At 43.5% G+C, this 72089-nt stretch overlaps 3 long non-coding RNA genes across 3 annotated transcripts; all 3 read right to left on the bottom strand.

The window, feature by feature from the left end:
* Positions 1-1160: 1160 nt before the first annotated feature.
* LOC116231468 (uncharacterized) lies at positions 1161-2089 on the bottom strand. The gene is made up of 3 exons (XR_004167466.2): positions 1977-2089; positions 1524-1862; positions 1161-1245 (listed from the first exon to the last, which is right to left on the bottom strand). It is a non-coding gene; the product is annotated as an uncharacterized LOC116231468 (long non-coding RNA).
* Positions 2090-20559: 18470 nt separating this feature from the next.
* LOC149917139 (uncharacterized) lies at positions 20560-31911 on the bottom strand. Its single transcript, XR_016468606.1, has 3 exons — positions 31616-31911; positions 31329-31394; positions 20560-20848 (listed from the first exon to the last, which is right to left on the bottom strand). It is a non-coding gene; the product is annotated as an uncharacterized LOC149917139 (long non-coding RNA).
* Positions 31912-38355: 6444 nt separating this feature from the next.
* LOC149917138 (uncharacterized) lies at positions 38356-51982 on the bottom strand. The gene is made up of 3 exons (XR_016468605.1): positions 51805-51982; positions 51494-51651; positions 38356-38597 (listed from the first exon to the last, which is right to left on the bottom strand). It is a non-coding gene; the product is annotated as an uncharacterized LOC149917138 (long non-coding RNA).
* Positions 51983-72089: the final 20107 nt, after the last annotated feature.

Below are 72089 nucleotides of genomic sequence, written 5' to 3'. Positions count from 1 at the left end.
ATCCACAAAAGAACAACTAAAACAGACATCCTATTATATTGAAAATATATAACTTATGTAAAATGCCTGTTTATCCATTAGCCAATACTCAATTTCTCAGCCCTATATAATCCAATTTGTCACCATGCCCCATCCACATGGTGAAGCTTCTCTCCCGTGAACTGTTTTCCTGTCTCCATAGTAACAAATAAGCTCTGAAAGGGGAGGAAGGAATAGGGCAATGTAAAAAAAGAAGGGCAATAACATCATAAAAATCAGAATCAAAAGCTGGAACCACCCCAAATGCTTTGTTTCAGCCCTGCAAGGTTTGTGCCCAGGAGCATCCTTGTCTCACAGCAGCAGGAAGCTCCAGGATCTTCCCACTCTTCTCTCCTGGGCTAATCAAGTACTTCTCCTGCTCTTAGCACCACAGTATCAAGACATCATATTGGATTAAGAAATTAAATCGTTGCTGCTAATGAGGTCTACATCCACAGCCTTCAAATTTCTGTGCCCGTTGGGTAAACAGCACAAATTTGGCAGCGGAATTCATTACAGGCACCACATGCGGCTCAAAATACATCATTGATCTTAATGCATAATAAAGCCAAAGTGGGAAAAACACTTCCACAAAACATGAGAAGAAATTCCATCTGTCCAGAAAAAATAGAATTAAGGAAGCGTTACCGTAAAGGTTGAACACACCTGAGATGAAGCTGGAGAGCTCCCCAGCACGGCACAGCACTGGGAGACCTTTCAGCCTTCCCAACCAGCAACCCAGAGACTCGTGCCCATGTCACTCCAGGTGAAGATGCAGTGGGGCCAGAGCTGCTCCTGGGCTCCCACTGCATGGAGTGAGGGCTTCCAGTCTGAAAAGAGCTCTAGAAAGCATGGCAGGTGTTGCACTGACAGCAGGACATCTGAAGACATGAATCTCATTTGCCAAGCGTAATAGCTGGATAGCTGGCAGCCATGATCTGCAAGTGCCTGTAAATAACTCACCAGCCATGCACCAAGCCAGAACACCAAAAGAGATTTCAGCCAAGGAGAAATCAGGATTCTCCATATTTCACCCCACTGAGCACTGTAGTTCTGTATAACAAAAACAGAAGTTAAATTCAAACCAGCCTTTAGGCTGAAGAGTAATTGCCGCTATCACACAAACTTTGTCATTCAGGAAATACACTTTAATCTCGCCTGTCTCTTTGAAAAGACGCTTTCCCACTCTGGCTTGACTGAAGTTGGTCTCTAAGTATCTGTTCAAGGCTAGAAAAGAAACCAATATTTTACATTTATTGAACTTGTCATTGCAAGAATCGCTCGCTCTTTGGTTTCTGACAGAGAACAATCCCCACGCAAACCCAGGCAGCATTTAAAGAGAAAAGGATCCCAGCAGCTCTGCACTCTCTCAGCTCCCCAAACAGGAGCATACAAACCTCAGCCCAACTCCCCAGGCCTTCCCCAGCCACTTGCTGCTCCCCATGGGGACAATCTGTGCTCTGCTGGAGGCTCTCCTTTCTGGTAGGGGACAGACAGCCACTTACCCGCTTGTAATCATCCATGCTGTAGATGCCTCTCTCCTATTTGACCACCATGAAATTGTATGAGCTGACTTGATTTAAAAGTTGAACTGCGCTGTATCTCATGAATGAAAATGCTCAGGAAGAGTGTTTATTTTCTCCACCACATTTGCAGTTTCTATTCTTCTCCATATCGCTACTTTTCTCTTCAAAGGAGCCACTTCTCGAGAGTTCCTGTGTTGTGCCTTTCATACAGACTTGCTGTGCAGAAGACAAAGTTGACGTGGTTTAACCCAGCAGCAGCTCAGCACCACACTCACTCCCATGCCAATGGGGCTGGAGAGGGCTCAAAAGTGCAGGAACCTGGGGGTTGGGATAAGGACAGTTTCATAAGAAAGGGGAAAAAAAAAGATAAAAAAATAACAGTGACATCAAGAAAAATACACAAAATGAGTGATGCCCAACACAATTACTCACCATCCAGCAACCCATGCCCAGCCAGTGCCCAGGCAGCATCTGCCTCCAGCCAACTCCCTCCATTTTGCAGTTCCATATGATGTCACATGGTGTGGGATCACAGAATCACAGGTCCCAGGGCCCCATCCAACCCGGCCTTGAACACCTCCAGGGATGGACGGGGCATCCACAGCCTCTCTGGGCAGCTGTTCCAGCACCTCACCACTCTCATAGGAGAGAACTTCCCCCTGACATCCAACCTGAATCTTCCCTCCCTCAACTTAAAATTATTTTCCCTTGTTCTACCACCATCTATCCTTTCAAAGAGCTGAGTCCAAAGGACATCCCTTTGGCCAGTTTATGTCAGCTATCCTATTGGCAGTGTAGATTTCCATCTGAAACTACAACCAAGCAGTGATGTTGTTCTTAAAAATAGTGGACGTGAGGACTCTTCACAGACATTCCTGAAGTATAAGAATGTGAACCTCATTCAAATTAAACAGAATTTTGGAAATGCAATTCATTGCACAGTTGATGAGAACTGTTTTTCAACAGAATGAGTGACAGAGATTTCTGGATCATTTTGCGTCTTTGTACTTCCTAGCTGATACACTCTGCCAATGATCCAAAAAGCTCAGGAACACATTTGCTATATTCTCAAAGGCAACTGAAAAAAGATGACATCTTCAAGCAATGCAAGCTAGCTTTGCTAAACCTAGTGGAACTTCCCTGATCTGCACTGGCTTAATATATTGCTGTTTTACTTTGGGAATTTCATCAGAACTTACAGTTTTCAGAAACTGATGGTGGTTTTCAGCATTCTAATCCCTGTCAGACAGCAAGACCCTTCGGCTTCCTTCCACAACAGAGACACCCAGCAAAACTATTGTCAAAACCAGAGACCAATTTCTTACAGAAGTGCTGGTGTTAGCGAAAATTGATCGTAAACTACTTATTGAATTGCAAAAAGATGCCTAGCTAATCCTTTCAAACTTCATAAATATATTTCTCACTGAAGAGCGAATCTTTCTGTCATTGGCAAATTGGACTATCAAGGCAGGAGAGATTTACTGGCTGCAGATGTTCTCCCTGGAGGAGCAGAGCTGTGTGTGCTGCAGTGGAGATGGTCGGTGGGGACCTGGGGTGAGGGCAGCCCCAACCAGCCCAGCACTATTTCCCCCTGGTTCCTCTCCAAACTATTGCTGTGAAGCCACTTCCCAACGAAAGAAAAGTTTCTTGCTGTAAAAATAAGTTTCATAGAATTGTAGAAAGGCCTGGGTTGAAAAGGACCACAATGACCATCTAGCTTCAACCCGCCTGCTATATGCAGGGTCGCCAACCACCAGACCAGTGGTGGTTAGAGCAGCAGACATTCCAGAATGTGAGGCTGCCCCCTTTGGGCACAGCAGGAAAATGGTCCTGGGCACACTGCCCCACGGTGTGGGGTTGCAGTGCTTCAAAAGAAGCACCACTGGGCTGGAAGTCGTCTTCTGCAACAGGAATCTCCATTGAGTGCTTGTGGACACAGTCATTACGCTGGAGGAAAGGGCAGGAAGCCAAGCAAATTGGGTTTTCTTACTTGGGAAATGTCAGAACCTGCAATCACCCAATCTTCACTTGAATGTGGAGCGGTCGCAGGAAACCTTCCTTCCCTCGGTTTGGAGGCCAGGATTAAACCACCTCTGTACGCACTTGTGGATGATTCTCCCTGAACACTTTCAGGCTCCCATCAGCATTGCAAACTGAACTTCAGGCACCAGAAAGGGAGCACTACCTCCTTTGAATACAAAAATCCAGTGAGGTTTTTCGTTTGCAATCCATACGTTTCTCTGGGTCTTTTGAAGTTCAGCTTTAGTCTGAGTTCAAGTGAGCACCGTATTTCTGCCTCCTCCAGCACTTTTACTCTGGGGCCCGCAGTTGCTTTGTTTGCTTGAGGAGGAGGATGAAAAACAAAGAGTGAACAGAACTCATTCTTCATACCAAAGTTTGATGTGCCAGCCACTTGCCAAGAAATTATTTTATTTGTTAAAGATGGAAAAACCTTTGCACATCTGCACTCGTATTTAAGCTGGGTAACTGCAGCCTCCATTTGCCTGACAGCTTTAAAGACACTCTTGTTCACAAAACTAGTAACAATACAGATATCTCTCACACTGGGTACCTGGCTGTTTCATCACACAGTTTGTTTTTATGCTGCATTGTTCCACCCAAAAATCAACAAAGCTTGAGGCAGACAGAGGGTGATGGGAGACAAGTGCAATGCTGACCAACACCATCCCATCTACGTGGCTGAAGTGCTGCACTGCCTTCATTGCCCTTTCCTAGGGACTTTCTTTATGCTAGTATAAACACACATTTATTGGTTTACAGCATCATTGTATCATTAAATACATTCTCTTATGGAAATCCTACTCCTGCAATGGTTTTTCACTAGTTTTGGATTAGGAAATTCCAATTTTAAATGATTTTTTTTTCCCCCATTTAACTGCACAATTCCCATTGACCTCAACATGAGAGGTTTGGTGTTAGTGTGCAACTGAGTTTGCCAGAGGTGTTCACTGGAACAGGTTGCCCAAGGAGGCTGTGGATGCCCCATCCCTGCAGGCATTCAAGGCCAGGCTGCATGTGGCTCTGGGCAGCCTGGGCTGCTGGTTTTCACATAGCGGGGGGTTGGAACTGGGTGAGCTTTGTGGTCCTTTGCAACCCAGGTCCCCACCCTCTGGCTGAAAAACTTCCTCCTAATATCCAACCCCTGTCTCAGTTTAAAACCATTCCCCCTTGTCCTATCACTATCCACCCTTGTAAACAAGAGGCACCGCTGCCTCCTCACAGAGCAAAAGAAAATGATATTACTGCACGAGTGAAGCACTATCAGGAACAAGCTGTAACAATTTAATACATTCATTGAAAGTTATATTTTCCATATTTTCAGCGAGTTCTCATGCCCTTTGGGATGCACTGTGTAGCTCAAACAACCCGCTACTGTCCCCTCCAGCAATAAAACATTAATAGACTGAAACTTTTCAATTACATTACTATGAATGGGATGCAATTTAATTTTATAAGGGGCCATCAATAATACAAAAAAAAAAACACCAAAAACATTGTAAAACACAGCATGATGACTTTAATTCCTAGGAGCGTGTCTGGAAGAACAGCAGTTGAAGCACGACACTGAGCAGGTGCCAAACACAATCATTTACTCCTGCTAAACTTCACGTGCCCAAAGCTGGTCAGACAAGGCTGTGCAAACACCTCACTCCCCCAGCCACCTCCCTTCAGTCATGTTAATTAAATTGTAGTCCTATAAGACTACTTCTGCCCAACAAACAACACGAGACTCTGGTTTGGAAGGTTAATTGACTGTGCAGGAAGTGGCTTGCAAAAAATGTTACTTTCCAGCAGCACAGTTTCTGCTAAGACAGATGCTGTTGCTTGACAAAGAGGATGTATTGTTATTATCCATACAGGCTCTGATCTCTGGCCTTGCGACATAATGAGAACACATTGTGGACTTGTCATGGGGACAGCCATGAGAAGAAAGTATAAAGGGAAAGAGTTTTTTAATGACGTTTTCACCTTTGCAAGGGTCTGATCGTCAGTGACACAAGTGGGACAGCAGAGACCCACAGTCAGCACTGCTCTGAAAAAGCATCCTGAATAAATGCTGCACTAATTATTTGCATGCCCATCATTCCCAGGAGTGAAATTAGACTTCTTCATTTGACCAGATTGATGAGCCAGACCCCAGGTTGCATCACCCAGATGTGAGGGAGCAGGTGGCACTTCCTTGGCCACTGCCCTCTGCAGCAACCCTGCACCATTCCCCTCTCCCTTCTTGGGGCTGTGTTACTGTCATAAAATCACAGAATGGCCCGAGTTGGAAGGGACCTCAAGGATCATGAAGCTCCAACCCCCTGCTGCAGGCAGGGCTGCCAACCTTCATATTTAATAGACCAGGTTGCCCAGGGCTCCATCCAACCTGGCCTTCAACACCTTCAGGGATGGAGCAATCCTGCCTGACCTGTCATCTAGGTCTGGCAGGGAAAGTACACTGATAATACAATGTAATGGAAAGACAATGAGAGGAGGAGAACTATAACCAGCACAGAATTTCATTGCAAGATTGATTTGTTAGAAAGATCACACGAAAGCAGAATTTAGCTCTCCCATTCATGCTTTTATGTCCACAGAGTAGCAGGATGCCCACTGAGTGTTCTAACTAACTAACTGTAATTGCAATTAACATTTAAATAAGAAGAAAAATAATGGGGAATTCATCTAGTATGTGTAAACACACCTTGCTTAGAACCGTTCATTTAGCATCTGTAAGGACTCAAATCCCAGTGGCAGCACAAACCTGTGCCCTCATTCTCATACAACTTCTTTTATTTCATGCAGTGTGAATGTATACCGTAAGGTTAATACAACCCAAGGAGAGAGAAGAGCTTTATCACTAAACAGCAGAACTCAAGCAACCGCCGAGCCTCGATGACACTGCAGCCTTCCAGTACTATCAGGGGAAGACCTTCCCATGGAGACAAAGCCAACACATCCCCCAGCTGTACACAGCAGCAGTGGGATGCTCCCAGAAAGGCTCACTGCTCTCACTACATCAGCATTTTTCTCCAGCAGAAAGCTCCCCACGTGCCTATCTACTGAAGCAGCAGGCAGTGCAGCTCAGAGAGGAGCTCGAGGGCAGCTCTCAGGCATGGCAGCAGCCCCCCTGTGCTGAGAGGGCTGAGTTCACCCACACTGAAGACACAATCTACTTCTAGTTGCTTTTGCTCAAACAAATAAATAATGTAATAGCCAACAAACTGACAAAAACCCAATAGAAATGCCTACATGCTTGCACCCCACAGTTATTTTCATGGTGCATGTCCCACAGGCGTAAACACGGCTGCTGTATGGGACTCTGTGCTGGGACAGGGCCAGCACAGAAGGAAATCACAGCAGCCAAAGAAGAACTCAAAGATATCAAACATTATCCATGTACTCAGCACAGACTTACATGCTGCAGGTGTGCACACGCCATGCATGTATTCATCTAGGATAGCTTTTAGAAGATGTATCTGGCCTGAAATATTCTGTGGGAAGTGGATCCAAAAATAAAAGCTCTCCTCGTAAGCTTGTTCTTCAAATCACTCTTGTGAAGACCAAGCTGGCAGATTTGTGGCTGATGTGTTGGACTGTGACATCTAAAGTCAGATTGTAACGTGACATGAGAGATCCAATCTGACAGGATGCATCAGCTCAGGAGGCAGCAACTGAAGTCTTAAAAATACAGTTTTCTCTTTGCTCTGCAGTTTTGAAAGAAGTTCCACTTACAAAAGCTGCCTATCGGGTACTCACTGCCTCGGCCCTTGGATGGCTTATCTGCAGGCTTTGTTCACAGGAGCCTGCACCATTCTTTGTAAAGAAACACAGTGCATTTTTTGACATTTCACAATGGGTGGTCCTACTTCAAAACTCCATTTCAGCATTTTTCTTGAGAAAGATAAATTCAAATCAAAACAACACCTGATAATGGGACAAATTAAATGGCTTGGAGTATGACACCTCAATGCTGTCCTCCTCTTTCACACTGCTTTGCATTACTTCGCACAGAAAGAGAAAAGGCAGCTGAACAGAACATCACTGACGTTGGCAAAGGGTGAGGGTGAAAGAAATCATTCGTTCACTGGTGACCAAATAATCTGAGCCAACTATCGGTCATAACAAAATTCGAGACCTCACCTCTGATTTAACTCTGCAGAGGAAGCATTGGTGGGTCGCAGGATGGAGCGTGTTTGAGCGTGACCACAGAAAAACAGCTCTGTCCTGGATGAGACACGTGGAGCTGGAGGCAGTGTGTGTCCTGATCAACCAAATGGCGCTGAAGTCAATCATGTCAACATCCTGGAATTGAAGGCAGAGAATATCCTTAGTTAAACACTGCATGGAACAGTCTCATCAAATTCGATTTTCCTGCCTATGAAGACCACAGCATTTATGTTGATTCATTTATGTCTTCAAAGGCACAAGAGGAGGTGACAGACAAAAGCAAAAATGAGAACAGCAAAACTACTGTTGATGTTTGGCACTGGTGGCATCTGTCTTATTTCCTTACCAGACTCTCCAAAACACATATTGTAGCTTTAACCTCAGTGTCCAAACAAGATGATCTGCTATGAGAATCCTCACCATGTACCAAGAAGCCTGCGCATCAGCTTTGCATTTTAGAGTAATGCCATCAGCTTATGCAAACACTCACTGCTTCCTTAAAGTCTGTCCTTACCTGCGGAGTTCAGAGTCAGCAGGGACAGAGCAGAGGAAACACACTGCATTAACAGCACTTCAGCATTGTGCAAGGAGCACAGACCCATCAGACCACTCATTTTTGCCCTTTTTCCCAAGGGAAGAATTCAATCTGAATGAAGCCAACACAAGTTCAAAGAGCAGAGAGCTGAGAAGACGAGCAGAGCCTCAAGCTCTGTTAGCCCAGGCATGGTGTTGTTCTGTTTTACAGTGCAATTGCCAAAATGTTAAAGAAAACATGCATTTCTCATTCAGACAAGGGAGGACTACCTCATTTTTTAAAGAATATCTAGAAAACCGGATACTTCTGCAATAAAAATGAGCTCTGTGAATATCAACTAGCTGAGTCCCTGAAGATCTGCAGCTTCCCAAGGAAACCTCTACGCATTCTGCCAGGCGTGCATCATGAATAATTCCTACAACAATTACCCGAGAAGTTCAGTGGCATTGCACCAAGGCTCTGTGTGTCCCACAGGGATGTGGGCAGTAAGGTCCCCAGCAGCCCCTGCACCCTGAGCGACGGCTGCCCATCTGACTGCATTACACAGAGTGATGTGGGAACATAAAGAGGACGTCGAGACGTGCTCCAAATCCACATGAGAGCTTACACACCATTTGATGCTATAGACAGCTGTGGGTGCTCTTTGTGACCCTGAAAAGGGACGAAGCAGTGGCTTCTCTGCATGAGCCCAGGAGGAAGAGGGGATGCAAGGAGCATTCATTTGAAGTTCAGATTCCAATTTCCTCCATCCATCAGAATAAGTTTTCTGTTCACTCCTTGCCCTTTTTGTGAGCTTCGCAGCACCTTTCTAACAGCACTGACAACCACCGCTGAGCCTCACGGCACCTCGCAGGTGTTATATCTCACTTCCTTCACTGTTACAAGATCAGCATCCATAAAAATAAATAAATAAATAAATAAAAGCAATGCCTCATTTATAACATTTGCCAAATCATTATAAGGCCATGGCTTCCACAAGGCAATGACTGTGCTAGGGCACTTCCAGCAGCCTTGTTAGCCCCGAGCACGGGGACGAGCTACAGGGACAGCAATACCAGCACACACACCTGTCCAAACTGCAGGCATCACGTGAAGGCTCAGGATTACTTTGTGCCACTAGATCCAATTTATCACAGAGCGTCTGCAACAAACACCATTTAAGAGATTAACTCTAATCATGGAGGATAAAATTAAGAGAGGGTATAATGAACACTTCAATAAAGCAAGATGTCACTAATCATAGAATGGCCTGGGTTGAAAAGGAGCACAATGCTCATCCAGTTCCAACTCCCTGCTATGTACAAGGATGCCAGCCAGCAGACCTGGCTGCCCAGAGCCACACCAGCCTGGCCTTGAATGCCTGCAGGGATGGGGCATCCACAGCCTCCTTGGGCAACCTGTTCCAGTGCCTCACCACCCTGAATGAAAAGGGAAATACCCTTATTTTTCAGTAGTCCACTGCCCAAGTCAAGAGTTCACAATACTCCACCCAAATGCTTCATCCTTCCACACCTCATTATTCTCAGCCTTTTACACATTCAGAAATAAAACACAAAAAAAACACCTCTTCTATGCTACCATTATTGGGACATCGTTAAAGTGAACAGCTCATTAGACTACAGAGTTTCATGTCTGTAACAAAGCTATTAGACAGAAATTGCTATTGCCACAACTGATCCATGCCAGCATCCTCAAAAGAGCAGTAGGAAGCTCATTTCTCCTTAGGGAGAAGGGAAGTTGTCTCCTCTATGGGATTTCTTCTCAGCTCTGTGCGAGGAACAGCAACACGGTAGGGACTGAGATTTGTAATATCACAATCTCTGACTCACTGATACACAATTGCTTCTAGGAAACATAGAAGATCCACAAGATTTCAAAATCCAGGGCAAGAAAATGCAATTTTCTGAAAAAACTTGTTGAAAAAACAAGTAACATTTTACACAGCAGAACTTCAGAGAGCTAAGGGTGCTAAACATTTTCCATGCTCACGTGTCATTTTTTCCAACTTCAGTGAATTGCATTTTAATAGCAGAACAGACACCCACATATTTTTGACCTCCGCCATTACAAAGAATAGCAACTGTTCAGCTGACGTTGGTGCTGAGTTTCTGGGCTCAAAATGCTGAAGTCAGAGTGCAGGTGGGAGCTGTGGATTGCAGAGTTCTTCACAAGGACAAGAAATGAAACCCTAAGTCTGTTTAATTGCTGTATTGGTTCCCATATTGTGTTCATTGAATCTGCTTTCAGACTAATTGAACAGATTTCACACAAGTGTGACCAAAAGGAAGTAGATAATAGATGTGAGAGGCTCATAATGAATACATAGAGAAAAGGAAGCGATGGCCAAGGACTATTTGTGACCAGAAAATGCTTTCTAACTAAATTCCAGGTAATCTAATTACAAGAGCACATTTTCTCAGCTAAAAATAGGTTGCAGATTTGTCATTTCTTGCATTATTTCCCTATGCACGAGGACCTCTGTAGGATGCAGATGAAACATTCACATTTTCAAGGGTTTCCACAGTAACAATGGTTGACATTTTTCTACTGTACAGCAATGGTCACCTTACCATGATTATCATGATTCTGTGATGTGATTCTTACAGCTCTCTTCTTGGCTGTCCCAGCAGCTGGTCAGGCACAGGGAGCAGTGGGCAGCAAAGCCCTCCATCCCACAGTGCTATTTGGAGTGTTCTGCTGTAAGAAAACAATCAAAGATTGAAATGGTCCCATCTGAGTTACTTGCATCTTTATTTATTTACTGCTTCCTAGCTCCTTGGAAAAAGCAATCTGTGCCACATCCAGCAGCTCCCCCAGAGTACCACTAATGGAGTGGGAGCTCCCTGCAGCCAAGAGCACCTGCTGCCAGCTGCAGCTCCGTGGGCTCACTCAGCAGGGCTGACCTCCTCTGCTGCCCATTGCTTCTTCATAATGGTAACTTTTTATTATTACTATATTTATTCCTGGAAATCAGATTTTTAAAGCACAACTCACTGAATGCCAGTCAATAACTTTGGGATGCTTCTCAGGCAAGGCATAGATGAACAAGGAGAAATCCAACTCTGTATCTCCTGAAGACGACTGTATTTTCAATAAATGTCCTAGAAACTATACTGCATGCCCTATTGACATATAGACTCCCTAGAAAGAAGAAAATCTATTTTTCAAGGGCGCAAAGTACCCAGCAGTCTCATTCCACCACTGCCACAGGCAGTGAGTCCCCATGGGCAGTGACCCAGCATTGTTTTGTAAGCTCACTGCAGCCACATATGTCTGCATAGCTGAAGGTGTGACTCATTTTCGGCAATAATGATTAAAAAAAGCTCTGCCACTTTAGTCAATTAGCTTCTGGTGCTGAAAGCTCGTTCCCAGAAGGACGATATTTATGGTGAATTCCTCCTGGCTTTCAGCAGTGTGTCTAGCAGGAGCCAGTTCACTGATGGAGGCATCAGCCTGACATGTGCAAGTGAAATCTCTGCAGACAGCAGCCCTCAGCACTCACTGAGACTGCCTTGGAAGCTGAGCTGGGAGAAGATAGGTTGCATTGCAGGCCATGGGAGAGCTGCTGCTCTTGGATGGAAATGAGAACACAGAGTGCCTGGAGGCTCTCAGAGCAGCTGGGGCATGGAGCAGGCGCTCTCCACAAGCTGCATTCATCGGCCACGCATTCCCAAACACACTGAGCTCCTCTTCCTTTTGCACTAAGAAGGCCAAGGACTTTATAAACAAGCAGGGTTCTGTTAAGGAAATCCCAACAATTAGTGCCACTTCATCCTAAGAGAATGAATCCAAAAGGGCTTGAGTTTGTGCTGCCCAGCAGGCAGTTGTTGCCCAGAGCTGCAGTTGACAATGGGATGAAGGAAGAGACTGGTGTACCCCATGTATCCGGGGATGCAATGAACCTGGAGGACATGCCCAGAAACCCCCTGGGACTTGGAGGTGGTCCCACCTTGGGTTTCCCACCCCATGGCCAACCCAGCTGCTAAATGGGAAGTGTAAATTCTGATCATCTATTTTAGAGACTTTTCAGCTGCCATTCTTCCTCTCCTTGCCTGATCTCCTGCTTCATAAAGTGGAATAAAATCAACTCTCCGAGGGCTTTCTTGGAGCTCCCGCTTCAGGAGCAGAGCTACTGCTGGGAATAATTCTGTCACTGTTTTTTGGGGCTTTTGTTGGTAGATGTGGCACACCGCTGCTCGGGATTTGAGACAGGGGATTTTCTTCCCGTCTCAAGAGGGGGTGACGTGTCTGTTCTGAAAGCAGTGCTCATAAATACCGGGGTAGGCGTTTTTGAAGTGAAAGTTCTCCATTTTCTCTTAGCACAGTCACTCCAATTTTGCCCTGAGATCTCCTGGAAATTCCTCCTACTGCCAAGGAGAGCAAACCTGAGAGAGCAGAGCCAAGATTTGCTGCAGGAGAGTCCGCCTGTCCCACCTGCAGGAATGGAGCCATGGTGTTTTCCGATAGGAAGGACAGTGGCAATATTCCTGCTTCATTCTGCTTCTTATTCAATGCTCTTTGGAAAGTCCCCATCCCACAAGGACCTCAGCACGTGTTTATCTCTGCAAATATCCTCAGAGACTGCAGTGGTACACAGAGCTGCTAATTTATTGCAGCAGAGAAGACATGCACAGGGTTAGGAGGCAAATAATCTACATATATATAATCTTTCTGAAATGAGTTTGTTTCACCAAGATTTACACTGCTGTCCTTAGATGCAAATAGCATTACATTATGCAGTAGTCCAATAAAGACATTTATGTATCCCAAAGCCTGCTCTGCTTCTCCCTTTCCAACTGTAAACTTGGAGAAAAAGAGCATAATAAGACAAATCTAAACAAATTACAATGAAACCAAATCTCACACACAATCCCTAGGGTATTTTGTGCTGGTAACATGTTCAGGGTCCCTGCACATGGGGCAGCTCCCACCCACCTCATCAGCAGGAGGAGACTGAAGGTGCTCTGGGTCTGCCCTTCACCCAGCCCCTGTGCCACCCATGGCACCAACCACACCCTTCAGTGGACCTACAAAGAAAATTATGGGGTTTATCACAGAGAATAATCTGATTCATGGGAAAATACAATTACTCATTGTTTTAAAGAAGGAGATTTCGCTGCCCACCACCTGCATTACTGCCCAACACTGCTGGAACAGCGCTGGCTTCTTACCTGCAGCAGCTCTTTGCCTCAGCTTTATGTTGAGCTTTCATAGCTTCACTGGTTATTTATGAAATCCAGTGTCATTCATTTTCCTTCCTGAAAAATACAGGCAGACACATCACCAGCCAATCTGGCAATGCCTGAGACTGAAGACCACCATCTCATATCCTCACCCAGCTTTGCTCCCTGACCCGTCTGCCTTCCCACTCACCCTCCTCCTGTCTGCTGAACTGCTTTCCTCTCACGAAAAACCTTTCATCTCGTTTATAAGCAAAAGCTGATACTCTTTTTACTGTGGTAAAGCCACTTGAGGCAGAGTGCTGTGTGCCTGTGCAGTGCTGTGCTGCCTGGTGCGGGCTGTGCGTAAAGCAACCCAGGGAAATGGGCAGTGCTGGCCAAGGCTGCCTTCGCTTTTCCTTCCACACCTCCTCTGCTAAAGGCTGAAGTTCAGGAAGTGCCTTTTTCCTAAAACGTTTTGATTATCACTTCTCTCCACCTCAGGGGTGCTCTACAAAGGCCTCATTATGTTATCATTTTCTAACGTATTACATTATTCTGTATTATATTATTTGATATTGAAATAAACTACATAAAATTAGTCATTTCTGCATTAATTTTAAATTTGAGTTTTTTGCTGCTATTATTCTTGCTGTTGTGTTGTTCTTTGTTTTTTTGTTGCTGTTTATTTTTCTTTTTTTAAGATTGGAGACCCTCCCATGTATTGACAAACAGAACAGAATTCAGCTGATGTACCTCAAGGAAGAATTCTGTGCTCTTTGCCATTCGGTCACTATTCAAATCCTGAGCAGTAAAGCAAAGCTCAGACAGTTTAATCTCTAGATCCCTTCTGAAGAAAACAGAGGGTGAAGAGAACCTCTCCTGCTGTGCAGTTTTGCCACGACATGAATACTTTGTGCTGCCCTACAAGGCTGCTGTAACACTTAGCACTTAAGAAATCAGTTACAAATACTGGAGGGAAATGACTGTTTATGAGAGTGGATAGTGATAGGACAAGGGGGAATGGTTTTAAACTGAGACAGGGGAGGTTTAGGTTGGATACGAGGAGGAAGTTTTTCAGCCAGAGCGTGGTGAGGCACTGGAACAGGTTGCCCAAGGAGGCTGTGGATGCCCCATCCCTGCAGGCATTCAAGGCCAGGCTGGATGTGGCTCTGGGCAGCCTGGTCTGCTGGTTGGTGACCTGAACATAGCAGGGGGTTGGAACTGGATGAGCATTGTGCTCCTTTGCAACCCAGGCCATTCTATGGTTCTATGATCCCTAGGAGATACCTAAAGGGACATTGGTTCCTTCTCTGCCTACAGAGAGGGAAAATGAGATGGCAGGATGAAACAATAAACTGACCTAGCAGCAAAACTAATACCCTGCCGCATTTCCTCATCCTTCATCACCCTCTGGCTGAGATTGAGCTTGCTGATGTCATCTGAAGGCCTACATTAAAGGCAGGTGAGAGCTGCTGCAGCACCAGAGTGAACCTCTTGGTAAAGTTGGCTGCAGGGATGCAGCCATGGCAGGGAGGGCACCAGATACACTGCTGCACATTCTCCTTTGTATACATGCACTGCACACTTATATATGCATCTAACATGCTGCCCAACCTTGAAAAGCCAAGTGCCAGGCTCCAGCCCACATCGTGCTTTGCCTACAACCAGCTCCTTACTTCTGACAATGATGGCTTATTACAGATACCCAGAATTACTTAAGCACAGCGCTGCACAATGCATATCTTGGACACTGTACACAAAGGGCACATTACAACTCCTAAGATTAAAATGTCTGGCTCAGCTGCATGCAACCTGCCATATAAACTCCAGCACACATTACCATCATTTATAAAGCTGTTTCTTCAGGGTAATCCCCAGAAGGTAAGACAGATTATCTGATTTCCACGTGCAGGACCCACACCAAATTCCTTTGATTAATCAGAAGCCATTAATGGTAATAGCAATGAGTTTGCCACTAAGCATACTATAAAATATGTAAAGCCTGGATGACTCTCAATAGATCTTGGCAAGTGCCTCGTTTAACCTTCACAACTCATGAAAAACTGTTCCAACTTCTTCGGTTTAAACATGAGAACTATCGATTGTTTACAGCATTGTATGACCTTTTCTGACAAGTGGGAAAAATTATGAGATATTAGGTTGTAATTCAATCAAGCAATATGTTCTAAATTACGTTGGGTTTCAAAACGCCGATGTTGCTTCTGCACATTTATTTCAGCTTTGAGTCCCCTCTAAGTCTTTGGAGAAGATAAGCATGAATCCTGCTCCAAACTGTGGTGCTCCTTGGAGGGCTCTGAGTGCAGATAAACATCCCTAAGGCACCAGATCTGAAAAGCCGCTCTAAGGAATGATAAGAAATGTTGAAAACATCAACTAAATGATGTTTAGTGGCTCTGTATAACACAGGTGATGCATCACACGGACCAAAATCCTATTTCACACAGTGTGCACAGAGCCCCCCACAAACCAGTGGGTGCATAAGGCACTGTTTAACCTAACAGCATTCAGTAGCAGTGTGCTGAGCCCTGACCTGCTATCCCAGACCTTGGCTCCAACCAAATCTTCTCACTGGTGATCACACAGCCCACAGGACTTCAAGAATTAAAAGCACATTGTGACACTGATTCTTCGTCTCCTATGGGATCTCATTTATATCTCTCCTGATGGGATTTTCACTGCTTATTTTACTTCAAAGTCTTTTACTCTTGCATTCCCAGAACTATGCCTCCAATGGTGAGAAGTTATTGTCTCTTATTATAGACCTGTAATTACAAGCCAGAAGTGAGGACTGGAATGGATCTATGGGAGCAGTGTTAAGGAAACATCCCTTCCAACTCAATCAATTCTATACATTTATGAAATCTATAGAAGCTATCAGAACAGTATTTTAGAAACATAGAATCACAGAATGGCCTGGGTTGCAAAGGCCCACAGTGCTCATCCAGTTCCAACCCCCTGCTATGTGCAGGTCGCCAACCAGCAGCCCAGGCTGCCCAGAGCCACATCCAGCCTGACCTTGAATGATGCTTTCAGCATCAAATACTTCTGAAGATAACAGATGTGAAAGAGAGACATTGCTGATGATCACCTATGAGTGTTCGAAGAGACAAACCATTTTCCCTACATCAGTAGAAAAGGACCCTGCCTTGAAGGAGCATGGAGAAGAGGTGGGTTTTATTCTGCTTTCTGCTCTCCATCTGGGATTTCTTCCAACTAAAATCTATCAAATCAAACCCCCGTTCCACAAGTGACTTTAATGCTCAAACTGCAGTAGAAGTTATTAGAGAAATACTTACACTGGAACGTAAATAATTGTAAAAGTTGGGATTTTAAGCCTATGGGAGCAGCAGCCTTTCATGAGAAAGGATGAGCAGAATGCATTTTCCACCCTGTTTTGACTTGGAATACTTCCACCCACACAGAAGGCTGTTACTGTGAAAGCTGTAAATGTTTTTCTGTAAGGGACATTAAAGCACTGGGCCTGCTGTATGAAGCTGAATACGGAAGGCTTTTTTACAGCTGGTAGTTTAATGGTAATTGGTCCTTGTCACTCTCACCTGTTTCAGGCATTGAGATTCCTGAACATCCTGCTGTATAATTTAGGGCTGATTTATAGGAAGAATGACAAAACATTACCAGTCTCAATGGAAACATAGCTCCCCTTGAACAGGAAAGTTCAAGTTTGCCAGAAAGAGGTCATTTGAGTTTGTTTTACTGTGCTCCTCGGTCCCGAAATCAGCCCGCTCTTTCAGGAGGGCAGGTCTTTGAGGAATTTCACCATATAAAATATTGAAGAGACCTCAAACCACTGTGAGGAGCACAGACTTAATGTGAAGGACCAGCTTCACCTCCACATTGCCCAAACCCATGGCACCAGGTCCTCTGGGGAACAAGTATGAGCACAGTCTTGAAAAGGAGCTGCATAAGCAAATTTTACCTTAAAATAAAGCAAACATCCTCTATAGGGCACAACTGTCAAGGTAAGTTAGAGGCATTCCTAGCAATAACCATTTCAGAAGTCACTGAGGTGAGATAAAATAGTTTAGCATGCAGAAATATTAAGGTTGGAAAAGAGCTCTAAGATCATCTAGCCCAATTGTCCACGTACCACCAATATTGCCCACTAAAACACATTCCTCAGTGCCACATAGAATCACAGAATGGCCTGGGTTGAAAAGGAGCACAATGCTCATCCAGTTCCAACCCCCTGCTGTGTGCAGGTCGCCAACCAGCAGCCCAGGCTGCCCAGAGCCACATCCAGCCTGGCCTTGAATGCCTGCAGGGATGGGGCATCCACAGCCTCCTTGGGCAACCTGTTCCAGTGCGTGTTTAGAAATGTCTTAACTTCAGAACTTCATTCTGACAGGGAAAGCATCTAAAGTATGTGCATAATCTTTTTTTTTTTTTTTTTCTTTCCCCAATGAAAAATTAGGCAAAAGACACAGAAGTGTACAAACACAAAGAAGTTTAGACTGCATATGTACCTAAAGCAGACCGATCGATTTCACATGATTTAACCATTCTCTTATAAAGTCAAGGTAATCATTCAGAAAGCCAGCAGCTTAGCATTGATCTGTGACAAGAGGACACCATCGTAACATCAACCAAGGTTACAGCCAACGAGTGGGGAAAGAAGTGACCCGAGACTGGCAATAAGGCACAAGGTGAATGGCTATTCAATGACTGAACAATTTCCCCTTACTTTCTCAATCAGCTCTTAACACAGAGGTACATAAACTATTCCAGCACAGCTCAAGGCAACAGAGCTTGTTGCATTTCAGACCAGTGAGTTTCAGAAGTGAAAGCAAAAATAGCACAATTCACCAAGTTCAAAAATTCTGTTTAATATATATGGAAGCAGCAGGTAAGGGTTCATTAACAGCTGTTTGGCATAATTACTCCGTATGTATCAATGTCTGTTTTTTAAATATATACACAACTTTAACATCTGTGGGAGGCAAAAGGAAGGCTGAGAATGCTGAGCTGGAGCCATCGCTAAGGTAATAAAAAAATAATTGATAATTTGTGGAGAGACGTTATCATATCTGCTTCAAATTTTGATATTCAGCATCTCTTTTTTTTTTTTTTTTCCTGGTAGGGAGCAGTGGGTTGGGACATACTCAGCTCTCATTGTGTTATAAGAAAGAAAGAAATCAACCCCCTGAGCCACCGACCCATTGTCATGTTAAGGAGTACCATATTTACCACTAGGGATGCGCAGTCAAGCAATCAATTTCCCAGTTGCAGAAGGTGCAGTGTATTTCTGCCATCAGATGCAGGTAGCTTAAGAAGCTAATCACATCTCAATTAAAAGTTACTGCTGCCAGTTGGGAGCGATTACATGAAAACGTCTGATTTATTTAAAAATAAAGCAAAGCCGTATCTTCTGAACGACCGCTCAATTGTAGCAATGGTTGTGCACTCCCACAAGCAGCGTAAGGGAGCATCAGCAAGAGCTGCACCTTTCACCACTCATATCCAGGCACATTTATGTGCCGGGTCATTTGAACAACTTCCAAAAATGAAACGTAGCTGCTGAGAGCCTACTGGAGGCTGCAACGCAAGAAGGAGCAGCACCTACTGGGCTGAACATGATAGTTCAGAGTACAGGAGCTCCACAATGAACTGGTGATAAAATACACAAAACCATCCAGTGCCTGAGCAGCCTTCAGTTTTAAGCTCCTCGCCAATTCCAAAACAACATGAAGCATTACCAGAAATCCCAAATGAGCCTAAGCCAGCCATATTAATCAGTTATTGGTATCTTCTAACAGGCCACAAATGTAGGAATGCCCCACACCGTACCTACTGCTGCAACCCAACTACCCAAATGCATCGTGCTCTTTAGGACAGGCTTGGGGCTGCTGTGACCACTGCCTCCAGAAGCTCACATCCTACACGATCCCCAAATGCCTGCAGAAAGCATCGCCCTGGCCCAGCACCATCTGTTCATACCTACAGAGAAACAAGGCTTGTTTCTAGGATGAGAGCGAAGTGTGAATTTCCTTCTGTCCAGATAGAGCCAGAAACCAGAGGTGGGTCTTCACTGTCACATTCAGCCCTTCAGCTCCTTGGGGCCAGATAAGGAAGGGAGAAAAAAGCACTGTTAGACCACGTCTAAAAGCAGGTATTTCTCTCGGTGTGCCATCCTGCCTTTTTCCCCTATGAGGAAAATATTATCCTGGAGGCAGAGCAAACTTCACAGACAAATGCAGAAACAAGAAAATCAGAGATTTCTTTCCCCAGATAATTTTAAGTGTTATCTCCAGGAGATTTCTCTGGCGTTCTAGTGTCAGAAACACATCTTTCCTCCCCCTTCCTATCATACAGACCAAAGGAAAGCAGCAAAAAAATAAGGTATATATCCTTTAGAAAAACAGCTCGAATTTATTTCCCTCCTTCCCAAGAACACTGGTAAGTTATAGCAACATTCACCTTCTCACCTCTGGAAAAATATCCTTCATTTCCTGGTCTGAAGTTGTCCAGCTTCAACCTCTGTCACCCTCAGAGAAAGAAATCAATACAAACAGAAGCATTTCAGCTTTCTGGGAAAATGGCAGTGGGGTCTTTGACACCATGGGAGGCCACCGTGTGCCGCCTGCAGTGCCCAGCAGTGCATGGCAGGGAGCAGCTGCACCAAGGAGAAACCACCTCCTGTTGGATTTTATTTTTTTTATATATTATACAGATATGAAAAACCTTTTTTTTTTTTTTTTTTTTTTTTAATTTCTGAGCTAGGATAAGTTTAGACTGGATATCAGGAAAAACTTCTTCATAGAAGGGGTTGTTAAGCACTGGAATGGGCTGCCCAGGGAGGTGGTTGAGTCACCATCCCTGGATGTGTTTAGAAGCCATTTGGATGTGGTGCTCAGGGCCGTGATTTAGCAGAGGGTTGTTAGGGGAGCATGGCTAGGTTGTGGTTGGACTTGATCTTTAAGGTCTGTTCCAATCTGAACAATTCTATGATTCTATGATTCTATGACTATAAAACAGAAAATCAAAAAGGAGAGCACATAAGACAAAAACTGCTTCTCAAAAGCAATACAAGAATGAAGGTAACTTCTGAGATCAGTGCTGCCCCACAGGCTGAGTATTACTCCATGGGGTGGCCATTGTGAACACTGATGTGCCATCAGGTCTGAGAGCAGGGCGCGCATGAGTAGACATAAAACAGAAGTATTGAATCTATTCTTTCAATTTTCCTTTGCAATATTTTCTGTTTCTGAAGCAACCTATGCTTCCTGCACAGGGTTCTGCTGCAGGAGCACCCGGACAGATGGTGATGGTGTAAGAACTTGACCTGGACTGCAATGGGAGTTGGACATTCACAGCAGGAGTCGACACCCAACTGGACCTGACTGCCTCTTCACATCAGTCCCACTCAGGTTCTGCCATCTCCAGTCCTTGTCCTAAAACAGTGGATGAAAATAAACTAAGAGCAGAAATCTGTGAGGGGGAAAGGAAAGAGAGGATCAATCCTATTTCCACTAAAGGCACTACTACATTTAACAGTACTTTTGAGGGGGAAAAAAGGAGACTAGGAAAAGATCTGAGAAAAAAAGAGAGATGGTGTCAGTAAGCAAATGGAAAAGAGAGCAGCAAGTTCTCGTTCAACAGGCACCTTGCATGTGGCTTCACCTTTAGAGACCAGAAGAGGTCCAGAAAGTTTCCCATTTCAACAGGAGCATCCATCAGCAGGACCCAGTTCTGCCCTGTGGTGCACAGAGAGGGGGGTCCCACATCCCACACATCTCTCAGTGGCCTTTGAAGGAGAGATACAACCTCATCTTCTGCTCCTCACCCTGCCAGCAAACACCAAAATCACATCTGTCTGTGCTCTGGATTCTCAGCTCTGTACAGCAGTCCCACACTCATCACACACCAAGCACTGAAGAAACTTCCAGAAACAGCAAGAAGAGATCGTGCTCCAGGTTTTGTCCTCTGGTAACCAAAGGAACACTTGTAGCATCACCGAATGGTTTTTCTTTAGAAATATTAACTTCAATGCCTTCCACTCCAGCGAACGGGGATCTAACACTCCATTTGCCATAACCTGCACCTACATACTGAGTCTTTCACTTAAATGTATCTATCATATTTACATCATCGCTGCAAACAGACAAGCCTTCCAGAAATGGCAAAAATGCGAATTGTGTTTTCTCGTACTTAAATGGGCATTTCAGCTCACAGCGACATCTTATTTATATGTGGAGTGAAGCACAAAAGTAATAGCCATATCTGAATTTCTGGCAGGAAAAGAGCTTGATGGATACCTTTAAAAAAAAACAGCTTCAAGATTTTCAAAACACTGCAGAATGTGAGGACAAATGTCGAAAGCTAGAATGCGTTTCATGGCAAATTTAGAGTTAGTCTGAATGAATAGTCAAGCCCCTGTTCATTGCAAGGAGCCGAACTGGGGGACCTTTAAGGGCCCTTCCAACTCAAACTGCCCTATGGTTCTGTGCAAATAAATATGACAAGCTATGGATATCTTTCCTAAGGCCTGAGAATGAAGTTATTATATATTATAAAACTGACTTATTAAAGCTTGAATGAGGTTTAATAGTAAATCTTTTAAAATAAAATGACAAAAATAATTTCAATAATTCTGTGCTTTGGTTCTAACATGGGAAACTGGACAGTATTCAAATGTCATTTCCTTCTTGGTTTGTAAAAATAACGTGATGCACTGCACCAGTTCCTCTGGCGGCTGCTGCCCTGGGATGGAGCTACCTGAACACAGCCAAGCCCTGGGCAACCTGCACTGCCCTCCAGTTCCATGGAAGTGCTGACCTTCACGAGCATGATGATGGGCTGTAACCAGAACTACCAACTTTAGCCCTCTCTCTGACATTTTAGCTCCCTTCATGAGATCCTCGGGTCATCAGGCAAACTGTAGCTTTGTTGCAAGACCCCACTGACTCTTCCATTAGCAGCCGCGCTTATTGCTGCAGCGCTCCTGACACGACTCGCTGCTGAGGGACCACAGACATCAACGGCTGCACTGACGGAGCAGAATGAACCCTGAAGTGGGAACTAAAGAGGATTGCACGGCCTTAGTGTCACAGAAGCTTTGTCATCATGAAGCTTCTCTGTTCAGTTCAGGGACAACAGCCTCTCTCAGCACTTTCAGTAAGGAATCACAGCGCAGATTTTATAACTGAAGCGAATCTGGTGTTATGAAAAACAAAGTATATTTTTCTGAACAGCTGTGACCAGGAACATCTTAGGCAACAGTAAATAAAAACTTTACAGATGTATACATATGTGTGCATATCCTTTCATAATCATAATGCAGACCCACTGTTTAGGATCAGTTTTTCATTTAGAGACTATTCCAAAACCTTCTGAAGCCAACAGGGCCATTACACGAACTTCAGGAGGCTCTTTGTGCTGCTACTGAGCAGAGAAAGAAAAATGCAAATCAAAGCAATGGTCAGAACCAAAACGTATTTAACCGAAATGCAGGAGGTGCACTCAGAGCCTGGACTCCCTGCATAGAACTTATTTTAAATTTTAATGCTCTGTCATCGTGTTTAATGAACGGGAATTGTACTTAGATTTGCTACAGGGCAGGTTCTCCAACAGAACTACTTGGGAAAGCGAAAATCATCCTGCTCACATTACCTCAATATTTCACTTGCATTCCTAACCAAGTACCTCACATGGAAAACAGCCTCACAGCCTCAACTCCACACCAACTGCATGCAGAAAATCTTCCCCAGAGCCTCAGCAGAGATAGAATTTTTCTCAGTGTAGACCGTTGATATCCATCCACACCCTCTGTATTGAATATATAGCCCCAACTTGTTTCTAAAATACATATTTTGAGAGATTTTTATGGGATGATATCATTCAGAGCTGCACCTGAAGAAGCCACAAATGTAGCTCCTCAAATGGTGCTGTGAGGGAGCACGTGAGCTCACAGTGGGAATCAGAGCTGAACCCCACATCACACCTCAAGGAGCGACCTCATGGGGCCATGGTTTGGCCATTGCTGCAAGGCAGAATGGGGCAGGAAGGAGCAAGTCTCTCAGTGGTGTCCCTGGCACAGAGAAAACAAGGGACAAACTGCATTGTGCAGATGGTCCAACAGAGCATCCCTTAATGAGCAGTGACAGTTCTGCTGTATGAGGGACCTGGCTCAGCACCTTTACAGGCAGCAGCTCTGCCAGAGGCCACAACAATAGTGCTGGATTGAGAAGCAGGAGAGAAAAGTGAACGCTAATTATTAATTAGTAGAGCTTCAGGCAATCGTGTAACTATCAATGGAAAGCTCAGACAGATACTTGACAAAATCAGACAGAGAGCAAAACAGAATGACAGGATGCAGGGCCAAACCTGACAAAAGTGTCGGTTCAGTCTCCAGGGAAATTACACCTTTCACGTCCATTTACATTTGATGTAACAGGCAAGTACAATAAAGAAGAGTGATTCAGTCCCACCAAAGGAACTCAACGTGACACACACTCTGCTTCTAGGTATTCACTCCACAATTATTTTAAATTGTTGGCGTCTGCATGGCATGGATGAATTATACGAGAACTGGAAAATTAATGTGTTGAAAAGCATGAACATATTTGCTTTCTTTCAGTTCAACCCTGCACTTAAAGTCTTGGAGAGAGCACTCCAAGTCCCAGCTATTTCATGTTCAGAATAGGCTGTGGTTGGCCCAAGTCTTTCACTAGGTCTTTCCTATGCAAATCTTGGAGGGCACTTGGCTTCTGGAGAATTCTTTGCCACACATCTCAAGAATCACAGAGTCGTGGAATCACAGAATGGTCCTGGTTGGAAGGGACCTCAAGGATCATGAAGTTCCAACCTCCCCCCCACCACAGGCAGGGCCACCAACCTCCACATTTCATAGCAGCCCAGGCTGCCCAGGGCCCCATCCAACCTGGCTTTGAACACCTCCAGGGATGGACGGGGCATCCACAGCCTCTCTGGGCAGCCTGAAGAGCACAGCTCTCCTCTATGCCCTTTACAGATTGCTTACAGCACAGCAACGGTTTGCTGTGAGGTTGCCCAATGGCAAATTCTCAGGGGATCTCATAGGTTGAACACCAGGAAAATTACCCACTTTTTTAACATTTTACCATCATAAGTATTTGAAATGCATTCACAATTAAAATAATAATAATAATAATAAAATAAATAAAAAAATAATAAGAAGAAGAAGTGATAAATGCACGTGGAGTTAAATTTCTAAGTCTTGCTCTCAACATGAAGAGGATTTGTATTGACACGCAGGGATAAAATTTAAAGGCAGAGTCCACACTCGTGTGGGTGCATCCTGCACTATTTACACAAGCAGGCATTAGAACTTGCTCAGCCAAAATGGACCAGCACCCGACATTAGCACACAAGTCAACCTTTGTGTGTATCCCTTATAATTTCCCCTAAACCCCGAAAAGAAAAAAAAGAAGGGTGAAATTGAAGTCATCCCCACTTATCAGCAAATCTGAATTCTGTGCAGGATACAAAACACTCTTTGTGACTGATGTCTGAACTAAACATCTTTGAAACATGGTGCTTAAGATGGAGCACAAAGCTGGAAAACAAATGTCACATTTCTTGACACTGGAGGTTTTTTTTCCCTTAAGTAGAACTCTTTTCCAGAGGTCAGTTTAAAATAAATTCATGTTTCTATCTTGGCATTCAACAGCATAACAGATAAACAAATAAATAACCAATTATGAATCTTCCTTCCTTTTTCATCCCAACTATACTGTAGCACTTCCCTTGCTGCTATACCAGACTGTCCTTTCCTGGTTTGGGCAGAAAGAGGCGTTTTAAGATGGTTCACTTTTCAATCTATCCAAACAGTCACCATCCTCACGGAACTGAAAGCAACAAGACACACATCTGCGCTCCAGATGTGTCTGATACACCTCCTGTCTTTAAAGAAATTGCTGAAAGAGGCATCGTGCTTTGGCTGTGACACACAATGCAGCAGCAGGGGACAGATTGCCACCCAAGCGGCAGAGCAGAGCTTGGAGCCCAACCTGTGCAGTCAGCATCCCACCAGCCTGCAATGGGATGCTCTGGAAACTCCTTCCCAGGCTGGATGTGGCTCTGGGCAGCTTGGTCTGGTGGTTGGTGACCTTGCACATAGCAGGAGGTCAAAAGCAGATGATGATTATAGTCCTTTTCAGCCCAAGCCATTCTATGATTCTGTGATATTGCAATAGCCATTCATTTCAGGCTTCAATTAATATGATTCTCAACTTTGACTTCTTCCCTGAAAACCTCAATAAAATCTTATTTTATGGTGTGAAAGCCTGTTTTTAACTTGGCAGTTTTGCTCAGTTTTGGCTGTGGTTTTTATCAGTTCAAATATTGTTGATAAAAGAAGCAAAGGAAAAAGGCGGAGAGACACTAACCAGCCTGGAAGGGAGAAGTGAGGAGCACAAGAAAGAAGTGTGGTCCAAGCAGAGGGAAGATACAAGCCTGAATTATTCAGGAAGCTGCAACACAAGCATCAATTATTAATCGATGGATGGGCTATTTATTTGTGAGTGCATCATTTCGCTTGAAGAATCAACAGTTCAATTTATGAAATCAAATCTCATGGTTATCAGACCAAGATTATCACCACTGGATACATTATCTACTTTTCTTTTTTGTAAATTATTCCGTAATCACCATGCTAGAAGATCAAATCTCTTCTATCTAAAACCAGCCTGCATCTTATTTCCCACCCTGTGTTGCTCTTGGACTCAATTTTAGTGCTGCCTACACATTTATTTTCTCAACTTGGAAAATTACAACTCTTTAATGGCACATCAAATACAACCAGGAAGCGTTCCAAGGCACACACACTGGTAAGGTTAACTGGTGCAGGACCATGGGAGCCAGCAGAAGTGCATCCCACACACCAGCAGTCACACGGATCTTAGAATCACAGAGGTGGGAAAAGACCTCTAAGATCATCAAATTCACCTGTCAACCTACCCTCACCATGCCCAGAAACTAAATCCCTCAGTGTCACATCTTCCCATCAGATCAGGCTGGTCCAGCTGCACAAAGCTTGTCTGTATGGCAGGTGAGGGCTGAGTGGGTTTCCATGCTGTCCTCACTACCGTGTGCCTTCTGCAGCTCCTCCACCAGCATCAGTTGGCCAAAGACAGCATCTCAAAGGAAAACTGATGTTACGGACTCACCGTGCAGCTGCATGGAGAAAGCAAATATTGAACAGCAAATAGTAGGCATTGATTTCATAGCATCAAGCAAACTTCCTGTAATTTCTAAAGAGAAGGCAAAACATTACAAAACTGCTCAGGGAAGTCTGAAATGCACTGGACTTGCATTAAGGTTTCTAGAAGAAATAACATCCAATTAAGCAACCTAAGTGTAAGCTGTTAACTGTGTAAGCTATTAACTAACAACAGAGGCGCTCACAACTGGCACAACATGAGGCACGTTCCTTTGTCTTACGGATGAAGAGGACAAAAGAAAAAGCAGCTTCACTGTAGTGTTGGACATTAAACACTGCCAAGTGCCAAAGAAATTACTCAATTATGTTGTCAGGCACGACAATGGCCATCAAGCTATTAAGAGTTGGAGAGTCTGTAAACTCTAATGAAGAAAGCAAATTATTTTTAACTATATAAAAGAAAAAATATTCTATGCTATACAGAAAAACCACCGTATGGGTGTCATTAAATAAATACTAATCAAACATGGGATGGAATTGGAAGAAAGGGACTTACGACCTCTATGCAGGTACTACAACATTTTCTCAAGGGTTTTTTGTTTTGTTGGGGTTTCTTTTGCTGAAGTCAGACGCAGGCTGTAAGTTGCACAGCAATCCACAGCAACGTTTACTCCATAGAGGTTTACAGACAGAATCACACAGAGTCACAGGGGTTGGAAGGGACCTCAAGAGACCATTGAGTCCAGCTCTCTGCTAAAGCAGATACACCATAATAGGTCACACAGATCGGCGTCCAGCCTTGTCTTGAGTATCTCCATATAAAGATACTCTACCACCTTTCTGGGCAATCTGTTCCAGTGCTCCATTGTCCTTAACACAAAGAAGTTCTTCTGCATTTTTGTATGGAACCTCCTATGTTCAAGTCTTCTTGTCCTACCACTATACACCACCAATAAGAGCCTGGCCTCATCTATTTTCATCTCATCTCCCTTTAGATATTCATAAACATTTAACAGATCTCCCTTCAGCTGTCTTTTCCTCAGGCTGAACAGACCCAGGTTACTCAGCCTTCCTTCATATTCCATTTGGGAAGCTCCAGGCCCTTTATCTTCTAAAAACAGGATTTTCTTTCAAATCTATTCAAAGATCAGCATTTTAGTCCCAGCGATTTTAGTAAAATAATTGAGAAAGTTCTTTCATGTTATGAAATTCTTAGAGGAGGAATTCTGTTTTACAGTCTTGCAGACAAATTAAAAATCTGTAAGGAAGCACACAGTGAGGATTGATGAGAAACACAAAAATTGTGTAGCTCTGCGGGATCCACCTTTTGCCACGTGTTTCTTTTCCAGATATCTCCACCATAACCTTCCTCCAAACCTCTGAAATCTGAGACGTTTGCACAGGAGGGGAGTCAACTCTCTGAAAGGGTAGATAACTGCGGGACAAGGGGAAATGGTTCTAAGTTGAGGGAGGGAAGATTGAGGTTGGATGTCAGGGGGAAATTCTTTCCTATGAGAGCGGTGAGGTGCTGGAACAGCTGCCCAGAGAGGCTGTGGATGCCCCGTCCATCCCTGGAGGTGTTCAAGGCCAGGTTGGATGGGGCCCTGGGCAGCCTGGGCTGGTATTAAATGGGGAGGTTGGTGGCCCTGCCTGCAGCATGGGGTTGGAGCTTCATGATCCTTGAGATCCCTTCCAACCCAAGCCATTCTATGATTCAGTGATGATTCTATGATTTTCCCAGAATGTTTGTCTCAGAGAACAGTACTTCTTGAACTCTCAACAATGGAAGAAGATTCTTCACATCTTAAGGAATCACTTAAGGAATGTCAGCAACCAGCTTTACAAGGGTTTTAGGCATTGGGAAGTTGAAGCCCTAGAAGCAGTGTGTTGCTTCTAGGCATGTTGGAGTAGAGAAGGGAGCACCATTTTCTTCAGTATGAGAAGTACCTTGTTCAGTACCAGAAAGGGTTAACTTCACAGTCAAGATTTTTTGACAATGGAAGCAATGCTGGTTGTCATAAATCTCATCTTTCAACAATTTCAGGTTGTGCCTGCAATAATCTGCACCCACAGGGGTTTAATGTTTCACATTTGTTTTGGCACTAAATGAAGAGAAACCTCTTACTGCTTCAATTACAGCAGTACCACGAGCATTAGTGAGCAATAACTGAGCAATTAAGGACTTTATGAATCAAACAATATTTGAGAAATATGTTTTTTTGGTTGTGGCTTCCGTAACCTGAGAAGTTCAATAAATCTGTGGAAGAAGCTATGAATATAGATGCTCCCTTGCTGACATGTTGAATACACGATTGAAGTTAAAAACACTATTATTTCCATAGACACAACATGACACTGAACAGAGGGTACTCAGGAGAAGGCTGTGTCACAAAATTTGCAGAATTGGGTCTGAGCATAAACACATGCAATCTTAAACGTGAAACTGTTTTCTTGCAAATATGGGAGACATGTAGTAAGAAATGATTGCAGAACTGAATCCAAACAACCCTTTAAGTTCTCTGTTTAACTGGACTCAGCTCTGCCTGTCCCCAGTGCTTCATTCCCTGCATTGGTTGGGGTCACAGATGCTTGCCAGCAAGAGCAGCACAAATGTTCCTTGATAAGGTCCTGCTCCCAACCACTGCTGGGCCTGCTACAGTTCTGCTCACTGGAGCTTGGAGACGAGCAAAGGCTGCAGAAATTGCAAAGGTCTGCTTATATCATGAAGACATGAGCGTGCCAAGAGTGCCACTGCTGCCAAGAACTGAGCACTCAGAACCACAGCACATAACAGAAGGGAAGGGAGCAGGACACTGTTGTTGCATGTGATGATGGAAAGGCTCCAGAGAACCACGGAGCTGGGGGTGATGCCAGGTGCTCAAACAGCCCGAGCAGAGCGCTATGCAGAGCACAGATGCAGCATTTCCTCTACCTGTGCCCACAAGGGACTGCAGTAACTCCTTCTTAATCCAACTAATTCATTAGACAAGTTTCACTGCTTCACGCAGAACAGCTTTAAACGGGTTGGGTTATGTTGTGCTGAATGCACTTCACCGTCAGCGCATAATTCATTTTTTTTAAATAATTGAGAAGCTAATTACCCCGCTGTTGGCTTCATTTCACTGCCAGTTTTTTTTTCACTCGAGCTTAATTTTACCAAATAAGTCCCTCTTCACATCTCCGCCTCATGCTCTCAGACCAACAACAGTTAAAAGTGGTGAAACATTCCTTTCATTGCTGTGCTTATTTTGCGCATCACAGAGCACAGCGCATCCTTAAAGACGGGGCTATTTATCTAAGTTCCACTGAACACATAGAATCCTAGAATGGCCTGGGTTGCAAAGGCCCACAGTGCTCATCCTGTTCCAACCCCCTGCTGTGTGCAGGTCACCAACCAGCAGCCCAGGCTGCCCAGAGCCACATCCAGCCTGGCCTTGAATGCCTGCAGGGATGGGGCATCCACAGCCTCCTTGGGCAACCTGTTCAGTGCCTCACCACCCTCTGGCTGAAAAACTTCCTCCTCATATCCAACCTAAACCTTTCCTGTCTCAGTTTATAACCATCCCCCATTGAGGGCAATCCAAGGAGCCGATAAAATGGCACAGATCACCCACTGGCATTCACACGATCGCTTTTCTTTTGTCAGGCAAATCATTTGCAAGGCAAGTCACAATGGACCAGCCTCCCCAGAGCAAGCACTGCACATTCATTAAGCTAAGACACAAAAGCAAGCAGATGTGCCCCTCTCTGACCGCGGCTGGGAAAACAGCTTTCAGGATTGCTTTTGCACATCCGCATAGCGCCCTGAGACTCAAACTCTTGTTGTTTAAAGGAAAACTTCTAATGTGTTTGGTAAGCCCTATAGCTCTCTCTATATATATATCCATACCACAGCAGCAGCTCAGTTTTTGTTTTTTGGTTGTTGTTGTTTTTTTTGTTTTTTTATCAGTATTTCCAAATTCAACTCTTCAGGCAGTGGTAAAACACGAAGTTCAAAAGATTCAGACACTGAAGAAATATCACATTGCTAAACAAGACGCATCGCTCGGCTCAGAAAGTGAGATTTGCTCTCCCTCTAGAGTTGTGTCTGCACGCACTGCCCGTCGCTGCCAGCTCGCACTTATTCTGCTGGTGCTATTGTTGCTGTTCTTACGCACTCAGAAGTAGCTGTGACCTTCCAAACAAGCCTTTTGCATTAAATCCCTTAGCAAACACTTTATCCAGCCTTGACTGCCAGTCTAAACTCCTCCCGGATACATTAGAAGAGTTTAATACAATAGCTGCAAGCAAACCGCGTGCGGAAGATCATATGTATTTATTTTGTCTCAGCACTCGTTACCTTTAGGTGATTCTTTCTCTTCACTTTTGACACTGCGATATAACTGAGAAAATTCACCTTGAACAGCCTTGCGAAACGTTGCACAGCTCTGAGAACGAGCCGGATCAGTCTTTTGAATGGCATGAGAATGAAAAGCGCCCGCTTTGTGCCTGTCAAATATATGACGTACGTGCAGAACAGATCCCCCAGGACAAACCCATCTCCTGCAGCAGACATCATCCATCCCTCGGAGCTCAGCAGGCAGGAGGGAGGAGGACACGGGGGGGTGGCCTGAGGGCAGGGAACCCCGGAGCCCTACAACAAACATCGCCCTGTAACACTGCCCTGTGACAAACATCGCCCTGTGACACCGCAGCTCTTTAAGCTCAAAGAACCGATGTGAGCAGCCACCCACCTGGTGCCTTGTTCTCATGGCTTTCTTGTCCTGCCGCCAAGAGGAGACTCAGCACAGGGCAGCGAGCTGAGGTGGAGATGGAGGCAACGAGGTACCGGAAAAGAAAACCAAAAAAAAAAAAGAAAAAAATAAAAAAAAAAAAAAAGGAAGAAACCAATATTTACAAGAGTCAAAACAGCTAAAAGTTATCATGCCTGCAATAATCTGTTGGGCAGATAGAAAGGCATGAAAAGCCCTAAAAACAATTGAAGCCGTGCTTTCTTGGGTCTGTGTTCCCTTGCTTTTACCTGTTGTGCCCCATGTGAGATTGAAGGCAGTGTGGTTTTAGGCTGTGCTGTGTGGGGCTGGGAGTCGGACTCGACGATCGCTGTGGGTTCCTTCCAGTTCGGGTCTATCAGCTCTGCGGGCCGGCTGCTCACCGCTGCTTGGGGCGGACTGAGCTCCTGTCCCATCCTCACCCAAGAATCAAAGAGTCATTGCTACAGCTTCTCGGCTGCTTTGCTCTCACTCTTCCCTTCTATTCTTAAGTCCGTAATCTTCTGTGTTAGAGAAAACAGCACAACGACCACGATTGCTTTTTGAAGTACCCTTGATCGCAGCCTATTGCACAGCAGCAAGCGTCGAGCATATCCTTGATTTGCTCAATCACCAAAATTTGAACAAATTGTCTTTTAAGTTCTTCTTTCCTTTTGCCTCGAACATCCCTCTATCAATTAGTGTCATAATTAGGTATGAATTCAGACATCCGACTTCTGATCTTTATAAACACAAAGACAGTGCAGGTGCGTGGTGAGCCTTAATAGGCACACCTTCCATAATTTCTGCTTCTAACAACACGCTGTGACTTTAGAAAGCTTCCATTAAGTCCTGTTAGTAATGCATTGCTATACAATCAGGGCAAATTTGACTAAATGCTTCTTATATTGGGAAAGGGAGGTTGAAATCATTTTGCTTATCTGATTATCTCAGCACGCATTCAGTGAGAAGGGATTTGGTCTTCCCAAGAACACATTCAGTATTATTCTTCTGCTTTGTTTCTTTGTCTCGTATCTCTTTCCCAAGAAATCTGATAGTGTAAATCTAAATACAGCTCTTTCAGTACTTGAAGGAAGCAGCCTGGGAGCGAGGCAGGACTGCTGCACTCCATATTTACATACATGAAAAGTCCCTCAAACTGCCTCCAAAAGTTCGCAGTCCCCATTTATTGAGACTTTAATGCATGCAGCTTTCTAAGCGGCCCATTAGCTGGAAAAGGACGTGCTCATGTGGTCACTTAGTATGGCAGCCTCTGAACTCGGTGTGAGCACAGCCAACAGCTAAAGCACATATTGGTGCTCAGTGCCAAGGAGGACAGCAGCACAATGCCTGGCACAGGTGAGGAAACTATGACTTCAGCTGAGATGGGCTTGTGGTGTCTGCACTGCACACTCACCTGACCAACAGCTCTCCATAGCACATCAGACACAGAGCATCCTTTGGCTTCCTTTCCTCTACGTGGGGTGCTGCTGGATGGTCACAGAGCATGTGGGCATGATCAGACAGCAAAAAGGGTCAGCAGGAGAACTGTGCTTTCGAGACTTCTGTGAGCTATGTGCCATGGCCAAGAGCTCAGTTTCAAGCTCTATTAAGCTTTCTTTTCAGCTGCTTTGTAATAAAGGTCATGTTTTTGAAGACAGTGGCTATGCAACACAAATACTTGTTGCACAGACAGTGCTCAAAGCTTCTGCTGATTGCTTCACCTTTGGGATGCTTTCTGGAGGAGGAGAAATAAGCATGTATATAGATACTTACACACACACACACACACATATATGTATGTGTACATATGCTACAAGGATGTGATATTGAACTTCACCATCCTGAGGACAGACCCCTTCAGACCTGCCCAGGCATCCTCTTTAGATTCCTCTGGCAATATCCTCCCTCAGCACAGACCCAAACAAGACCACCTGCCCTCCCTCAGCACAGCTCAGCAACACAGTACCGTACACTTAGGGAAAGTAGAAACAAAACCCACACACAGACATTCCTGGCTGTAAGAAAAACCATAGTCCTCAGCAATTAACATCCTAGGGACACAGTGATTCCATGCTATCATGCTCAATAACGTCTGATTATCCCATCCTTCTCTTCCTAGCCTCACTCAAGACCTTTGTAGAACCTTTTGGCAGTGAGTTTTGCACTGTGCTTACACTGTATTGGGTGCTCCACATCCCAGCACCCATCCAGCTGCTGGCCAGCCAGGTTTGGAGAAGCACTCTGATACCACAGAGGTGGGAAAGCAGCACAAACTCTGGGATAACTAATATTTAGAATACACTCTTTTTTAAATTCACGTTATGAACAAAAAGTACTGGAGTCCTTTGGCACGTGCTGGGAGATGCCACCATTTACCCAAATCACACATTCAGCTGTTGGCATAGCCAGGGAGCCCCTCTGCACACTGCTGCAGATAGCATCCAGTTCTCCAGGTAAATTCCTACACTGCAGGACAGGAACATAAGCTTTTATTATCCTTTCCAGCTTGAAATACCGACCACAGCTTTGCCCACGTACGCCAGGCAGAAGCCAAGGACTGCATTTCATCAAGGTCTGAAATAATCCTTTTACTCAAACAGGGTGAAAGCTCTCCATTTGTAATACAGGCATAGATTTAATGACAAAATGGATTTTCATCAGAAGTTTCCAAAGATTTCTAAAGGGCTTTGAGCATTAGAGAGTTAGAAATAAGCTAGAATTTTCATTTGGCCTTTTTAGCTATTTCTCACTCCTTCCCCTATCCCAGGCACACGATGATAATCATAGGATATATCACTTTCCCTTTGGAAAATACATGCCATTATGTAAGAGCCTGTGAATAAGGAGTTCAACACAACTCTATTTCATGAAAGTAATCTCCTGAAAATACAGCAAGTGGTAGAACAATAAAAAAGACACTGCCTAGCCAATCTCAAAACTCAGACGTGATTTAGCAATAACCAACGCAGCACTGCAGTGACCTTTTAAGCCATCCTGCAAAGAACTTCAGTGCCTAAAGAAAAGTGAGAGTGCAGATAAATGTAATCTTAGTGAGTTTCTATCGTGGCGATCGACACCATACAGATGTTCACATGGAGAAATGGCGATTTGGTGGAACGTCACTGAAAGTCCCACCATCTTCTAACATCCTAAAAGCTTTTCCAAGCAAAAAAGGCTCTTAAGCTGTCAGGTCAGCTGTTTCCTCCCCTATGAAGACAGGCTGAGGGAGCTGGGCTTGTTCAGCTTGGAGAAGAGAAGGCTGCGGGGTGACCTCACTGCAGCCTTTCAATACCTAAAAGAAGCCTATAAATAGGAGGGGAATCAACTCTCTGAAAGTGCAGACAATAGCAGGACAAGGGGAAATGGTTTTAAGTTGAGGGAGGGAAGATTGAGGATGGATGTCAGGGGGAAGTTCTTTACTATGAGAGTGATGAGGTGCTGGAACAGCTGCCCAGAGAGGCTGTGGATGCCCCGTCCATCCCTGGAGGTGTTCAAGGCCAGATTGGTGGGGCCCTGGGCAGCCTGGTCTAGTATTAGATATGCAGGTTGGCAGCCCTGCCTGCAGAGGGGGGTTGGAAGTTGATGATCCTTGAGATCCCTTCCAACGCAAGCCATTCTACGATTCTAGGTACTGGATATAATCCATTTCTGTCAGAACCACTAATGCCACCTGACATAATTCCTTTGGTAAAAGGGTCTCTCAAGACTGCTACTAAAAATCTTAATCATTCAATTTTTTTGTACCTTTTTTAACGAAGTCTTGCCAAGACTGCAAAATCCATCTGTGCTCTGAAGAAGCATCCAGCAGTCGTGCCCTCCCACACGCTCTTCTGAACAGTGATTTACGATGTGGGTTTAACCGCAGTGTGGTCAACTCCAGCTTTCCTCCCCGACGTCATGTAATGCAGACTAAAACAAGTGGGTTTCAATATAGGAATGCAAGACAGAAGTCGAACATCCACAGCCTCCTTGGGCATCCTGTTGAAGTGCATCACCACCCTCTGTGTGAAAAGCTTCCTTTCAAATCAGCCCTAAAACAAAACCAACAGATATGTTCAGAAGCTTGAGGAGAAGAAGGATGGACACAGTGTGGCTGTGGTGGCTACCAGCTACTTTTGAGATCCACGACACACGTGATACAGCACAGATGCTAAAATTATCTTATTAAAGTGGATTAACAAAGCAGATTTCTAAGGGGAAGCCAATAAAAAGGCGTTCAGCCGGGCTTAATGCTGGACTGAATCATTACACAGGTTTATTAACAAACTGAGGGAAACGTGTTCCTTTCAAGAAAAGCTTTAGTGCAGAAATGTCCCTGGAGCACTGGGCTCACTGCCTCTCCTAGATCACAAACAGAGCCATCCCACCCCACCGCAACTGGCACCAATAGAGTTGGATTTCCACAGGCAAAGAGCACGGGGTGGAACAGGAGAGGGTGAAAATGCCCTCAGCAGCACAGAGCAGCCCACTGAGCGAGGTGGGTTCAGGATTACGTGCAGTGCCATACTTGGGAAACACAGCCCAAAGCAGTTCCAACCTAAGCAAAAACAATCCTGAAGCCAAGAAGTGGCGGGGCGCATGGAGAACTCCTGATGATGCACTGCCAAATTAAATGTGGATCAAAGCAAATTTCTCTAACAGTGGGATACAGTCGTGAAGAATATTCATTTTTTTTTTTTTAAATGAGAGCGTTCTCTGGATGCAGTTCATTAAAAACCCGGCATGCAGACAGCCTACAGACATTTCCCATCATAGAGAGTTCCAGCTGCACCTTGCAGAAGTGCCTGAACAGCATAGCATTGGCCAGTATTTACACAGTGCCTGATTAAAACCTGAAAACCCAAAACGTTCAGCTCGGTTTTAATATTCAGCATACTACTGCTGATCATCTAGAAACAACATATACATATACCCATGGGTTGATGAAAGTCAAATGGTGGTCACATATGCAGTGAATGAACACTGGATGTCAACAGTGAAAGATTTTACAGTCAAATTTTTATATGTATTTTTTAAGTCTGCTGTTGGAGAACAGGCAGAGTGTATAGCCATGCTTATAACTTTAGGAAGCCAATGGTTCCATGGCAAAAAGGAGGGGAGTGGCCTGGAGGCACCTTGGGCCCCATCTCATTGGGCATGTGCTGTTACATGGGATTTCTCCAGTTGTACAGGCATCTCTGCCTTGGTCAATGTACAGCAGAGCCTGCGATGCACGGCACGTGAAGTGAACTTCAGCATCACATCACTGCATCCACCATGAATACAAACATCCAGGATGGCCACACAACACGAGCCCTTTCTGACATGTTTGATCCCAAAAGAAAAAGGATAATGAGCCTCTTGCATATATAAAGGCAATGACGCACCTAAAGAGAGATTCAATGTCTGCAGAAATCTTGGCTTAGGATTTGAACAAGGGAAGCAAGGCTCCTCTGGGGTGCATCAGTTCAGTGTGAGGAGCTGTGAAGCTGAAGGCCACAGCACTAACAGGTAATGAGCCACAGGCAGACAGCAGTTAGCCAGCTGAGAGCTGTGTTAGTCAATGCAGCAGAGACTGAAATATCACTGAAATAAATACACGAGCACTTATTTTGTGTGTGTGTGTGTGCTTGTATATGGTATCTAGCACAAGACAGGGTGCATTGTCTCTTTCAAGAAACTAACAAATGCAATTGCCAATGTAATGCAAATGTCTTGGTGGTGTTAATGTGTTAAATGTGATCTACTTTAATGTACTGTAAAGGCAATTGATGCTAATGCAGCTTTCTTGCATAGATTAGAGGAATCAAACTCTATTTTTCAAGACTGGAAGTGGTGATACAAGGCTGAGTGCTGCAAGCTTAATGTTGGTTGACTGCAAAATATTTTTAAAGGCTGAGGTACAAAACTTCAGCTGATGAAGATTACAAGCAGGTAGCTAAGTGAAGCAGCTTTCATGGTTCAGAGAGCCATCCAAATTAAAGACTCATTTATTTAGCTGGGTTCTCCTCATTCTAACTGCTATGAACGTCAGCAATACTCATTTATGAATGGCAGGATGGTATTTATAAATGACAATAATAGCAGTTTTCCCTTCCATCATGCCCTGGTCTGGGATGGGAGTAGGCCATTCCTGCAGAGCACATGCCCATTCTCCTCTCTCTCCCTGCACGCTTGCTGCACTACCCGCTCTCATCCAACAGACTTGGGTTCCCAGGGACACCCAGCCCTTAATGAAGAGAACATCAGGTTCCATGCCAGGAGGCCAAAGGTTCCTGCACACAAAGCACTGAGATGGTCAATTAGCTGTACAGGGGAGTGGACGAGGCGGATAATTGAATTACCTGGGGTCACACTGCTAACACAGCACACCACACTTCACCAGCTACCCAGAAAAATTAATCCTGATTCCTTACTTAAGCAGAGTTAAAAGAAAATAAAATGTGGCACAACGTTCATTGCATGAGCATAAGCAGCTCTGTGGCACAAAGCTTGTGAGCTGGGGGATTTTGTTTTGTAATGTCTTTTTAACTGGAAGAGGTTTACACATCTATTTACAAATGAGTTCTAAATCCATCAATAAGGGAAATAAATTAAGAAACAATATAATTATTTCTTTGCCTCGTCTCATATCGCCTGCTCAATTGTTGGCAGGAACATGAAAGCTCAGCGCCTGGAAACAGCAACCAAACAGCAAGGACTGCTCAAGCACAGAACTGAGAAACAACAACTACGCCACCTGAGGCCAGAAGTAGAAAAGCAAGGTTTTTTGTTCTCTGTATATCTGCATTTCCTTATGCCACCCATAGAGCAACGCTCCTAAAATCCTTTCTAGAAGGTAAACATTTTGTGCTGGAAAAGTCCTGAGAGCACATCCATCTGCCACCATGGGCATCCACTCCCTACAGCAGCAATGCCAACTTCCAGCAGACTGCAGTGATCCCTTATTGCCATCAGCAAACCCACAGCTCGAAAAAGGGAGAAGAACGAATCGTACCTCCTGGACTTTGGGCCCTGGTCACACCTTGTCTGGTGCATGGCAACACTCTGGAAGGGTCATACGAACAAAAAGAGCACACGTGCTGTGTGATAGCAAAGTACAGGCTTCACTGAGGGGAGATCGTGTTCAGCCATACAGACAGCATCCACCTGCTTTGTGCTGTGCTGACAAATGAGAACACTTCCTCTCTGGCTTCTTCAGAAAGTGTACATCTCAATATTTATGGATAGCTTTACTTGTGGAAAGCAAGGGGCTCTGCTTCCTTGCCACTGCTATAGATACAGACGAAAAAAGTTCTGTTAATTTCCATATATCAAGCAACTCAAGGTACTCTAGTGTGATGAATAAGTCCTCAGTGTTAGACAGGTGAACAAAATCTCCCTAAAGTAAAAAAATAATATTTTTGAGACTTCAGGTAACCAGTAATGTCAAATTCTGATAGGGCCCCTACTTCATGTAATGAATTTTGACATCAAAATGCGAAGATTGATTTCCTAACCTAAAACTACAAGGTACCCAATATTAATAATTAACTAAAACAAGGTTCATTAAAATGCAACCCAAGAAAAAGGACCTTGAGAATCAGAAAAACGTGCACCTAGAACAGAAAAAAAAAAACTTTTCTGTTTAAGTTACATGGCTCTCTTTAACCGAAAAACACTTTGATCAAACTTTCATTAAAGCGGGATTCAATAAAGTTATCAAAACGTATCCTCTGAGTCCAGAACTGGTGCACAGAATTTGTTCTTCATTGGTGCCAGTGAACAGAGCTGCTTTAGCCCCACGGTCCCATAGAAGAGCTCACAGAAGGGACCAGCGCGAGGTGAGTGCTGTCCCGTTGCACGGGAACATGAGCAGCATTGGTATGAGCTGCTGCTTTGCGAGCAGCACGCCCCATTACACACCTGGGAAGCAACAGGTAATCATCAGCTTGCATGATCAAAGCTGTCAGCTCTGACTTTTCTCAGCAATTTGTAATCATTAAGCAAATCTTTCAGCTCGCAGGCAAGGCAAACGGTGCCGCGATTCTTCAGTGGAGAGCCAAATTCAAGCAGAAGAGAGAAATGAAACTTTTCCACTGTCGCACCAAGAATTTCTGTCACCCAAAACAAAGCTCTGCTTCATAGTCTTCCAACTTAGAAGCAGCTCACATCTTGCCTGTAACAGTTTCTGCCCCAACATTTGCATTATTACGTTTAGCATGAGAAGCCACAATGAAATACCAACATCAAACCAGCAAGGAGTTTATGAGGAAAAATTACTTTAGGCTGTTGACTTGAAGCTTCGAGGGAGGCTTGTCAAGTTTGTTTTCAGATTACACAAAAAGAAAGAATTTTTAAAGCTAATATTCAATTGTAATGCTAATGAAGTGGTGGGAGGGTCCTTCTGCTGCTGCCCAGAGCAGAAGTGAAGCAGCAGCAGTGCACTGATCCCAAGGCATGCGCACAGCTCTCCGTGCACACATGCAATGCAAAGCCCAGGGCTCCTGCTGGCCTAGAAACAGCCTGCATTTGCATACACAGCTCATGGAAACCAACTCAAACGTGCTAGCAGTAGCACCCACTCTTTATATAAAGCTTCACGTTGATTCAGTGTTAAACTCAAGATGAAAAATGGAAGAAAGTTTACAGGGGGAGCTGAGATGTCATCTTCAGTCTTACTGCAAAGAGCAAAGCAGAGTACCTCCATCTACAACAGCTTCCTTATGGTCTGACACACCAGAGAAAACACACTTTTCTGAGCAGAAACCCTCCCTCATGGGGAAGATGGGCCCAGAGCAGAACCCATCGCACCACAAACCATGTGCAGCTAAAGCATTGGGGCTGCCTGTGCTCTGCCAAGAGCTCTTCATCTCTCATTAGCTCAAGCTATCTCTGCATCCTGGATGCATTCAAGGCCAGGCTGGGTGTGATTCTGGGCAGCTTGGTCTAGTAGTTGCTGACCCTGACCGTGGCAGGGGGGTTGAAACTTGATGATCTTTGAGGTCCTTTTCTACCCAGGCCATTCTGTGATTCTATGATTCTATGAATTCCATGTAAAATGGGGAAGAACTTCCTTTGTAATAGTTACCCCCACCAGGAAGGCCATGGGCTTTGTAGTGGTACAGTAACCTCGCAGACCCCTATAGCACACCTCTAAGACTTTAAGGTATACACTGACCTTAGCTAACTCTGCCTCAACGCTGTTGACTTTTTTGCAAAACAAGAACAAACTTCTGATCTCAGCAGCTCTCTGGTCCAAAGCAGAAATCAGGGGATGCTTTGCTTTTGGGGAAAGCTTTGTTCAAGTTTATTTTCAGGTCAGTGGTACCTGAGGAAGGCAGGTGAAGGTGTCCCTCCTCCCCACATAGAAGAGATCTGCAATGCAAGATCGTTCAGCAGCTGGGGGATGGTCTCACTCATCCTCAATGAGCATTGAACTGCAGATGCTTATTGTGCAAGGATAATTCAGCAGCAAGCCATGAATGCCTGAATTGCAGCCATTCATGTTTGGCCAGTTTTCAGCAATACCTGCAAAAAAAGCTGAGCTTTGAAACGGGGACTGCTGTGGGATGGCTGCACCCAAATTATTTTGCTATATGGGTGAAGGTGGTCTTAAATATTCTCCTGCCATGTTACATTCTTATTTTCACCTAAGAAGAACCATATCCCAAGTCAAAGGAAAGATAAGATCTCAAAAGCACATAAGTATCTATGTGATATGAGCACACCCATGCAGCACAGGCATACACAAGCCTGTGCCCATCAAAAAAAAGCAAACAAACAGGAGAGAGGGGTAGAGAACGATGGAATCATAGAGTCAATAGGGTTGGAAAAACCCACTAAGATCCCCAGGTCCAGCTCCCACCCATCCCCACCATGCCCACTGACCACATCCCTCAGTGCCACACAAACCCTTCTCTCGAACACCTCCAGCAGATGGGGCAGCCCCTGCTTGGCTGGGATTTTGTCACCCAAAAGTCCTTGGAATATCTCCATCCACTGGATGTACAAGGATTTCTCCCTGTGCAGTAGATCGTGCAGCCTACCTTGCAGTAGGTCACGCACTATAGGGTGAGTAATGGTCTAAGTGTTCATTACCATAGAAAATAACTATATTACACCTAAGGCTTGACAGGAGAACTGGCATGCTCCAGCACCAATGCAGCTGAGGGCAGTGAAAAATCTGGCTTCTTTAGATTATACCACATGCTTGAGCACATTCAGTTGCTTTACAATAACATTGAGCAAACCCAAAAACCATTTCAGAATACCTAGATTTCAAGTTAGGTTAGACATTAATTTCACAGTAGTAATATGCACTTTTTCATTTAGACATGAATAAAAAAGGATTAGCCTGCTTAATGGGTGACCTTCTGTAATCTGAATTGAAATTAAATTTTAGACCAGCTTCACAATATTCTGAGCACAGTCATTTTTGTAGCAATATTTCTTCTAAGAGTCAAGTATGAGGGTCAACATTCAGAAAATGGATTTTCTTTAAAATTTAATTGCTTAAGAAAGCAGAGCAAAGTAAATTGCTAAGGTTAGCATTGTTTTCAGTGAGTTATCATCAGCTTCAAAGCATCTACCTTTAGAAGGGATGGCGAGAGCGTGTTGGCTGTGCGAGGACTTGGAGTGCAGGGAGAGATTTCCTTGCCATTCCAAAGCCACTGCAGCACAGTGGGAAAACATGCTGCCAAATCAAGCTGTAGCAGCATGGGGACACACATGGGATGAGTAAGGAAAAGGAGTAACCTAGTTACTATGCTTAAAGATCATAGAACCATAGAATGGTCTGTGTTGCAGAGGACCACAATGCTCATCCAGTTCCAACCCCCTGCTATGTGCAGGTCGCCAACCAGCAGCCCAGGCTGCCCAGAGCCACATCCAGCCTGGCCTTGAATGCCTGCAGGGATGGGGCATCCACAGCCTCCTTGGGCAACCTGTTCCAGTACGTTCAAAGATGTGAGATTGGAAGAGAAAAAAGGTACAGCATTGCACCTGGTAAAGTTGACTGCTTTTGAAGGCAAATGAGGATCAGGAAAAAATACATAACTATGAGAATCTTCTATTTTGTTAGTACACAAGCACTTCTTTCTGCAAAAAGTACGTGCAAGGATAAATGCCAACAGAAGCATGGACTTCCCTGAACTACAGTATGTGCATTTCCAATTTTTAGCTGTTTTCTTGGAGACTTTTAGTTTTTTTTTTCTTTTCTTTTTTTTTCTCTTGATGACACAAGAAACCAAGCTACCAAGTGCCACATCTCCAGCCCCACAGGAGGAGCCCAGCCTGTGCCACTGCCTGCCCAACTTGGCCCCCTTCCACCCCACAGACTTTGGACAGTGGTCACTAACGGGATTTATCTACACTTATTAAACATTTCCACAGCTGCTGCCCATCTCCATGACCCACCACACAACATGGGTGATGCAAACCCCAGTAACCAGGTGTGACAGTGAGCAGTGTGGTAATAAATGATGTAACAGCTTTGGGAATTGAAAGCCCAAATGCCAGCAGAAAGCATTGTTTGCTGGATCCCACAGTGAAGAGGCATGTAGTGCTCTCTCTGACTCATGCACTATTTATATGTTGGATGGCAAAATAAATATTGCAACAAATGATTTTTTTTTTCTACACTTTGTTCTCTCTGTCATACCTGCAGGTTTTATTTCTTCTTTTTCAAGAAACCCATAAAAGAGCCCACACAAATGAGCAATTAGACTTATCTCACCTGCCCCATTTAACATCACACTCTGATTGTTCTCACCACGAAACAGTTTGACTACATAAAACCTTGCAGCCAGGTGGATTTGTTTAGCTTATAACATAAAAATATGCATATAATGAGGAGGAGGTGATCACATTAAGAACCTGAAATCACTGCATGCTTTTCACACTTTTCCCTGGAATTATTCCCATTCCGTAAAATGAAGCAAATCTTGCCATCTGCCTGTAGAATCTTTTCATCTCAACCTGTGATAATCCAAAGCCACTCTCTTGGCTACTAGCCTGCAGAAACCTCGAGCTGCTACAGAAATCACAAACACCGGACAGAGCTAAAGAGAAGAAAGGTCCCTGTGGGTAGCAGCCCATCTCTAACGCCACCATCAGCTGCACATTACCACCCGCTTGCAGAGCAGCCCCACCACACTGCTACCAACCAGCAGGTGATGGTTCCTACACCCCAAAAAACCTATTCTGGTTTTACTTGCTGTACTAGAATGCATCAAGTGACTTTATATTGGAGGACATGAGACACTCCCGGCAGAGCAGGTCCCCAAGGGTGGCAAGGGCAGGGAAATCCCAAGAGGCAGCTTTGGGAAGATCCCTAACCTACATTTTGATGACTTCTAGAAAGCAATTGTAGAAAATGGGGGTGTTTTTCTTTGATTACCAACATCACTCTCCAATAGAAAATTACCTCTGTGTGAATTTAATTTTCTGCAGCTCCAGCAGTGAACCTGCTCCTGTAAGCTGGGCTCCTTGGAAGTGCTGGTGCTCAGCAAAACTCATCCTCCACTCTTCAGCAGGATGGCTTCACTTTGTTTGGAGCTCATTCCCTCTGTTTGGTGACTTCTTCACAAGGCTGAGTTATAGAAACAAACAAACAAACAAATTTATTCCACTATTCTTCACCCTGTCTTTCTTGTACTGGGAGCCCCAGACCTGGGCACAGTACTCCAGGTGGGGCCTCACCTGGGCAGAGTAGAAAGGGACGATCACCTCCTTCTCCATGCTGGCCACCTCTCTGCTGATGGAGACCAGGATATCACTGGCTTTCTGAGATGCAAGAGCACACTGATGGCTCATCTACAGTTTTTCATCCACCAGGATCCTGGAGGTGTTCAAGGCCAGGTTGGATGAGGTCCTGGGCAGCTTGGTCTATTATTAGATATGAAGACTGGCAGCCCTGGGGTTGGAGCTTCACGATCCTTGAGATCCCTTCCAACCCAAGCCATTCTGTGATTCTATGATCCTGCTCCTTCAGTGACGGATAGGCTTCTTTTCTCCAGCCTGGAGCACTTTTCCTGTCTTCTTTTCCCCATCCCCATCCTCCCATTTTAACATCTGCCTTTGTCTACTCTGCCTGCCTCCTCACTGAGAAGTACACTGAACTCACAGCTACAGCTATTCCTGGTCCCCCAGAGAGCCTTTATTCCTTTTACAACCCAGATTATTTCCTAGAACTGGAGTTGTTCCATTTCTTTCTTTCTTTTTTACACCATAAAAACGGAGGACTTCTTTATCTGAAAAAACCCCACAGATCTGATCCAAAGTTCTAATGATCAATTTACTGTAAAAACAAAAGGGAAAACATTCTGAACAGCTCTCTTTCACTGAAACCTTTTGCCTTATAATGGCATGATTTCATCTGTTGTATTATAGAAATCTGCTCACAATTATTAGACCTATTTCATATTTTAATGTAATTATGTTTGGCCTTTGCTCTAATAAATCCTTGAACCAAAACTGGAAGATAAGGAATTCAAATTCCCTACGCTTGCTAAAGATAAATGCTGAAAGAGAGGTGGAGTTGCTTAAATAGCTCCACTCAAAAATCAATACAAAATGCATTCATAAATTAACAATCACTCCAGACTAAAACATTTATTGCTGGAGGAACACTGCATAATTAAACTATGGCAATGAATAACAAATTAAAATTTTATTTTATTTTTGGGGCTCTTTTCAAAGCCCGTGACAAAAAATAATTTAAAAAAAAAAAAAAAATACCCTTTACTACATCTGACTTTACACTCAGAGGGTGGTGAGGCACTGGAGCAGGTTGCCCAAGGAGGCTGTGGATGCCCCATCCCTGCAGGCATTCAAGGCCAGGCTGGATGTGGCTCTGGGCAGCCTGGGCTGCTGGTTGGTGACCTGCACATAGCAGGGGGTTGGAAATGAGATGATCATTGTGGTCCTTTGCAACACAGACCATTCTGTGATTATGATCCTTGTAAGATTACGTGCATTACTTGGTCATGCTCCAGCTAAGTGATTCTGACTGGAGCTGTGACAAACTTTGAAAACATGCAGGGTTGGGTAATGGGCAAAGTCAATTAAAAAAAAAAAAAAAGAAGAAGAAGGAGAAATATAGCATTTGTAATCCAAAAATGGAAAATTCAGGTTGGTTCAAGCACTCAAACCATACTTAGCTGTGTGGATCATGGCCCCGCAGGACCATGAAGTACTGGGACCACTTCAGTTGTGCTGTGCTCTGTGTTTCAGCAAGTCTCACTTGCTCCCTTAGGACGCTGAGAGAAACATCTCAAAACGCTGAAGTTTCTTTTTCCCCCCTTACTTTCTCAGGTTTCAAACACCTGTTTACATATAAGATTGTTTCAGTGTAGAGGAGGAAGCAAAGGAAACGCACTTGGGATGGTTACTGTTTCCTCTTCAGAAGTGGTAAATGGATAGGAAGGAGCAGGGCACCAGATCTAGTTCTATTTCTTTTCTCATTTCATGTTCCATTTTGCCTCCCTTGGACAAAATCACCTCTGGCTGTTCAGCATGGTGTGTCACTGATTAACCGGAATAATTAAAACAAGTGATATGATATGCTAGTTGCAGCACTCACATCATATGGGCACCTTTGGCCTTCCAGCAGGGATTGCTGCCTCCCCAGGTAACAATTGCTTTGTGTAAAATGATGCAGGAGAGAGGGAGAAAGGTGGGGGGGGAAGGAGAGTTAACTTCAATGCGTAATCAAAGGATTCCTATTTAATGTGCTGGCTATTCTGCTGATTTCCCTTAGCAAACCATGAGCAAAACATCTTCCCTTCAAACACCAGTCTTTTTCCTTACATCTACCATCAGTCATGCAGCCACACTGAATGGTCAATCAGAATTCAACTTAAATAAATCCTTTCTATTTGCAGACCCGCTGTGGAGCTACAGTACTGGAGTTTGCTCTTTTAAGACATTTGGTAGTTAGGCATTCTGCATAGAAAAGGAAGTTACTGATTTAGATGTTTTTGGATTCAGATGCATAAAAAATGGGAATAACACCATTTTTTTAGCGTTAAGAAAATATCAGTAAAGGACATAATGTCTACATTGTGAAGGTCACACTTAAGAGCATCATTAGCAGATCATTAGACCTTTACCACATAGGTCATTTCACTGAATACAATTTCCTTCAGAATTAAGTAGGTTTTTTTTTTCTTCCCCCCCCCTCCCCCCCCCAGTACTTAAAAACACAATTTCAGCAGGGAAATAAAAGATAACAAAGAAGGCAGGACATCTCCTTTGTGGCTTGCTGGGGGGAAAGAAAGTGCTAACATTTGTCCATTTGTCTTTTGCAGCAGATTCAGCAGGGTTACACAGATTATTTTAGGGTTGCTCTCTTTATGTGTAATGTTAACTCTCAGTGAGGGGGGGATCATTGGGAATTCTCTTCTTCAAACCAGAGCACAAAGCTCATCGATAGGCTTGGCAAAGCCTGAACAAGGAGCAACAACATTTGTGTAATCGTCTATCAGTGTTTAATGACCACAAGCCAGGGAACAATTTTGGTGCATCCTAAAAGTCACCCCAACCTCCACAGCTGTCCACTCTACCCACCAGGAAGGAAATGAAGAGAAGTAATTAGCAGAAAATAAGACATTTTCAGGCTGTTTCTACTCACCCCCACATAACTGCCTGTAACCAATCCTGCAAGCACATTTCCTGAGACTGGACAGACCCAATGTAGCTGTTTTGTTCCTACTTATCCCTGTGGAGGCACTGGACTCAAGTGAAATCCTTGTGGTGCTTTTGCACTTATTACATTCGATGAGATTTTCAAAGATTCATGGATTTGGGGCCCAAAAGAGACTGCAGTGGTTTACTCCACTCATGCATCTCATAGACTGTAAGTTTCATCAAGTGATTCCTACATGAGGGCCTTAATTTATAGCAGAGTAAGAACATATTTTAAAGAAAGAAATTGAAGTTCTCTATAAAAAGGTTGATTCTTTCATGTAGGATGAATGACAAGTGGGACCCAACAGCATAAATACATATAGTACTTTTTTGATACCAAATACTTCTCAGAATACGTTTTTCCTTACACATTAATTTTGCTCATTTTAAGGTTAGAAGTATAGTGCAAGTACAGCCCTGGGAAAGGGAATTCCACCTGTCAATATTCAACTGCTTCTTTCCTCCTAATCATTCTAGAAAGAGCAACACATAGTTGCCATTGAGCATTAGCAAAACAGACAGTGAAGCTGTTAGTCCTGAAAAATAATTCCTTTCTATTTACATAGTTTTTCTTGAGGTTTTACAGGCAATTAGCCAAATAAGCAACTTATTCTCTTCGAGTGCATGTGAGGGAATGTATTTTATCTATAATCATTTAGAGGTACTGAAACCAAACAGCACTCTGGACCATATTAACCAGTACATGCTGAGATGATGTAATTAGAGTGGGAAGATGGTTTGCAAAGACACAGGAGGCTCATCACTATAATTGTCAAATATTATCAAAGGAAGTCCAAGGAACAAATCACCAGTCGAACCCAAAGAGAAAGGGCCTTGGGAAAGGAAGGAAAATTGTGGTTCCTACCTGGTGACACCCAGACAGGGGGAACACCCATGCTACCACTTTAGGGGCTGTAGGTACATAATTAGGCCTTATTTGGAAAAGAAGGAGTCTCAATTCTCTAAAAGCCTCTGGCAAGAATAAGGAGATGGACTAAAAAATGTCTAGAGACTAAGAACCCCCTTCCTTTTTTTCTCAGATGCAAAATAGCACCTTTTTAGGGACAAAGACAAAAGGTCTCCATTATACACTGGAGCTCATCACATGATATCTGTCATTCATTACTTATTTAGATTGAACTGAGGCTGAGTAGGCTTTTTGCACTTATCTTTCCATAAGAAAAATGCAGCAATTCTTGGGGAGCAAGTCTTGAAACAGAAAAAAGAGAATTTAAAAAAAAAAAAGAGAGAAAGAGAGATAGAAATGCATTTCTTTTCCCCTCTACCAGGGGCCATGTGCAATTTCCAAACTCACGGACAACAGGATATTGTAACATCCCTGCAAAGCCAGGGATCCATGGGAGACCTGCAGTGACATCCCAAAGCAGCAGATGTGGTGGAGGTTGAGATGGAGGGGATGCTCTGCCCAGCAATGCCTCGTGCAACACAGCCACCTGAGGCCAACCACGTGGAAACACTGATGGCCCAACAGCACCCACAAGGATAACAACCAGTAGAGCTCCCTGCTGGGCCACAGTGGTGTCTGATTCAATAGGAGGCCAACATCTAAATTCTTCAAGAAAATACTCATATTAGAAGCGACTGCCATAATCATTGTGTGCCAGCAAAACCAGCCACTATGGATACCTTCCACATTTCTGCTAGATGCATGTCAGAGGAAAATGAAAAGTTACCATGACACACTGCCTCACCACTTCATGACATTTCCCTGACTTGGCCACTGCTAATAGAAAATTTACTAAAATGAGAAGTAGTCTTCTATAAGCGGACATTTTTTTCACACTGAGACTGCAGATGCTTGCAGTTCCTACCTCATGCTTTCTGCATGTCTTCCTTAATAACTACACTTATACCAGAAGCAAAACAAACCTTTAGAATATTTGGTTTTCAATCTGCTGCCAATTCTCTTTAAAATAAACATACAGGTCAGTAGGCTAAAGGGAAATATTACATTTGAGCTCTTTTGGGAATGACTTTTTTTTACCCAATCCAACCCCAGCCCATCCTCACCATGCCCACTGATGTCCCTCAGTGCCACATTTACTTTTTTCTTGAAAACATCGCATCTGCAGAGACCACGGATTCCTGAGGATGCCCCATCTCACATAAGAAACACTCAACTTGAAATAACTGTTAAAATTCATGCATTTTCAAACAGAGCAGCAGTGACAACACACACCAGAAAAGATACAGAGAACTTTCCAAATGCGTGACAATGGGAAGTTAATAAAGTGCTTTCCAAAGAAATGTCTTTTAACACCAACTGGATGGCTGCATTTTCACAGGTAGAAATACAGTTAGTTCAACTGAGCTGACGTGGAACTATCAGGAAAAATAAAAGAGCTTCTTGCCAGAATCAATCAGAAAGTCTTAAAGAGAACATAAGAAAAGCCAAGCGAGTGTGCTCACCAATTCAAAAGTTTGAAAGAAGATGGAAAAACGTAATTCAATAGTGCAATAAAAGAGCACCAAACAATCAAAAAGCTGTGTAAAAACAGGGACTGGAATTTTAAAAGAGTCAAATCAGAAATAACCGCTGAGAAAGTAACTCAATAACGACAACACGATTGAAAAATATTCACAGCGGTAGAACTGAAGGTTTTATGAATGAGCTCAGCGTATGTGAATAGCTGGGGTTTGATGGAACATTTCCTTCTGAAGAAACAAAAAGTGCAAGGAAGAATAAGGCTGACAGTGAGATAACAGAGGGGTTGAGATGGATTTCAATAGGATATGGGAGGTGTGCCTGAAGTGAAGTGGTTTGAAGTGCAAAGAGGAAAAATGAATGTACACGTTAAGTCATTTGGGGCATTAACAGATTACCAGCAGTGTAACTGTTTGCCACTGCTTTAACATTCTAAAATGCAGGAAAATATATAGGAATGAGAAAATGGAAGATTATTAAACACATAGTTCTTTCTTCCTGGGTGATGCTGAGCCAGTTAGTGGTTCCTGAGTCCTGCTTTCCCTGCTCTGCAGTCTTTCTTCAGTATTTCCATCTCCTCCGTGGGCCTGGCACTCAAGGATTTCCCACCCACTGACTGCGATCACAGAATCACACAAAACCACAGAGTGGCCTGGGTTGAAAGGGACCTCAAGGATCATGAAGCTCCAACCCCCCATTCTGCATGCAGGGCCACCAACCTCCTCATTTCATAGCAGCCCAAGCTGCCCAGGGCCCCATCCAACGTGGCCTTGAACACCTCCATGGATGGACGGGGCATCCACAGCCTCTCTGGGCAGCTGTTCCAGCACCTCACCACTCTCATAGCAAAGAACTTCCCCCTGACATCCAACCTCAATCTTCTCTCCCTCAACTTAGAACCATTTCCTCTTGTCCTGCCATTATTTACCCTTTCAAAGTTTTGACTCCCCTCCTGTTTATAGGCTCTCTGTAGGTACTGAATGGCTGCAATGAGGTCACCCCACAGCAATGCAGTGGCTGAGAGGGGCCTGAGTCTGAACCAGCTCTGAGCACAGAGGGGACTTGTGTTTACCATGGCTCACTGCAGTGCAGCACAGAAACTGCTGGGGAAAGGTACAGAACTGAACATTACAAAAGGTTGGCTTGAAAGTTGCAGTTAGGAGATGTAAACTCACAAACACTTCACATTTACTTGGAAAATCTGAACATACAGGTGTGACCCTAGCTCAAGGCATAGCCCCCAGCTGGAGTCCTGCTGAGATGCTTCCCAGCATCAGAGGCTCTCTAGAGAAGCCAAAGCTGTGCTGCACACGAGGCAGAAAGTCACCTGTGTCAGAATAAATGGCTGCAAACACTGGCTCTGTTGTACAAAATTGCACAAAGCTCCAGAAAATCCATTCTCCTATGGAGCACCATGATTAGGAACACTATCTTTTGCATGTTGATCACTTAATAGAATAATATTTTTTTCCGATATGCAATTAATGAAGCTTCATAAGAACAGAACAACCTACTGCAAGTTACACTGATGTAGTTTCGTACAGATGTGTAGAAAGGCAACACGTAATTGTAGAGTCACAGCATCAATGCATGGTTGGGTTGGAAGGGACCTGAAAGCCCACAGTACTGTCAGAAATAACAAGAAATACACTCTGCACTGAAAGTTCCACTGAATTTGGCTAAGAGATGCACAGCTGAAATGAAGATGTTAAAACCATGAAGCACACCACAGACAGAACAGAAGACATAGACATAGAAGAGTGCCATACACACAAAACATCTCCTCTGTCCAATTTTGTTTTGCAATGCAGGATACCTGAAAGGCTGGCAACACCACTCGTTTCATTCATGGAGAAGCTGTCTGGTTTGAGGTCGCTGTAGAATCACCAAGGGTGGAACAGACCTATAAGATCATCCAGTCGAAAGATGCAGTGTTGTGATCAAAGAACTGCATTTTCCAGGCACGCACACCAGCTCAGGGCTCACTGCCTTGCAAGCATGGATTAGAGCAGAAAGTTTTGCATTTAGAACAATGAAAATCTTGTTATCTTACCTTAAGGCAAGTCTCCATTGTTAAATTTAATTTCTCATCAGTAAATGCAATTATTTAATTCAATTCCTGATTCTTCATAGAAGTCGTTTCCTATGCCATTATAGACTCAATCTCCAGTATCTGAGCCTCAACAAGATTACAGGCTGTAAACACAATCCCTGCAAACAGATGGATATCACACACAGATGAAGAAACACAAAGCAGCATTCATGGCTACATCAACACTCAGTGCCCATCATTCCAAAAAAGGCAAATAATAAAATTGCTGCTTATTATTCCTTATCACAATGAAGGAAAATCTCCAACCGTACCCTCTTTAATTCACCAATGCTTGGGGTGGTCCATTCAAGAGAGTGAATTAACTTAAATATTAACTCAAATATATCCCTCTCAGAATTATCAGGAAGTTAGTTGACAGGGAGTAAACTCTGGAAATCACTCTCTGGACTGGGAAATTACTGTTATAAATGGCTGCACTGCTTTTAAGTAACCGACTGTGCTGTGGTTCTGACAGCTATGAGATGATTTCTCTGAGTCCATCTCTATGCAAGAATGTCACTAAGAATCATAGAATGGCCTGGGTTGCTAAGGACCACAATGCTCATCCAGTTCCAACCCCCTGCTATGTGCAGGTCACCAACCAGCAGCCCAGGCTGCCCAGAGCCACATCCAGCCTGGCCTTGAATGCCTGCAGGGATGGGGCATCCACAGCCTCCTTGGGCAACCTGTTCCACTGCCTCACCACCCTCTGGCTGAAAAACTTCCTCCTAAAAGCAGAGGCAAAGTCTGTGCTTCCCACCTCAGCAGCAGGCAGCCCTGCACAGCACAGCTGGGCTGACCCATCACTGAGGTGATGCTTGCTGCCATGTGCAGCTCAACCAAACGGAGAGCAAGGCTCCTCCCTGGCCTAAAGCTGGTCCCTGTGCCCCAGGTACAGGGCTCTGCAGAGATTGGAAGTTAACGTTTTAGGAACTGAACTGGAATATCAGGTGGGGAATCGAGCAAAGCTCAGCAAGAGAGTGGCTGAAAGGTTACAGATCAGAAAGAATTTGAGAACAATCACAGCTGACAGTGGCTGCTTGCACACCACTGGGATGAACAGCAGAGAGGCAAAGAAAAGAAGTGAATCGGAGGCAGTCATGAGAAACCTATGGAAAAAGCATGACAAGAGAACTGTACAGGACATAAATGATAGCTGAAACACAGCTGGTGTTCCCTTAATTGCTGTAAGGGAAGCTAATCCCCACAAAATGGAAGATGGGACAGCTCTACACAACATTTACCTGGTATTTTGTTCAGAGGTGCCTTTGGGCAAAATAATTTTTCTGTTTGTTTATTTTTGGGTGGTTTCTCTTTCAATATTATTTAGATGTGAGAAGCATTGTTATAGGCAGCCTGCCACTTTCAGATATTTCGTTCTTTTTGCCCAAGGATTGAGCCCCAAAACTCAGATCACAGCGCCTTTTAACTTCCCAAGTTCCTCAATCTGTCTATTACAGCCCCAATTTCACACCCTGGAAATGCATTTCCTACACGAGCAAAACTATTAACGTTTCTTCCTTTCTCATCTTCAGGAGATGCTGGCCCTGGAGCTGGGGCTGCAGGGGAATGATAGCAGAGGGGAGAGCATCAGCACAGGTTTTATCCCTCAGGCTCTAAAAGGAACCTCCTCCTCATTTCAGAGCTAAAACTCCTCTGCACAGCCATGCTTCCTTCACAGCCCCCAGTCTCTGGACAAACGTCCCAGATTTTCAAGGGGAACATCAAAGCCCCCCCAGTGGGGCTCCAGCCCCAGCCTCAGGCACAGCCCAGGTTCCCAGTTAAAATGGCCAAAATCAGCACTGGAAGCTTGAAGAACAATGCAGCAGTTCCTCTTGGGGAAAGCTTAGGAAGGCAGAAAATCTATTTTATGCTTGAAACTCTCTGAGCACCTGAGATTGATTTCTATAGAAGAATGGGGAGAGAGAGGCAGGAGAAAATATCAAGGGCAGATGATCTTGTGGTGTTATTTTATGAAAGTGGTTGGGCTATCAATGGCGTTTTCTCCTTTCATTGTTTAATGGCTACAGCAACTCCTAGGATAAATGAGTTATTTAGGAGAGCAGTGCAATTCTTCTGAAACAATTTCTGAAATCACACTGAATGATTCGGTTCTCAGCATCTCACCTCCAAACAAACAAGCAAGCAAGATATTAACGTGGTGTATGACACAGATTATCAATGAATTTTATAGAGAGAGAACCACAGAACTGATGTAAATCTCTCAAACTCTGCAGCAAAAACTCCAGTACTGAAAGAAAATTGCAATGCCTTTCTGGATCAAAGAGACCAGTTCAGAGCCCATGATGCTCAAACCAACCCTTGCCCAGGAGGCAGGGACTGCCCTGATGATGCCCTGACATCTCCTTACTCCACGAGGCCTCAGCACTTTATATGAATATGTATATGAAGTACTAAGTTACTCCCTCTGGACAGAACAGAAAGTTCAAATAATTATTCATTTGCGATCACTCTCCAATTAATTTGAAGGGTCTATAGGTAACTCACGGCGTCCTATTGACTAGGATTAGTAGAAAGTACAGTGAAAAACAGGAGCAGTGAACACCTGCATAAGAATGACCTAACAGAGCTTTGGAGAGGGAAAATCTGGTACAGTCCATAGCTCCAATTGGGGCCTCCAGGAGGTCCTTCATCAGGAGGTTTTGAAAGAAACTGACTGGGAATGGTGGGGAGGAAGGGAGGAAGAAAGTGCCCCTTCTTGCACTAGAAGTTCACCACCAATGAGAGCTGTGCATCCAGGTGTGATCTTAAAGGGATAACCAAGCTAACAAGAAGTTTTGGTAAGACAGGCATCTCCTTTCATCTTACGTTCATTCATTCTTTGTGTACAGTGAAATAAAAGAGTGACTTGATGTAGCACATATATATCAGTAGTTTGTTCCTCCAGCGTGTAATTAATCTCCATGCTAAAGCCTTCCTTGGCAAGTTGCTAATTTACCCTACATCTCACCCTTCTCATCTCCTGCTGGCGTGACAGGAGGGTCTGCATTTTGCAAAATTGACTGTTTTTCAACAGGAAAGTTGATGGACTCCCTTTTCATTTTTTTTTCTTCTTCTTTTCTTTTTACTTTTCTCTATACACATTTTATTTTCCCACTCCTGGCAGCCAGGAAGCCTCAGTTTAAACTCTGACAGATTCACCCAGGATTTCCAGAAGCCTTCAGCAGAACTGCAAAAGTATTTAATTAAGTCAATTCAGTCATTATACAAATGTGGGTTTTTTTTCAGCTCTAAGTTGTCTGATCAGTATATTTTACTCTATAACATTTAGAATGATGCAAATACAACTGCAAATGAATTAAATGACTTTTTTTTCCCCTTCAAGTACAGCTAAGCTGGGGAATATTGATAGCGCTGTAGAAATAACATTCTTTGAATTTTCTTTGCCTATATACATTTCTTACTCATATCGTCCCAGACATGGTTGGTGTTATCTCATAAAATGTAAACAGCTGTTTAATTTGGTTTGGCTTCAGCTCTGCTACAAGGATTAATTAACCTGATTTTAGGAAAAGCCAGCTCAAAATGAAGAGATCAGGCAGAGGACAAACCAAGGAGCTCATCAATCTGGGAGAACATCGTTAGCAAAACCATCTCTGGGAAGTGACTGACATTAAATGACATTATACAGTAAAACCCCCATAGCAGCCACATGACAAGTGGTTTCTTTGAGTTTAGGTTACTAGGGTTGGTGGATTTGAATAGTCTGTTATAATTCATGCAGTTCTTATGGTGCATTACTGACTCCATCTGTACTGGATCAGCTGTCACCATCATCATCTGTCCTTTCTTCCCTTCCCTAAACAACCATCCTCTCTCACAGCCTCAGTAGGAAGGCTGCCTTGGAGCTTTGCCTAACTCAGTGTTTTATCTCAAGATGGACTCTACCTGGTGAGTCAGAAGATGACATTACAGCCCAGCTAAACCCCCCTTAGAGACACCCTGCTGAGTTTTGGCAACATTCTTGTTTAGCGTTTGCTTTAATGTAAACACAAATGGCCACTGAAGAACTCATTTTCCATAACTTCCACTAGTTATCTCATTAGTCATTTTTGTCATTTTTGCCTCAGTTATCCTTTAGCAATTCCAAATGTAGTTTAGCACGCTAACTGCTTTTCTTTTTGTTCTTTTACTTCTGTTTTATTTTTGTTCATCAATCTCATAGAGTAAATCTTAGAGTCCTCATATTTCTGTTAGGAAAAACAGCAAATGGCTGTTCCCAAAACACTTTCTGCCAGCCATCGATGACGTGTCTTATCTGCATTGCCCCTTTATCTCCTTACCAGCTGAGTCCAACCTTACCCCACCACAGGAGCTATTCACAGGACTGGTCTCACTAACACCAAGATCTCTCCTGAGCAGTAGTTAAGAGACTACTTGGCATAGGTGAGGCTAGAAATACCTATTCTCCTTTGTATGACCTCAGGTTTTCACCTCTTTATGGCACTGCATATTGCATCACCTTGCCACTGAGGTTCCATTGCAAAGTTCTAAAGCTCCACTCATAACTTCTCTTTGTGAAACTCATTTTAAATAGATGGGTGGAAACGTAGCCAACAACCCCCCTCCATTCATAGTGATCAATAATATCAGGTTTTGATGGATGGCAGTAATGGAATAGATAGTTTTTCTCTGCAGTTTCCTAGCCTTGCAGGACTGAGTTACAAAGTACTGCACAGGAAATGGAGGTTAATAGAAAAAAAAAAAAAAGAATAGAATTGTTTAATAGAACAGCAAAGAGGCATCGCCAAATGGTCTTAAGTTTGACTATACTGCTGTAAACATGAAAGCTATATATCAAAAAAGACCTGATGTTTATCACTTTCTTTCCATGCTGCTTTTCCCAATGGAAAAATGGCCACAGAGCATCCTCCAAGCTGTCCAACAATGAGCACCACAGGCTGGGGCTCACAGCCTGGGTATTGGATCAGCAGGATTTATTCAATCCCTCCACCAAGACTGCAGATGAATGTTTTAAGATCTCCCTCACTATAATTTCACAGGAGAACTGAGCTGGGTTAGCCAATATTGTTATTCTATTTTCCCCGGCTTTGAAACCTCTAGCAATTCTATGGATCTAACAGGCATTACAGCAGGAGGCAGGCTGCATAAATTACTTCCCTAGGCAGATAATTTCCATTTGAGTAACCAGAAGGAGTGACACCTATAACCTTGGACAAATCTCGGTAATAGCTCTAACTCCAAGTTGAATCATCCTAAACCAAAAAGCTCGCTTTCGACAAGAATTTGCTGCTCATCCTTGTTTATAGCTCAAGAGATTTAGTAGACAGAAATAATTTAATTTGAAAATTTAATTGAATATGGGACTGAATAAGTTGGTTAGAGATAACTGGGATCCATTTGTATAAGCATTAAGGAAGCCCTTAACAGGCAGAACTCCCTAAACCCACACTTGTGCATATAGATCAAGCACAGTTAAGAGAATTTCTCCTCCAGCATTGAATTCTATCTCTTATGCAACAATATCTCTGTATGACAAAGATACAATTTTTTCTTTTTTAACTGAAAAGTATTTCAATTTTTATTTGGCAAGGGACAAATGTACTCAGACTCCTAAGCAGAAGTATAGCAGAGTTTCCAAAATGAGAGATTTCAAAAAAAAATAAAAAAGATAGGCAAGCCGGTATGGATCCCATATTTAAAGACAAAAATCTTCTCTGTTCAGAAGGATAAGTATACTTCTTAGATTATGATCTAACGTACACAGAGATAAGAAACACTCAAGAGTGTTTTCCTTCTGGGGAAACATTTTGTGAAACTTTCATCCATATTTTCAGCACAAAAGGATCAGCTAAATTAGATGTTTATCCCTATCAGCTCCAGGAGTAACAGAAATCTAACAGTAGCTCAAAGTCAATAAAGCAGAACGTCACCTCCAAAATGACAGCCATGGAGAAAGCAAATGGTACCAGCCTCCCTGAGAACCTGGGATAGCGCAAGAGAAGTCCTACAGATAAGTCAGAGCTCTTTCATTTCAGTATACTGATGGATCTCCAATCATACCGTTGGTTTCCCCCTTGGGTTAGTTGGTTTTTATTATTCCAATAACAAACATGTACTATGGAAGCTTGACCTAACAAACTCCTGACTCATCTAGGGAATAATTTCCTTCACTCTTTTAGTGTATAACTTGGTATTAACATCTGAACTTCTGTTTCTCCTTTATGCAGCATTTTACCACTGATGTTTTGTTCCTTCTAAACAAAGAAAACTCCAATTGCAGTTTGGGAACAAGCCAAGGTTACTTCAGGGCTGCTTTTGGATACCATAAGAATATGTGTGCAAGTGCTTAAATGCTTAGAATCTGCCAGCTCTACAGTTTGACTACAAATAAATCCCAGAGGAAGGTGGGGGAAGGAAAAAAAAAAAAACAAAACAGAAAACATACAGAAAACAAGAGTGACAAATGCCCTCTCCAATCACTTCTGCAGTCTTCAGAGGCTTTCCAAGAGCTCATGTAGTGCAGTGAGCATTCAGAGCATCCCTGGTACCTATGAGACTAGTACTGCATCCCTATTTTCTGTATATAGCTTCAGAAAGGTGCAAGGAATCCCTCAGCAAACTGCCTCTGGAGAATATCTGCTCAGAAACATCAACCAGAAGAGTTCATGCCTATTAACAATAGCAGTTTTAAATCATATGTCAGGTTAAAAACCTGTTTTAGCATGATTGAACGTATGTATCTTCTGCTGAGGTCTCATATAATTTCAGCACAAACTAGCATCCACAAAATTCAAGTTCTCTTCCACTGGTTACCTCATCCAGCATCCAGTTCCCCAAATTCAAATCTCATTTTCTGTGGATATTTCATCACAGTGAGGGCCAGCAAAACAATGCAATTAGAGTTAAAGCCTGGCAGTGCAGCACATAGAAGACAAAGGCATCTGATTTACTATTACAGCCTTATAAATGCTTTTCTCTGCAGTGTTGGCAGTCAAACCAAGAACTCAACCCAAGAACTCCAGCAGGGCAGTAGGAATAATTGATTTTTCAGTTCAGTAGCCAAATTGGAAAAGAAAATTGTTTGCAATGACCCAAAATGTTTTTTGTTGCTTTTCTCATTAAAGTGAAACTGTGGGCGAGGACTGCTGCTTCTCCATCATCCAGCAGCCTGGCTGGGATGTGTTTCAGCCAACCCACAGGCAGTTTGAATTGAGCTCCCGGGTTCCTCTGCCCCATCCCCAAAAGAATGGCTCTCCTCATCACCTCATATTGCATTTGGAATTAGATCACTCGCATTCTCTTGCTGCTCCTTCAACGTCAGGGGGAAGTTCTTCACTATGAGAGTGGTGAGGTGCTGGAACAGCTGCCCAGAGAGGCTGTGGATGCCCCGTCCATCCCTGAGGTGTTCAAGGCCACATTGGATGGGGTCCTGGGCAGGCTGGGCTGGTGTTAAATGTGGAGGTTGGTGGCCCTGCATGCAGTATGGGGGGTTGGAGCTTCATCATCCTTGAGGTCCCTTCCAACCCTGGCCATTCTGTGATTCTGTGATTCATGTTTCCATAGACTAGTGCTTGGCAACCCTGCACATAGCAGGGGGTTGAAACTAGGTGATCACTGTGGTCCTTTTCAAGCCAGGCCATTCTATGATTCTATGACTATTTCCCCATCCATTTGAAGAGAACTAGGTGTCCTCTCACCAACACCAGCCCTGTCCCAGGCACCAGATGACTGTATTACTCCTGGTACTCCAGTATGGTGCATCCAGCAAAGCATTACGGGCAGGAGAGCATTTTGTCCCAGGTGAACACATGTAAGGGTCAGGATGCTCCTCGAGGACAGAGGGACAGTTCCAAAGCTGCTGACATTGAATGTCTGTTTCCCAAACAAAAGACTGGTCTTCCACTTTCTGCGACCAAGGCCAGCAGTGCATATCTACAGAGAAGTGTAAGGACAGGGAAAGCATGTATTTTGCTAGAATATTCTCCCAGACGCTGGAAACTGCCTAATACACTTTTTCTTTAGTGGTCTCTAATGGGTACTTAGTTAAAATTGAAATATCTCAGAATGCAATAATTATTTCCAAATTTCCTAGAAGTCACCAGCTACGAGAGCAGCCTTCCTTCCCCGAACCTTGAGTTAGCCATCAACAAGAACAGCAAATCCAAACTTTTTAACGTTTGACTAACATTTCTGCTTAAGCTCCAGGTAATCAAGTATGCCACGTTTCATATTTTGGAAAATCAGATCTCACTCTTAGGTCAAATCATACCTCTGCATGTGGAACAGCAGCAGACCCAGCTCTAGGGAGGTCGGTCCAGTTGGGCGCTCCATTGGCACAACCCCCAGTCAGTCCTTGGCACCAATGCAGTCATCCACTCCCCAGAGCTATCTGAGGCTGGCACCAGCACAGACCACAGGCATTTTGCAGCAGACAGACATAAAATCCAGTGCTATTAATGCAGAATGTGTTCTCCTCACTACAGCCAGATACACTCCTGTGAACCGAAGTGACAGCTCTTAGTTGGGTGTCAATCACCTTCTTTAACCGAATATAATGAAAGACTACTGAAAATTACAGAATAAAAATTATCTCTATTTTGAATTAAAAATACTGGAGTTGCTAATTATTTACAGTATACTTATTTAGAAAGATAATTATCTAACAAATAGAAATGCTTTGCAGAATGTTGGAATATGTTAATTCAAGTATTTTCTGAAAACTAATTGAGTTGGAAATCCCCAGTTTCCTTTTACAAACAAGGTCATAAACTGCCTTAAAAATCTCCCAGGAAATTCAAGAGAATTTATTCAATAAGGTATGAATAAGTAAATCTCTGTTATGCTTATGGATCCTTCCCAAATACGTGTTCATTTTAATTAATCCCATTAATTTTTACAGGATTACTTGCTTGTTTAACCTCAGGGAGCAGCTTTCTGAATGGAAATGAAATTTTGAGCTCCTGTGTATGTTTTTTATGATAACAAACACCAAGAAAACAGAAAACATTTATTGCTGCCTGGAAAGCCTGATTTGTTTTCCTCATATACATTTCCACAGCAGTGACAGCAACCAATAGCAGTACATATACTAGGCAAGCACCATGCCATGCAGGACGTGAAGTAATTATTCACTTTATTACAGGCAGCTATATTTGAGATTGAAGTTAATCTGACAATCAGATGAATGGTATTTTCAGTTTCTTATAACTTTGATATAATAGTTATTTCCATTTGCATATCTGGCCTAAGACTGTAGGCTCTGGGCATTCGAAGCAACCTCATTTCTGGCACTGAATTGTATCAGAGTTTTAAAAAAAAACAGTGTGGCTTCCTCAATGTTTCTTATAAGAGGCTTTATTTACCTTGAAAGCTTAGTTTAAGCATGAGATTTATTAGCCCTTTAACATTAATCAATTTTGCTATAAACTTCCACCAGCCCCCAGGTTCCTGTGTTATCTTACGCTGACACATTCAGCTCTAAAACTAAATGCTGTCCCCAGTATGGCCAATCACTAAATCAGTCACCATCTGAAAGCCTGCATGCTTCCCCAAGCTCAATGGCACTCAAAGGATACCATCCCAAAGGCACACCACCTTTTAGAAAGCAATATAAGAGAAATATCCTGGCATTCTTTCACCTAGCAGGTCAAGTTTTCTGAAAAAATGGTTTGGTTTCTACTCTGACTTAGTCATCCTATTTCATCTGAATATCGGCACTCAAGAGTTCAAGTCCATTTGATGCACTCTGAAGGAATAATGGATATTTAGTTTCATGAGTTCTCCGCATTTGTCATTGTTTCAGAGATCTACTAGGCTCAGTGCACTCATTAATGCTCATTTCAGCTTGATTAGCAAAGAAAATCCAGACTTTTTAGACAGTTAAATAATCACTTGCACTTCATAAATATGATCTCACAGATACAGGTTCTAATGATTATACCATATCGCTCAACAGAAGACAATCTCAAGTAGGAAGATGCAAGAGCCTAGGCAAAGTGTGTTGCTAGATATGGATGTGCTTGTAAAACAGCCTTCCTCCTTTCTTTTGGTTCATCAGATGCCATCAAGACTGTCAGGACCTGGACTGAATGCTCAACTTTTCCTTGCATACCTTTTTCACTGAAATATAGACATGCAATTAGAATCACAGAATGGCCTGGGTTGCAAAGGAGCACAATGCTCATCCAGTTCCAACCCCCTGCTGTGTGCAGGTCGCCAACCAGCAGCCCAGGCTGCCCAGAGCCACATCCAGCCTGGCCTTGAATGCCTGCAGGGATGGGGCATCCACAGCCTCCTTGGGCAACCTGTTCCTCACCACCCTCTGGGTGAAAAACGTCCTTCTAATATCCATCATAAACCTTCCCAGTCTCAGTTTAAAACCATTCCCCGTCGTCCTATCACCATCCACCCTTGTAAACAGCCATTGCCCCTCCTGTTCATATGCTCTTATATTATTTATAAGTTATAAATAATACACCTAACTTATAACATAAGTTATAAGTTAGGTTGGCCAGACTTGGCATTTGGTGCATGCTATCACGTGCACATGCTGTATCACTTATAGAAGGTAAACTTACTTTGGTGCAGGGTTCTGAGTTATCACTTGAATTCGTTGTGTCTTCCTGAAGATAACACAAATCAAGGCACAGCCATCAGATATCCATCGGACCAAATCCTTTCTCTGGGCTGTCCTTTCTGTCCTTTTCAGGCTGCCTATAGTGCTTGGATACGACGGTATACAGAAAATTGCAGAACACAATACGCTGTGAAACCGAGTCAGTTATTTAAAACAACTGCAAGTTGGTGGTGGTTTATATATATTTATATATATATTTGCTTGTAAAAAAGCTAACAACAAAAACGTGCAAATGCTGTGCTTTCATTTCTGTCCTGGTAAATACACTTCCCAGCAATACAAATACCAATCATAAACTAACGTCTCCAGGTGAAATGAAAAGGAAACTTGTTCAAGGCTGCAGGAAAGTGGCAGCATTGTGTATCAGGAGAAACATCTAATAGCATGGGCAGCAACAACTATACAGCTGTCATCTGTAATTAGGTGCAGTGAATCATAGTGTGTGTTTGCTTTGAACCACAGCGTACACAGTTTTTTCTATTGAGCAAAAAAACATGATAGAGAATGGTTAAACCCCAATCCTCGTTAAGTTTGTACCTCATCAGACAGCAGCGTTCTTTCCCAGGGCACCAGATGGATGAACTCCTCATTGCAGCAGCTGAGCCCCACACACAGCCCAGCTGCTTGGTGCACGTCCTGAGCTGGGAGTGAATTTATGGCAAGGCTGGTGCTGGGTCTGCTGTGTGTGTTGCCTCTCAGAGCATTGGGATTGCCATGAAAACTTTAAGCTTTACTAATCTCCATAAGCTATTCAGGTTACTTAGTAAAATTCCTTGGCATTTTTCTATTTCTGCAACTTCAACATCAGGAACTCGGCCAGACCCAATCCTACATCCTTTTGGTGTGAGGTACAGAGCAACATCAAGTCTGGCTGTGCAAAGAGCAGCAGACTGGGCACCAGCACTGAGCATAGAAACTGCAGTGGTGCAAAGACCTATCAGAAATGTGCTCAGGCCCAGTGCTACCAGCCTACAGCATCCCCTCAGGACAACCTCAGGAGTGGGAGAAGGCAACCTGCAAATAGCAAGGGAAAAAATATCGCTCCTATAGTCTGCAAGTGAATCTGCATTTCCAACAACAGAGAATCTCCTTTTATTTTTTTTTCCCCAGTTCTTCTTAAAGTAAATTTAAATTATTTGAAAATGGTTATATGCTACAGCAGAGACTATTCTGGGGACAGCAGAAGAGAGCAGAAGTGTATTTTAATGAAGAAACCAGTCTCTTCCCTTCAGGGCACTACTTGGCAGAGACCAGGAACCCACAGATAACAGATGGTCAGCAATCTCATAACATCCTGGCAGGCCTGACGCTACCTACTGGGACAGGATCTGTGGCAGAAAGATAAAAACGGCACTGCATAATGGATGGAGAGGTCTGAGCATTCAAATACACTGACGGAACAACTAATTAGGTCTTACGTTATCAAAACACTTGGAAGTGAAGTCTTTTTGGAACCTAGGCATACAGGAAAACCAACACAAACAAATAAATACGATTTAAGCATGTACCAGAAATTATTCAGACCTCACAGCTTTGACAGCAGAAGGGACCAATAGCATAAGCAGCGTAAGTAGCATTCATATAATGCTCATTACAAATCTAAAGTAAAGCCAAGCATTCCTAATAATCCAGCAGATTTTTAAAACAGTGCAGCCAGTTTCTTTGCCACTTAAGACAAGAAGAAATAACTGCACAGCAGCAGATGTGCTTCTCTGGGTGCCTCTTCTGATTAGTCTTCGGCTGCTCACCGTGACTGTTGCATCACCTACACCATGGATACCTTTTCCCCCAACCTGAGACTTTCTCATGTGTTCTGCATGATGTCATACATCTTTATCTCGCCCTTTTGGTAATCCCAGCTTGCTGGGGCATGAGAGACATGGTCAGTGGGAGTGGTGGGGATGGGCTGACGTTGGACTTAACAATCTCAGAGATCTTTTCCAACCTTAATGATTCTGTGAGGGCACAGGAGGTGCTCTGTGTAGATTTTGGATGTCCAGGATGTCTACTCCATACCTTACAGAAGATCCCCCCTGAAAAGACATGTGAGAAACCCTTATGTCATCCTATATATGTGTTCATTAATACCAATGCAACCATCTAGCACTTCCAGTGTGCAACGTGGGGAAGGGTGACAGAACCTGGCACCCCAGCTAGGAGGAAAAGAAATGGGAATCACACCTTATGCTGAATGTTAGACAAACGGAACACAAGGTGTGGGAGCAAGTAAGGGAGACAGGGAAAATGAGCATTACCATAACTGCACAATATAGTCTGAGAGTCCTAAACCACTCTCTGCAAAGAGGTGCTTAAATCACTGCCCTGAATTCTGACAGCTGGGCTCTTCTTTATTGGGGAGCTGCCTTTCCTAATGCATCATATAACAGATTGATAGTGAGAGCAGCGGCGCAGAAAAGGGATGATAAAATAAAGGTAAGGCAACATTGAAGACAAAATATAATGAGATTAAATAAGAAGGAAGCCTGGTTCCATAGTGTGGCTGCCTCAGGAATGGGGATGCAGGCTGGAGCACTGCCCTTGAGGCAGACAGGAGCATAGGTGCCACAGGCTGAGGACAACACTGAAACACATCTGTGTGCATGGCAAGTGCTCTCACCACTGGTCTATTGCAAAATAACATCACGTGTACGTATGGTTTCAAGTTTTATACTCATGGGTATCATTCAGTTAAAATGAATATAAAATATTATATAAATAACATTACATTTCATAGGAATATAGAAATTACGTACTGTTTTGAAAGAAGCAGCTGATCCTTGTGCTTGAGGCATGTGGTGAATCCACCGTGCCAATCACCAGGTTCACCTTCAGGTATGGAAACTTCCACAGGTCCTTCCCCTCAAAGCCTGTCTCAGAACTTGCTCCAGCACACAGTGGACCCTGAGCACAGCTGGCAACAGACATTACACACCAGGAGCTGAGATATGGCTCAGTGGATGGGAACCTCCAGCTTGGCATGCACAGGAAGAGTGAAAGGCAATTGGGTGGCACTGACTGCTCACTCCTGCCTCCAAAATGCATTTCTGTATTATATAATTGGGCAAAGTTCCTTTTCTTGGCTCTATTTTTGCCACAAAAATCATTGCTTCTCACAATCTGCGCAAGAACAAATGGAACAGGCTAAACAAACTCAAAGTTTTCTCCTCTTCTGGCCAGCTAATGAGATATATGGAAGACAAAACTTTGGTCCTGCTGAATGTTAGCATATTGAGGATGGACCTCAGAAACTGTATGCAGATCTCAAACTTGTATGTTCAGCTCCACTCTTAGCCTAAAAACAATTGCTCTTCCCCATTTTCTGCTCTTTGCCCCAGGCATCCAAAACATCATACAGGGATTTGGGATCCCCATTTGAAACAAATTGTTTTTAATTAAAATAGTAATTTTCAGCCCTGAGAGATGTAAACTATTAAAAAGTTGCCAGGAGGGAGATGCTCTAATGGAGAGCAATGAGCAATTATTGCCAATCTGCTGCAGGTTTTCAGAGAAAAACAGTGGAACATCAGCACAGCCTCTTGCCAGTTGACTATTTATCACTACAGACAGCATTTAACAGCATACAGGTTTTCCTTCCATAAAGGCTCAGCAAGTGCACTCCATTCTCTTATATGTCATCAAGACACCTTGATATAAGAAAGAGATCAGCATGGGAAATGGAAGAAACAAATCTCTGCTTTCTTAAATCGGTCCTGAGCACCTAAGACAAGAGGCGTGCAGGGACTACAGGAGGTAGATACAAGTGGTTTCCTCCTGGCAGTGATCTCTCAATCCCAGACCCCTCCTTGTAACCCTGCATGTCCCTTGGGACATGCCAGCAATGTGGACCATTTAGAAACACCAATCAAACACACCTGAATTTTCTCACCCATGTTCAGAAGTAAATTATAGGATCAAACGCACCCAAAGGATGAACCTTGCAAGACAAAACCCACCCGCTTTCTGACAAGACTTTTTCTTGTTCAAGGACTCAGCGTATGCCATAAATGCATTCTGAAGGAATTTAACTTTTTCAACATAAAGAATGCTTCCTATTACCAAGAAACTTTGGCTTGATTTTTTTAGATTCAGATATACCACCGTTTACAGATGCATTAACCTAAAAACAGCATGTCTGGCTGGAAATCAGCTGCATAAAAGCACTGACAGCCCCAAAAAAGCTATTGAATTCTTCTAGTCTGATTTGGACATGTACCTGCTTATGTCCCCCTGGGGATGTGCTGATGGATGTCCTGGCCATACATGGCTGTGCTTTTTGTTCCTCCTGAAGAATAAGTCTATCGCCATTCATACCTGCAGTGAAACAGGAAGCCTGCCAGAAAGAGCTGTATCTGTGGAAGTTTCAGATCTCTAAGTGCAAATCTACATTTGCATATGTGTCTGTAGACACATACAGGTGTCAGCGAGTGTCCCATAGATAAAGAAATATATGTGTACATATGCACTGATCCACTTCACACTTCCAAAGTTTCCCAGATTACCACATTCAACGTATTTGAAGAAACACATCTTACTTCAGAAGCCAGGATATCAAATTTTCACTTTTAGATGTCTTCATTTCTACTGAAACAATCTATGAAAACTTATATTGGGAATCAAAAAAGTACAAATAAGTGAGATGCAAGTTTTGATAGGCGGATAGTTGGTGTAGCAAACAACTCAGATGAATAATTAAAAAAACAAAGCATGTTGGCAAGCTTCCTGAAAACAACTTTCCAAAAGAAAAACTCTACATTTCCTGTAAATAACACGTTTTTCTACTCAGGAGGCAGAGAACATCTGCCTCCGCCACCACAGACACCACGGAGCAGCACGTTACTCCAAGGAGCATCTCTTCGGTGACCTACAGGGGTAGCACCAAGATGAAAAGCATTCTTCTTTTTTGTAATTCCCTTCTCGCCTGATTCAGACCTCATTAAATCAAGAAGAACGTTAACCATACATTGAAGCATGTGTTGCATGAGCCCCTTTTTTTCCAGAAATGCAGGCACTGTTTATTAATAACTGTGTCACTCGATTCCCTCAGGTAATAAACACCAGCAGATGACACTATACTCACCCGCGGCTATACCCTAATCATTAATTAATATTAAGAAGAAGTGCGAAGGACGGAATTACTGGGGAAATCAAGACTCTTAAAAGAATTCCACTGAAGGATGTTTAAACAGATATTCCACAAGGGCAAATAGAGAAATTAAATTTTCCCCTAGCAATCTCTGTGGCAACAGGAGAATACTAAATATCGAGCATAAGGGACGTGTTGCAGCAAAGTGTTTTGCCTTATTTTTAATTTAAATGTAGTGATATAGACAAAGAGCCTGGAGGCATCAGGCATTGACAATCAGTGCTTACATAATGAATAAGTCTTATTAGTGTACCAAAATCACTGCTGGCCATAATTGCTTAAGTCATCTGAGGATGCACTTTTTCACTATAGATGTGTGCAAAGTCTTTTTTTTTTTAGGGGGAGTATTTTCAAAAAACGTTATTTCTTTTTTGCAAAAAAAAAAGTCCTTTGAAGCCTTCCAAATAGTCTTTGAAGTTGAGATACAGAAGTCATTTTGCATTCCTACAGCCATTTTACCTCCCCCTTCCGCCTCTCTCCGAAAAAAAGAAGGCAGAGAGCTTAGTGAAAAATTTATATCATGAAATAGGTGGACTCATCTCATGACACCAGAAGCATTCAACCAAACAAAATTCCATCCAAGTGAAAGTGTACATATCATTTATGTAAATCAAAGGCACTGCGAACTGAAATATTGGAAAATCAAGATTAATTATTTCAGATTAAGTGCTACAATCTATAATTCAGAATTCTGCAACGCACATCATCATAGAATGGCTTGGGTTGGAAGGGACCTCAAGGACCATGAATCTCCAACCCCCCTGCCACATGCAGGACCATCAACCTCCACATTACATGCTAGACCAGGCTGCCCACGGCCCCATCCAACCTGGCCTTGAACACCTCCAGGGATGAACGGGGCATCCACAACCTCCCTGGGCAGCTGTTCCAGCTCTTCGCCACTCTCATAGTAAAGAACTTATAAATCATCATAAAGCACATGATGCGTTAACGGTCTGGTAAATAAATACTTGCTTTATAGAGCTGTCCTCACTTAGCAATCTAATGGATTTATTAAAATCAGGTGCGTGCTTTGTGGCAAATCACAGAGGTCATTCAAAACCCATGGAAGTGGGTGAGGCCATAAAACCCATTAGCGGCACAATTTTAAAGCTGTTCTTTTCCTCCTCACGTTCCTATAACTGTATTTCTCTTCTTGACAACGCTTCCTAAGGTGTCAAAGATTTCCCCATATACATCTTTTTGGAGCCTCAGACAAACAAGAATGGCTGATTTCACTTGAAAACTAAAAGCTTTGAGAGAGTTCTCTGTGGGATGATGAAGAATCCCACCGGCACACGAAAACAATCGGTAAATACAGGCTTCTTCTTCCCTAAAACGCAATTTGTTAAATACAAATGTTCGCTAATGGAAAATGTTTTACTGCTGCAAATACAAGGCTGCTAGAAAGACAACTTGAAATCAATAAGAAAGCAATAAAAGCACCAGCACACACATAGAGTGGGCAAGTATAAATAAAAAGCGCATTCTGTTATTTTTTTATGCCCTCTTGAAGAGCAGCACTGCTCCTCTTTATCCATCCACAGCGCAGAAAGTCACATCTGCACTCAGGCTCTGGTATGTATCACTTCTTATTCTAGAATCCACCTTATCCTTCTGCTCTAAATCTCACCAACAGGTCAGCAGAAACTCTCCACCTGACCCATCCTGTAAAAGAGGTACTGATGAGATATATATATATATACAATTTAAGTGATTCCTCGTTACTTTCATCACCACTTACAGTGGATGTTTGAGCACAGGGAGACAGGAAAAAAAAATGGCAAATAAATCAGGAATGTTCATAGATCTGTATTTATGTCGGAAGCCAAAGTGAACTCACAGAAGGGGACTGACTGTCCTTAACCATGAATGCCACCATGAGGTGCTTAGATTTTAACACTGGAAATAACATATTTTATATTCAAATATTGAAATATTCATAGAAAGCAAATGCAAAACTATTGCAAATATCAAGCATTAAATTACTTCAATGTATGTGAAAAAATCATTTCATAGAATGGCCTGGGTTGCAAAGGAGCACAATGCTCATCCAGTTCCAACCCCCTGCTATGTGCAGGTCACCAACCAGCAGCCCAGGCTGCCCAGAGCCACATCCAGCCTGGCCTTGAATGCCTGCAGGGATAGGGCATCCACAGCCTCCTTGGGCAACCTGTTCCAGTGCCTCACCACCCTCTGGCTGAAAAACTTCCTCCTCATATCCAACCTAAACCTCCCCTGTCTCACTTTAAAACCATTCCCCCTTGTCCTATCACCATCCACCTTGATAAACAGCCGTTCCCCCTCCTGTTTATAATCCTTCAAATATTGGAAGGCACAATGAGGTCTCCATGGAGCCTTCTCTTCTCCAAGCTAAACAATCCCAGCTCCCTCAATCTTTCTTCCTAGGAGAGGTGCTCCTATGTTTATTTAAAACATAATTTTCTGCCTGCAGAACTTAAGTTGCCACAATTTGAAACTTCTGCTTTCCTGGCAACTCCAAAGCATTTGATGGCTTTATTCAGAACAAACAAATGCAGACACACTTTTCTCACAGCAATGGCAACCCAGAAGTTCAGATATGGAGTATGGACCACAAGAGAGCTTCAGAAATCAATGGCGAATGACTTAAGCAGAAGGGTAGGATACCAAAATACCCTGTGGTTGTGGAAAAAGAAAGTAAACTACAGGCACAGAGTGAGTGTGTTGAAAATGAAATGAATAAAAATAGGCATCATCTAGCATGCAAGTCCGGGCATCACTCTGCCAAATGAGGCAGGAAATCCTACAAATGTAGTCATTTAGCAGCTCCTGGGTTTCAGGCCACCACAGAAATCAACCACGTAGGGAGTTTTCTTATTCTACGTGCAGAGTTCTGGTGCTGCTCAATTATTTTGATTTTAGCTCAGTGCAAAAAATAATGTTAACGACAATAAAAATTCTGCTCTTCCAACCGTATTGATTTGCAGGATTATGCTGGAGGACGGGAGAGCGTTCCTGTTGATTTCATGCTATTTGAATTGATCACTATCTGCCTACCTGCCTTAAACAGCCAGCTACAATGCCCCTTCATTTCTCAGAACCTCAATAATGAAAATGCTTTCATTTTGTAAATCACAGTCCTGAAACTGACAGCGCTGCTCCAAACGTGGCCGCCACTTGCTTAAATCAGGTCCAACACACACCTTAAGGGCAAACCCTACAAATCTGAATTCCTATTTCCATAGCAAACACTGTGTTTGGTCACCTTTTATTGCAAAAGTTCAGATGCCAAAACATGACACAGTACAAGGCTATGACTTTGGGTTGGTTTTATTTGCAAATCCTCCCCTGGAGCATTAGCAGTGAACCTGTTATCAGAATTCATTCTCTATCTCCTAATCCTGCTCACCTGTAGCCATGGGCTGATGAGGAAAATGTTTTCAGATGCGTAAGTTAAGCCCAATGGTGAGATAAAATGCTGTACAACTTACAACAAAGAGTGAAGAACTAGCAAGTATGGAAAAATCAGAAAGATACTTAAGATTTGTGCCTCCCTTTGCCACACATGAGCAAACATTGCCTTCTACAAAGATGTTTGATTTACTATTTAACTGAGCAATTAGCTGCAGAAAGCAGGTAGGAAGGACTTGCTTGGTGCAGGACAGCACAACCAGACCAACCCCGGCCACTCACGTTCCCCACCATCCTGAAGTTTTTTTAAACCATGCAGTTTTTAAATACCACCAGGAGGGATTTTCCATGAGCTTTCATATAGCCTGAAATTACCTGGGGCAATGCTGCCTGGCAATGAATGCACCTGTAGCAAATTCCCCTTTTCTTTCAGTTTTGAAATACGACTTTAGAAACCCAAAATGAACTAGAGAAAGAGGAAAGTTTGAGGAAAGTCCTTGCTACGCCTGAACCAAGAGGCTCATCCTTACCACTAATAACCCAACCTACCCCAGCATGGCAAACATCCCTGCACCAGACCCACGCTGCAGCTTGCAACCACTCTGATCAGATGTGAGAAGGGCAAGAAAAGTGGTACAGCAGTGATGCCCTTCCTATTGAATTCTATTGCGTGTGGGGCATGCAGCAGGCTTCCAGCATGGCACTGCTGCAGGGGCTGCCTGCGACCCCCCCCTGCAGCTCCAAGGATCTGAAATGAGCCTTAGGTTTCATGCTCACCTTCCTATTAAATTGAACGGGGAACTTAACTCAGATTAATGCATGTTTATACATTTTAATTGTAGATTAAGGTGTTTGGTGGATACATAAGAAACATCAGAAGCATATTAACTTCTCCTAGTTTTCACAAAATAAAAAAGCTACTGACAAGTTAGCAATTATTCTGCAATTAGATGGAAATTACTTTCCATGCTAATTGCTCTGACAGGTGCCTAATAGCTTCTCTAAACAGGGGCTGAGAATTTACCCCTGGGTATTCTCAATTACTTTGTTTGACCACCTTTTACATCTCCTTCAAGCAGTGCAGACATCCAGCCCCAGTAACATCCTGCTGGGGCATTCCTCCATGCCCACATCCTTCCTGCATACCTGCATCTGTGCACCCCTCAGCTCCACACCAGGGGAAGTCTCCCACCTTTTGGCAGCCCTCCTGAGCCCCTGCAAGCTTTTCTAGGTTTGCTCCTGAAACCTCTAAGGTCAAAATTTCAGCAATATTTATTATGTTATTATTTTTAACACGGAGAGGCTTCCCCACACCTGGCACAGGCAGCAGCCCTCCCAGTTGCACACACAGGGTGCACACTTATTGAGATCTCCCACAAGTAGCCCAGATGCAAACGTGC

This window comes from Phasianus colchicus, chromosome 8 (assembly GCF_987193195.1).
Source record: "Phasianus colchicus chromosome 8, bPhaCol1.hap1.1, whole genome shotgun sequence".
Classification (NCBI taxonomy): Eukaryota; Metazoa; Chordata; class Aves; order Galliformes; family Phasianidae; genus Phasianus; species Phasianus colchicus.
Note: the sequence above shows the minus strand (reverse complement) of the source record. Positions and strands in the feature narration are given on the sequence as shown.